Genomic DNA, 71,942 nt, shown 5'->3' with positions numbered 1-71,942 from the left:
GCTTTCATTTAAAAAAATGAAAGAAAAATAAGGAGAAGGCTTGCAGTCTTCAGAAGACTTGTACTTGTATATGTGACCAATCTAACCTCACTTTTTTTTCCACTTTGCATCAGGTCATACGTATCTTCCCAGGTTCTTCTGAAACTATCTTGTTTTTCATTTCTTAAAGCACAATCATATTCCATCACAATCCGTTACCACATCTTGGTCAGTCATTCCCCAATCGATGGACATCCCTTCAATTTCTAATTCTTTGTCATCTCTAGAAAAGCTCTATAAATATTTTTATGCACAAAGGAACTTTTCCTTTTTTTAATCCCTTTGGGATGCAGACTTAGTAGTAGTATTACTTGGTCAAAAATATATACGATTTTACAGCCTTTGGGACATATTTCCAAATTGTTCTCCAGAATGGTTAGATCAGTAGACAACGTCACCAATAGAATATTAGTGTTTTAGTTTTGCCACATCACCTCCAACCACATTTTCCTTTCCTGTCTTATTAACCAATCCCACAGGTGTGAGGTAATAGCTTCTAATTGTTCTAATTTGCGTTTCTCTCATCAGCAATGATTTAGAGCATTATTTTCATATGACTATAGATACCTTTGCTTACTTTGTCTATAAACTGCTTGTTCCTATCGTTTGACCATTTACCAATCGAGAAATCAGCCTCCCTTTCAAACTAGAAATTCATCATTCTTTAAGATTAAAATGGACTGGATCCCCACAAAAAGAAACAGCAACTAGAGAGGCATGTGTTGTGGGGGACAGAGTGCTGGGCTGGGGACTGATTGCTTAATCAATAAGCACTTATTCAGTTCCTATTGTGTGTCAGGTACTGAAATAGCAAATGGGGATGTAAATACAAAGAGGGAAAGTGTCCTATTCACAAGGCTCTTATAGAGAGGATCCATAGTTCTATGGGGTGGAAGCCGTTGACCTCTGCTTGCAACTAACTAGGATGTCTCCTGTCCAGTGTGAAAATCATCTCAGATTCTGTGACCAATAGAGCTGAAAAGTTGACATCATTCAGTATCCACCCAAGATTGACAGCACATGGGAGCAGCTGTGCGTGCAACCCGCCACAGGTGCTGTCCAGCCCAAATGGAAGGAGACAGGTGCTTCACACGCTCCACCTGTGATGGATTCTGCCCATTGCATCAAGTCCCCAGGGCCTCCTCGGCAAGATCCACCATTACTCAAAAGTCATGGAGCTAATACTTGACACAGGGAAAAACTAAAGAGATCTCATTTTTAAGCCAAGAGATTTTTCATCTGATGGTACCAAGTCAACAGGACCCCAATTGATTCCTAATATTTGTTCTTTTTATCATAGATTTTGCAGGGGTTCCTAAGTTAGGATCCCTGAACTTTTACCCACATATACACACATGATATATTTGAATATTAAGTGATTTAAAAAATAATCTGTAATATATGTAGATTATATACACATACATATATACATACCTGTGTATATTATGTGTATACATAACACACATCTGCATGATATAAAATATTATTTATCATAAATATATGCACATATGTATATTTTACATGTTTTATATATATATATATTTTAAAATCACCTTAATACCAAATATATCTCCTTTCCTTTCCTACACAGAGAGCCATTCCTTTTAAAAAGAGGAACACTCCTCCAAATGGAATTCCTATTGATGATCAGAAGAAGGTGGGAGAACAAACAGTGCCCTTGTTTTCTGGGAACGGGGCTAGTCCATAACAATATTCAGCCGGGTGATATGTATCATAGGTCTGCTGGCTGAATATTTTATATCAAAATATGAAGTTGTGAACAGGTCAAAAAAAATAAAAAGAGGGGAAGCCATTTTGCAAAACTAACCAACATGTCAAGCATGGTTTGATGAGAAACATACTAATCTGTATCTACAAGCCCTCAACCTTGCAAGGAGGACCGGGAGGCACATTTTCTCAGCTCTTTTCCACTGGCCCTTCGTGCTCATCACGATTACTGAAAGTGTTCGGTTTGATTTCATCCTATTATGGTCACTATGTGTATTGTTTTCTTGGTTCCGCTCCCTGCCCATTCCATATCAGTTTGAGTAGATCTTTTCCACGTTCCCCCGCATTTGCCATGCTCGTCATCGTTTCGGAAGGCATAGCAAAATTACGTTCCGTTCGTGGGCCGCAATCTGCCGGCCATCCCCCATCCTTGGACATCGACTTTGTTTCCGATTCCTTGCTGTGGCAAGGAGTGCTCCTGGGAACACTTTGCTGCCGATGGAGTCTTTTATCCCAGAACTGACCTCCCTGAGGAACATACCTTGCTGGGTACTCCCTGTAACTGCAGAGATTTGTTACCCATTGGAGAAAATGTGGCCAGTCCTTATCTAGGTGACCTCAAAGGAATCTGTGAATACAAGGCCACTTTGTCAGAGCCTGGGCGGGAAAAGGTAGAATGAAATGAGAGAAATGCAACAAAACAAATTTTTTCCAAAGTCTAGAATGATAGTTATTTCCTAGCAGGAAAAGTATTTGGAAACCTCTGACCTCAGCTTGTGTTAACAGTGCACAATTTCCCAAGTTCCATTTCTTAGATTGTCAACTGCTTTTCTTAACATCCCCAGTACTTAGCACAGTGCCCGAGACATGTTGTTGTTCAGTTGATTCTTCGCAATCATTCGGGGTTTTCTTGGCAAAAATATTAGACTGGTTTGCTGTTTTCCTCTCTAGTTCGTTTTGTTTTGTTTTGGTTCCCTGAGGCAATTGGGGTGACCTGTGTCATTCAGAGTAATTTAGTTAATTGCTATGTGCCTCAGTTTGCCCAATTGTGAAACTGTTAAGACTCTGGCTTCTAAGGTCCCTTCCAGCTCTTCTAAATTTGTTCCTTTTGCCCCCCCATGGGCATGGTGGGAGTTTTAAAGATGTAGATTGAGGCCAAATAAGGAAAAAGGTCCCAAGAGCTTTCTAAGAGTAGAACAAGGCACCCTCGGAAGCCAATGGCTTCCTTGTCATTGGAGGACTTAGGGCAGAGGCTGTACAAGCACTTGTTAGGGATGTTGTGGAAAGGCTGACGGTTCGGGTGGAGGGAGGTCCTTTGAAGTCCTTTCCAACTCCTGAGCCTGTTCTGCATTTCTTGGACTGTCCCTCTGGTTCAGGTGCCTTTTCCCTATCCCTGTCCCACCGCTCCCGCCCCCGGGCAGGAAGCTGGGGACACGGCCCTGTCCATTTTGTTCCAGGGATGGTGAGAAAGGAGTCTGGGATTTCTGAGCTAGCGCCATATAGCTTTAAAGACATAGCCCAGAATGTTGGCAGCTAAATGGGCCTGGGCAGTCAGGGGCTTCAGGTGAGTAGGAGGGCCTCCGGGGGACAGACCCGACCCCAGAGCTGGGGAACCCAAGCACGCTGAAATGAAATTTCGGGACATGTTGGATAGGAAGCCGGAAGACGGGATGGGCAGCTTCTGCCGAGGGAACATGAGGCTGTGTGTTGGGGATCTCTGCCATTAGCCAGCTGCCCCTGAACAGAAGAGGGGGAAGGTGGGCATCTTCCCAAAATTCCTCAAGCTCTGTCCCAGTGAACATCCCCCGGTGTGAGGAGGAGGCAAAAGGCAAAGCGCCAACTTGATCTCCGTGAGTAATAGCTACTCCGCTGGGCTAGTCACGAACTCAACAAGCTGCAGCTTCTTTCTTCTTCCTCCCCTCACGCCAAGCCAGGAACTGGGCCTAAAGCACTTCCAGATCTCGGCAGGAGACTACTGAAACAACTTATTCCGGAGAGCTGGAAAGGACTTCTGGGGCCCCCTAATCTCCCCTGCCAGAAAGGAGTCCTCAGCCTCTGAGAAGTGGTGGCTGCCGGCCTCCTCGGGAGCCCACCTCACCTTGGGCAGCGCCCCCATCATTAAGAAGCTTCTCCTGCCATCTTTGCTGAATCTGCCTGACACGCTCAGGCTGCCCTTCAGGGTCAAAAAGCAGTCTGATCTCTCTTTGCCACCCATGCTCTAGAACACAGCCTGCATGGACCCCTGAGCCTTCTCTTCTCCAGGGAAACCATTTCCAACTCTCATCATCAAACCTACAACTGAGTCTTTGTCATTATTGTTACTGAGTCACTTTGGCCGTGTCTGACTGAGACTCCATTTAAGGTTACTGGAGTAGGTCGCCATTTCCTTCTCCAGCTTATTTTACAGATGAGGAAACTGAGGCAAACCAGGTTGAGTGACTTGCCTACGGTCACACAACTACTAAGTGTCTGAGGATAAATTTGAATTCAGGTCTCCCTGACTTCAAACCCACTGCTCTAATCACTGAGCCACCCAGTTTTGAACTAACCAAGACAGAATATGAAAGTATTGTCAGTAGCATTGGCTAGGAAGACCTGACTTTAAATCCTGCCCCAGATACTTAATAGATATGTAATCCTGGGCAAGTCACTCAGATGTGTGCCTTAGTTTCAGCAACTTTAAGTTGGGAATCATAGTATCACCCACCTTGTGAGTTGGGAATCATAGTATCACCCATCTTGTAGGACTGTTGTAAAGAGGAAATGAAATTATATTGGTAAAGTGCTTAACACAGTTCCTGGCACACAGTAGGGGCTTAATAAATGTTTGTTTCCTTAATCCTGGAAACTATACTTTATTGCATATTGCCCAAAATCATGTTTGCCTTTTTGGTTGCTACATTCCTCTGTCAACCCATATTTAGACTACTAAAACTCCTAGCTCTTTTTCAGAAAAACTGTAGGTCTAACTCTACTTCCTCTCCCATCTCATACTTGTGACATTGATTTCTTGAACCCAGATGTAAAACTTTACATTTGCAACAATCAGGTACATCCCGTTCCAATTTCCTAATGAACAATGTCATTCCTCATAGACAGGGAGTTTTTTCCAGAGGAGGGGGAAGCTGAGTCTGAAAAATCAACTAATCTTTTCCAAGAAAAGCTCACACCTTCCACTGTTTTTGCAATTGCTTCTCCCAAATCTGAGCTACCTGCATGAAACCATCTAATGTGGCAGGAAGGAGAAGCTGACTCCATGGCATAATAATTCACACAGCTAGTCAGTATCTAAGTGTCTAACAACAATAATGATAATAATTATAGATGACATTTACATAGCACTTTAAGGTTTGCAAAGCACTTTAAAAATATTGTTTTATTTTATTCTCAAAACGACCCTGGAAAGTAGAGGCTAGTATTCCCTTTTTAAATAAGAAAACTTATTTTGAGCAGATACAGGTTAAGTGACTTGCTAGCATCCCACTGCCAGTATCTCAGATCAAACTTGAATTCAGATCTTCCCGATTCCAAGTTGGTAAGAGACTGGGATGAGATGATCCAATCTGACTCTAAGGCAGTACTTTGAGCACTGGGCTTTCTAGCTGCTTTTAATGATGATTCTCTCTGTTCCCGGGGTCTGTGACCTTAAGTACTCTGAAACTGGAGTCCCAGGGGTCAGCGTCTACGTGTCCCACCTATTTTGGACACATACACCAGCATTTCGGGAGTATTTCCAATATTCAGTCCTAATTTGCCTTATTGTGGTCCCCTCCACTCCCTTCTAAGAACCGGATGATTATCTGAAGAGTAAGGGCAGTGTGGTACAATGAATGTGTGGGGGAGTGGGAGGAGGTTATGCTGTATGTACAAGTGGAAGGAATAACATGTACCCAGATTAGTTATCGATACCACGGACAGGGGGAGGGCCTGGGGGAAGGGGAACCCTGCTGCACCCATCACTCTTGGGTTTTCACCCTCCTCTTCCCTCTGGTCAAAAGGTTCCGTGCCCAGGCTTTCTCTCACCCCATTCAACACTCCACCCCCTCTGCGTTCCAGCTGAACTGGTTCCCTCAGTGTTTCCCAAATGCACATTCCATCCTTTCCTTTGCACAAACAAACACACTTTTGGCACACCCAGTCCCCTGGGTCACGACTCAGCTCAGGGTGCCTTCCTTTGGCAGCCTTTCCTCCTCCCCACTTGTGAGCATTCTCTCTCTCTTTGCAAAAGCCTTCACACATATTTACTTCTTTTTTTTGAAGTAGTATTTTATTTTCTCAAATACACGTTAATATATTTTTTAACATTCAATTTTGACATTTGTACATGCCCTTTGACCCCTCAGCAGTGTCTCTACTGGGCCTGTACCCCAAAGAGATTGTAAAAAAAGGAGAAGGACCCACGTGTGCAAAATGTTCATGGCAGCCCTGTTTGTGGTGGCAAGGAACTGGACACTGAGGGGACGCTCATCAGTGGGGAATGGCTGAATTAATTCTGGTATATGAATTTTATAGAATATTATTGTTCTATAAGAAATGATCAGCTGGACCAGGCCATCCTCAGCAACGAGATCAACCAAATCATTTCTAATGGAGCAGTAATGAACTGAACCAGCTACGCCCAGAGAAAGAACTCTGGGAGATGACTAAAAAACCATTACATTGAATTCCCAATCCCTATATTTATGCACACCTGCATTTTTGATTTCCTTCACAAGCTAATTGTACAATATTTCAGAGTCTGATTCTTTTTGTACAGCAAAATAACGTTTTGGTCAGGTATACTTATTGTGTATCTAATTTATATTTTAATATATTTAACATCTACTGGTCATCCTGCCATCTAGGGGAGGGGGTGGGGGGGTAAGAGGTGAAAAATTGGAACCAGAGGTTTGGCAATTGTTAATGCTGTAAAGTTACCCATGCATATATCCTGTAAATAAAAGGCTATTAAATTTAAAAAAATAAAAATAAATTAAAAAAAAAAAGAAAGAAATGATCAGCAAGATTTCAGAGAGGGCTGGAGAGACTGACAGGAACTGATACTGAGGGAAATGAGCAGGACCAGGAGAGCATTATACACAGCAACAGCAAGATTATATAATGATCCATTCTGATGGACACAGCTCTTTCACAATGAGGTGATTCAGGCCAGTTCCAATGGTCTTGTGATGGAGAGAGCGTCTATACCCAGAGAGAGAACTGAGGGAACTGAGTGGGGATCATAACATGGCATTCTCTCTCTCTTGTTTGCTTGTGTTTTGTCTTCTTACTTATTTACTTTCTTTTTGTGATCTGATTTTTCTTGTGCAGCAAGTGAATTGTATAAATATGTTTACACATATTAGATTTAACATATATTTTAACATGTTTAACATATATTGGATCCCTTGCCATCTAGGGGAGGGGGTGAGGAGAAAGAGGAGAAAATCTGAAACACAAGGCTAGGCAAGGGTCAATGTTGTCAAATTATCCGCGCATATGTTTTGAAAATAAAAAGCTTTAAAAATTTAAAAAAATTTTAAAAAAGTAGATGCTATTATTCACATAAGGAAACTGAGGCAGCCTCAGGCTAAGGATCTGTACACATCAACAACAAGATTATGTGATGAGTAGCTGTGATGGGCTTGGTTCTTTTCAACACTGTGATAATTCAAGGCGATTTCAATAGATTTGGGATGGAGAAAAGCCTTCTGCACCAGAGAGAAGACTATGAAGATGGGATGTGAATCACAGTATAGTATTTTTACCTTTTTTGTTGTTTGTTTGCTTGTTTTTTTCTCATTTTCCTGCTTTTTGATCTATTTTTCTTGTGCAGCATGATACGTGTGGAAATATGCTTAGAGTCAGCGCTGCTTGCTTCTTTTTTTTTAATAGTATTTTATTTTCCCAAATACACGTTAATATAGTTTTCAACATTTATTTTTGACATTTGTGCATGCCCTTTGACCCAGCAGTGTGTCTACCGGCCTGTACCCCAAAGATATCATAAAATGTTTAACCTATATTGCATTACTTGCTGTCCAGGGAAGGGGGGAAGTGGGGAGGAAGGGAGAAAAATTTAGAACACAAGGTTTAGCAAGGGCAAATGTTGAAAACTATCTTTGCATATATTTTGAAAAATAAAAAGCTATTATTATTAAAAAACATTCATTTTTGTAAAATTTTGTGTTCCAATTTTTCTCTCCCCCTTCCTCCCCCCTCCCTAAGACAGCAAGCAATCTGATATAGGTTAAATATACACAATTCTTTCAAACATATTTCCAAATATAAATATTTACTTCTTTATGTGAATTCACTCTGGTAGATGAAACCTCCCTCAGAGAAGATCACTGTTCAGTCATATCCAACTTTCTGTGATCCCATTTGAGGTTTTCCTTGGTGAAGATACTGGAATGGTTTGCCATTTCCTTTTCCAGCTCATTTTTACAGATAAGGAAACTGAGGCAAACCCGGATTTACACAGCTAGCAAGTGTCTGAATTTGGAGTTGAACTCAGATTTTCCTGACTCTGGGCTTGATCCTCGATCCATTGCATCACTACCTAGTTGACCTAATTGAGACCAGAGGCTGGTGAATTTCTGTCTTTGTGTCGCCCACCTCAAACACCCCAGGTACTAACAGTCATACTCATAGCTTACGATCCAGAAGCGAGCCCATTGAGCCTCCCTTCCCACAGTCCTTGAAACCATCTAATGTGACGAGGGGAACGAGTAGCTGACTCCATGGCGTAATTAACTTGTCTTCATCACACAGTAAGATTCTGATAACAATAATAATAGTTTTAAATGACATTTATGCCACACTTTAAGGTTTGTAAAGCACTTTCCATTGTTTTATTTAATCTCAAAACAATCCTGGAAAATATTGAGTTGAATTAACAAGTACTTCGGGGCTGCTCCCTGGAGTGTCCTTCTCTGGCATCCAGGCCCTGGAGGATGGTGCGTGAGAGCCAGGGGAAGGGGCGAGGCGGGGGCAGGGGGTGGCGTGGGGCCCCGGCTTTGTCTACCAGTTGGCAGCAGGAGTTGAGCCAGGCACTTGACCCGGGGAGAGCAGATGAGGTGACCAGACCTGGATCCGGCTTGAATGATGAAGGCTGATCCCAGGCAGTGCTGACTCATGTGCCTTCCCCGATGACTAGATTTTTCCCTAATATTGGTCTGAATGTAGGACACGCTTCTCGCCAGCGCCGGCGAGTATGAAAGATGAGTTCACCCCTTGATGAGGCTTATTTTTCAGCATCTACTTAAACATTTCCCCTTTTCAGAGATCTGATTGTCAGGGCTTAGCTTATAGTCAATGGTTCAATAAACATTTGTTATGGATGCTTGTGCCAGCTGTGCTAGAGGCTGGGGGTAATACAAAGACAAGAAGCAGCAAACAAGCCATCGACAGATGCCCACCAAGAAATACAAAGTGCAAAGGATGAGACAATTTTGACGCACAAGAAGGGGCTCATGGGAAAGGATGAAGCCATTCCTGCCCTCAGGAAGCTTGGAGTCTACTGAGCGGAATAGTGTGTACACAGATAAATAAACACAGCACACATCCAAAATCAAGTGGCAGGGCTGGGTTGGGGTCCCCGACATGCACGTGGGCTTCTCCTTTCCCTTCTGTGGGGGTGCTTTCTGACCTCTGGCTTCAAAATGGAGCGCTGGGGATCCTTGTGTCTGGCTGGGTGCAGATGGGTGGAAACTGAGGAGCTCCCTTTCTATAAGATATCAGAGTTACAGAGAGGTTCCGAATTGGGGTTACCTCTACAAGGTTTTGCAAGGGCTATTGTTGAAGACTTGTCCACACATATGTTTTAAAGAATAAAAAGCTTTAATTAAAAAAAAGAAAGGATAAAAAGAATTGGGGCTACCCTTTCTCTTTGAAATGCTTCACCTTGGGGTTCTGCTAGCTCTGACCTGAACTTCCAGCAGGCTTGAGGGGGTGGACCTTTGAGGATTTTCTTTCCTCTCCCTCCTCCTAACACCACAAGCACATGAGAACATGAGTTGCCTAGGTGGGCTGGAGACTGAACTGTGTTCTCCCCCCGTTAGATTGTCAGCTTCCTGAAAGCAGGGACTGGCTTTCATTTTCCACATTTGTATTTCCAGTACTTAGCACAATGTCTCCACGGAGTAGGAGCTTAATGAATGCTGATTGACTAACAGGACCTCGAGTTCTCAGGCTTACTCATTTATTTTGTTTTCGTTTTCCTGAGACCAGATCATAGAACAGTGATCCCAAGAACTGGGTTTTTCTCGCCTGGACTAGAACCTTGGGAATTTAAGAGATCCCTGAGGGAGTCCCACTTTCCCAACAAAGTACATCTACTTCTTGGAAGCAACTAGGACAGCCAGGATCGGGCAAAACTCGCAGGGACGGGAGAGCCTCTCCTGGCGGCCAGAACACAGGGACTTTCTGAGTTGTACAGATCCCAGGACTTTAGCAGCCCTAACTTGTCCTAGCATGAAACAAGTCAGACTCCATCTCACCCTTTCATAGGGACCCGCTGGAGAACTTTTTGTTGGTGGTATAGCAGGAATACCTGGAGACAGCGTGTCCAGATTTTCAACTGATTGCTCGCACAAACAGGAGATCTGCTGGAGAAAGAGATGGTTGGTCCTGCTTGCCAGACACTCGGAGAAATATTTTGAGCCAGATTTGGTTCCTTGGAGAAGTATTTTGAGCCAGATTTGGTTCCTTACATGAGGGTGGGGGGTGACTTTTAGACAAGCCTAAGACTCCCGACTCTGATCCAAGAGCCCCACCTGCCCCAGAAGCTCAGAGGAAGGAGACTTTCCCACTGAGAGGGACTTCAGTTTTCCCTTCCTTTTCTTTAGTTTTTTTTTTTTTTTTACTAGTTTTGCTTGATTTTTAACATTGTTCTTTCCTAATTATTTGGACTTGGGACAGCTCCCTGCAAGCACCCAGCAGTCACCGGTCAATAAGAACTCTGAAGTCAAACAGAATGGGTCAAATCTCTCTTGCATGACAATGTCTTCCACATAATAAGAGCTTCCTTTCTAGTCCTAGGAGATGGCTCTCATGGCCCATCTAAGTCTTTTCTTCTCTTTAATTCCTTGCACCAATCTTTGCATAGTTCACACCAACTCTGGCTGATGAGAGCCAGAAGTATCCAACAATATCTCTTAGTCTACCCCAGGATGAGCCGATCCCTTCATCTGAGCATTGCCCCAAGACCGATGGGGAACCTAACAACGTCTTCACTGAAATCCCATGCCCTGCGAGGGATGGAGTCCTTGCGAGCAGCACGAGGACTCTGGGGATTCTGGGGCTGCTCGGGGGCGAGGCGCCCCTTTCCCATGTGTGACCTCGTTTCCTCTCTGTGCGTCCCTCACTGTTAATGCTTACCTGTGCCTACCATGATGTGTGTGTTTGTGTGAGTATCCCTTGGGTTTATGGGGAAAATACTCTGTGTACCCCCGGTGAATGGCTGCCTTGAACTAATTGTGTATTCTGCTAACAAGAGGAAAAAAAGACATGGGGGGGGGCGGAATTGCTGGCTAGCTATGGCTGGTGTAGACACATACCCTTAAATACTTTGGCTCTGAAGTGAATCACTGTCACCCCACCCCCAGATGAGAGGATGCTATAGAAGGAAAGCGGATCCAGGATCTCCATCCTGATTGCCTGGCACTTACTGCATGGATATGCTGATAAACATTTTATTTTTCTAGGCTATCATTGGAAAGCGGCTTTCTGATGTACTGTAGTTTTGTTTTCCAGGTCAGACCAACCGCTGGAAAACAACTATTATGTCCTATAAATCACATTTAAGTGTTTTGTTTACTAACATTCTGAATTGCGGGGGGGACCTTGTGAATTAGCACTGGGACTATTGCTGCCCGGGGTTGGCAGGTGTTTCAAGCTTGAGCCTCTCCAATCAGCCCGTCCCAGGACCAGAGCTTGTGGTAACAGACCTTTGACCTTCACTGACCAGGGTGGCATGGACTTTATACCATCAAAGAGTACAGACCAAGGAGGATGGCAAACAGCAATGATGCCTTGTGCGCTCTGATGCAGTCTAGATTTCCCAAAGAAATAACATTTAATGGGACTTCTTGGAAATTAATTAGTAAAGCCCCAGTTGGTAATCCCTGGCAATTACTAAGAAAGTTTGGGGACTTCCTGGTAAAAGAAGGAGTGACTGAGGACAAAGGAGAGAGCACAGAGCTAGGCAGGACATCCCCTGGAATAAATGACCCATGCCTTGACCTTCAGTGAGGTCGGAGGGCTCTCCTAAGAAGCTTTGGTATGGAGAGAATATACGACATGGTGGACCAATGGAAAACCAGTCCATGCTAAGTTGTAGAAAGACTGGGCAGCTGGATAGCCCTAAAGAAGGGCCCTAAGTGGATGTGGGAAAACTGGGACTAATGGGTCTGTATACAAAAGAGATCATAAAAGAGCAAAAAAGGACCCTCGTGTATAAAAATGTTTGCAGTACCTCTTTTTGTGTTGGCAAGAAACTGGAAACTGAGTGGGTACCCATCATTTGGGGAATGGCTGAATAAGTTATAGTATATGATTTAATGAAATATAATTCTAGAAAAAAGATAAGCAGGCTGATTTCAGAAAATGGTTTGTTGGTGGAATTGTGAAATGATCCAACCATTCTGGAGAGCAATCTGGAACTATGTCCAAAGGGCTATCAAACTGTGCATCCCCTTTGACCCAGCAGCACCATTCTTGTTCTGCATCCCAAGGAAACCATAAAAAAGGGGAAAGGATCCACCTGTGCAAAAATGTAACTCTTTGTGGCATCAAAGAATTAGAAAATGAGTGCATGTCCATCGGGTGGGGAATGGCTGAATAAGTTGTAGCATATGAAGTCTATTCTATAAAAATGATGAACAAGCTAGTTTTAGAAAGGCCTGGAAAGATTTCCATGAACTAATATTGAGGGAAACAAGCAGAACCAAGAAAACATTGTATACAGTAACAAGATTGTGCAATGATCAATTATGAAAGACTTGGTTCTTCTCAGTGATCCAAAGTAATCCCAATAGACTTTGGACAGAAAACACCATTTGCATCCAGAAAAAGAACTAAAAAAGACTGAATGTAAATCAACCATCAACACATGCTATCTTTACTTCGTGTGTGTGTGTGTGTGTGTGTGTGTGTGTGTGTGTGTATGTTTAATCTCTCTCAGGATTTTTCCTTTTCCTCTTTTCTCTCCCAACATGATTCATAAAGTGATGTGTATTAAAAATAAATAAATTTACTAGAAAAAAAGTCCCTGAGTTATAAAACTGCATATCCTTTGGTTTAGCAGTTTCAATATTGAGAGAAGCTCCCAGAAAAATTCTCCACCCTCAAAGTTTCATCTGACAGCCTATATATCAAAGAGATCATAAAAGAGCAAAAAGGACCCATAAGCATAAAATTGTTTGTAACACCTCTTTTTGTGTCAGCAAGGAACTGGAAACTGAGTGGCTACCCATCATTTGAGGAATGGCTGAATAAGTGATGGTATACGATTTAATGGAATATTTTTATTCTATAAAAAATGACGAGCAGGCTGATTTCAGAAAAGCCTGAAAAGGTTTCCCTGAACTTAAGCTGAGTGAAGCAAACAGAACCAAGAGAATACCATACACAGTAACAACAAAATTAGGTGACGATCAATAGTGATGGACTTGACTCTTCTCAACAAGGCAATGATTCAAGGCCATCCCAATCGATCTGGAATGAAAAACACCATCCGTATCCAGAAAATTACAGAGACTAAATATAGATTAAAGCAGAGTATTTTCACCTTTTAAATTTGTTTCTCATGGTTTTGTTCCCTTTACACCTGATTTTTCTTGCATAACATGGCAAATATGAAATAGATTTAAAAGAATTGCAATCATATTGCTTGCTGTCTTGGGGAGGGAGGAAGTAGGGGAGGGAGGGAGAAAAACATGGAACACAAAGTCTTACAAAATAAATGTTGAAAACTATCTTTACATGTATTTGGAAAAATAAAATATTGTAGAAAAAAATTTTTTTTTAATGATCTAGAGAAGGAAATGGTAAACTACCCCAGTATCTTTGCCAAGGTGGGGCCCTGAAAAGAAAATGTATTCTTCCAGTCCTGAGAGACACCTCCCATGGTCCCAATGCCCTGTTGGGATGCTGGTCCCCTCCCTGAGGGAGAGGAAAAGAGAGAGGGAGGGTGAGTCATGGAGATTGTAAGAACCCACTCACAAGTTACAAAGAGACCTTACAAAATGTTAGATAACAGTTTATATTGGGACATCTGAGATGTGGAAGAGACTGGTTGTGGCAGCTGCTGAAAGGTCAGGGAAATCAGTAAAATCTATCGTAGCCCTGGAGGGCTTCTGTTCAGACAGGGCAGCCCTTTCCTGCTTAAGGCTCATTAAGACTACATGGAGGCCATCCCTGACTGATCTGAGGCAGGAGAGGCAGGAAGCTGGCTCAGGGCATCTCCATGTTTCCAGAGATAGATGACTGAAATGATATTTTTAAAGTCAGTTAGGCTGTTTCTTCAATTAAGAGCATTTGCCCCAAAGCAGTAAATAAAGCTAATGTTTTCTCTACTCCTCAGAAGCCCAGGTATGTTTTGGGGGAGCCTGGTCTCATCCCAGCCAGGGGAAAGTTCAGTAAATGGAGGCTCTGGGTGTTTTGCTGTTCTCAGAAAGCCATCTCCTCTTGCCTAATCAGGACCCAGCTGCAGCTCCCTGGCAACAGTGATGATATGTGCTGGTGACAAAGTCCCAAACAGACCCAAATAAAGGCCTCTTAGTCATTGCTGACTCACACTAAGAGAAGGATTGATTCTTCTGGGAAGAGGATTTTAAAAATAAATGGAATACAGCATTTTCTCGATATTGGGAACCTGTCACATACGGGGAGCAGATCAAATACATCAAAGCTTTCCATTCCATTCAATTCAAAGCATTTATTAACACTCTATATGCCAAATCCTGGGTTAGGCCCCAGAAACACAAGGAAAAAAAATCTTTGCTCTCAAGGAGCTGACATCTCACTAGGGTCGGGGAGAGACATAGGGAGAGAGGAGCATGTAAAAAAGATCGAAGAGAGAGGCAGTTAGAGCTGGCCTTGGAGCCAAGACCCCCGGGTCACTTCCCATCTGGGATTCATCCTATCTATGATGGGATTCTGAGCATTTAAATAAATTCTTTGGGCCTCAGTTTCCTTCTCTGTAAAATGAGGAGGTTAATTTAGATCAATGGTGTCCAACTCCACTAGGAATGGGGGTACCCATCTCTGCCCAAGGACCTCTATGGGTTGCATGTTGACTTAGTTTCAAAATGTAATGTTGCCTCTGGTTTATTATCTTTTCATTTATTTTGTAAATATTTCCCAATTCCATTTTTATCTGGGTTGGGTCCCCTGGGAGCGTTTAATATCTGTGGTCTCCTGTGATCCTTTCTGTCTCCAGAGCTCTGCCCGTAGTTATGATCCTGCCTGGGTAACCCAAGATAAGGCACTCAGCCTCTTTGGGATCTCGGCAGTCTCATCTGTAAAATGAGGAGGGGGAAAGGCAGAGGACTAGATGGCCCCTAAGCCCCCTCCCAGTCCCAAACCCATGAGTCTAAAATTCTATTCTAATTTCAAGGGAGGAAAGGAAAAAAATCCTAATTGGGCCAGGGCTGCTGGGTCAGGAAGATCGGGAGAGGAGCCAATGATGCCCTAAAATTCAGTGATAGCTTTTTTCTCTCACTTGGTCTGCCCTGCAGTGGAGCCTTCTGCCTGTTTGAGGGATAACATGAAAGAATGAGTGAATGTACACAAAAGCATTTATTAAATGCTTCCCATATGCCAAGGGTAAACAGTGGGGATGCAAAAAAGGAAAGTGAGACAGTCTTTGTTCTCCACAGGCTCACCTTTGTGACAAGAAACCCAAAGAGAATGAGTTTCTGGAAAATTAATGATCAATTAGTCCTCATTAGTAGCCTAATGAGGAGAAGAAGTTGATGATCACTGACTCTCTCAGTAACCAAAGACCCCTAATGGAGATGCCGAAAGCCTTAAATAGTTTTTGGAAGGCAATGTCCCTGACATTTTATGAAGAAGTGAGCTAAAAGTCTTCAGCTCCTGCTGAGAACATGGCTTGATGCTCCAGCACTCCAGACAGAGGAACCCTCTCTACCCAGACTACTCTTCTTGGTTGGTTTTCTCCTTTATGAGCATCCTAAACTCCTGTGGAGGGTACAAGGACATAGACTTTTTTTGGGGGGGAGGAAGAACTCACCTGGATTAGATTCTCTCTACACTCTAAACTTGAAGTAAATTCTCCTAGTTGGGTGGGGTCCCACCCAAGATTGAAGAGCATGTAGCCAGAAAATTAGGGCAATCTCTTCTGTCAACCAGGTCCTTCAGAGAGTGGCTGACTGACCTACAGGGACTGGTCGCTGAATGAGAACCAAAAAAGCTGGATTCTGATTAATAATGGGTCGTTAATATCATCTAAAATAATAGTTTCTCTCTTCTAATCAAGGGAGATAACAGTTCTTTGCGGGTACAAGGTCAGGATAGACAGCAGGGTGCCAGAAGTCCCTAGGGTGTGGTCTCAAGGCAGGTGCAGTGGTCCAAAGGGTGCCGTGCTCGATCGGACAGCAAGACCACAGATTCATCCCTTTGCCCCTCACAAAGTAAATGGGGCCCAACCCACCTCATTTTAAAGAGGGGAGGCAAGCACTCCTTCACCATGGGCTTTCTCTCCCTCCATTTGTGCCATAGCAGCCCCACTCCCAGCACTGTCCCTTGTTCCCAGCTGTCCCTGTACCTGCTTGGGGGGCAATGACTGAGCCTCTCCAGTGACGGGAGAGAGCTCAGAGATCTGAGTCCACAGTACCCATGGAGCAACTGTCCTGAACTACCTCCCCAGTCATGGCTACAACCAACTCCAACTCCAACAGGCAAGATGGCAGCTCCTTCTAGCCAGCATCTAGCCAACCACATAGAAAAGGTGACTCCCTGCTCACTGAAGCCGTTCACCGTGCCCTGGACCAATTGCCCAGATTAGAAGGAGGAGAGGAGAAGGAGATGGGGGAGGGCTAAGGCTGCTGAAAGGGAAGAAGGATCTGAGCTCAAAGTCCTTTTGGTTGTTCTCCCCATCGGTACCTCATCCCCTCCATCACGGCCCCAGACTATGACATCCCATCACTATGACACCCCACAAGAAGAGCTGGACTGGAACCCCAGAATCAGCAGCTTAGAAGCTCTCAAAGGCCAAATTCTCTGGTCTTGGCCATACCACCTTCTTTGACTCTACTAACTGAGGATGATCTAACTTCCTCTTCAGAGCTTGAGAAGGTGTGGGCCAAGGGTTCTGGTTTAATGATGCCCTTCCTAAACTGTGGTGCCCAGAACTGAGCACAGCACTCCAGCTTTGGCCCAGACAGGGGAGAGGACGGGGCACTCCCACCTCCTTCGTTCGGTGCACTATGGAAGAAAGGCAAGAAGTAAGGAAGCGTTAATATAATGGAAGCCCCTTGAAGACAGGAACTTTTATTTTGACCCTTATGTCTCCTGCACCTGGCACAGGACTTGGCATAAGAAGGCCCATGATAAATATTTGCCAATAGAGATGATTCTTTGGATGCCTCAAGAGGAATGAAGCTGGCCAATAGGCTGCCCTGTGGGTGTTTGAGGGAAGATCTCTCATGGGAAATAGAGGTCTAGATGGTCTAGTTTAGGGAAGAGCTACTTAACCAATCGTCCAAGATCAAGGTAGCTCACTCCCCAGTCTTATCTAGGGCAGCCCTCACTGAGGAGGACATTTATGATCCTGAATGGGGGAAGACGAACACACCACTGGCTCCATAAACCCAACAAGCCTGTGTAAATGGGCCGGATATTGGGCTAATCAACCCCCCTGGACCTAGTAGAGGTCTCCTTCAGACAGCCAGAGCACCACTAAGCAAGTCACACAGTCCAGGGGCTATGGTCGATCCATCTAGATTTGGAAAGGCCCTTTGAAGTCTTCACAAAGGGGAAGCAATTGGTCTGCAGGAACACCACTTAGAAATGCAGAGCCAAAATTCCAACATAGACCTACGGGTCCATCCTCATCCTGCTCTAGACACATCTCCCCTTCCAAAGGATCATCTATTCATTATATAACAAGATTTCTCCTCTTCCCCCATTGGGAAACTCTCACCCACTGCCCAGGCTTCCCATTCATAGATGCTAGAGCCAACTGGATCAGACTTGCCCAAACTCGTTATTAAATGTTCAAGGTGAGCATTTGCACCTTGGAAAGACAGATCTGGGTTCAATTTATTGATTTCTTGATTGTCTGGACTTTTGAAAGTGATGGAGGAAAATAAAAATGATCTTTTTTTCCAGTGTGATTGTTAAACATTTAGCACCACCCATACCCCTGCTTCTATTGCTCTCTTCCTTAAATCAAGGCCCAGTCTGTCTCTCCCACCATCCTCCCTGTTGTCCACAAGAGCCAAGAATGCTCTTCTGCCCCACAGTCTTGAGATCCTTGAAGGGAATGCTACTGTGCTCCCAGAATCTTCCCTTCTCCAGAATAAACGCCTCTGGAGGTTCCCTCCTCGATTTTGATATGACCCCCTCATCATTCTGATCATTCTTCTCTTGACGGTCTCCAGCTTCCAAGATCTTCGATATCTCTTCTGCAGGCTAAGCATTCTCCATTAGGCTAGAATCTGCAGTCTGCTCCCATGCTGACGGCCCTTCCCTCAACATGCTGGCTTGTCAGCTTGGATGGCTCTTAGTGGACCGGCTAAGGCTCCCTCTTAATGAACACTTGTAAATGTCTCTCTTCCGCCCCTTCTATCCCATTCCAACTACTACCCTAATTTCCATACTTATTGCTCGCATCCCAGTTAGTTTTGTGGGTTGATCTTTGCCTGAGTTAATAATTTCAGGGGTAAAGAAAACTCCATCAATGTTGATGATACAGACCAGCAACTAACATGCAGTTGGGGTCTGGAAGAGCTCGTCAATTGGAGAATGGCAGAAGAAATGATGGTCTATGAATATGATGGAACATTATTGTGTTGTAAAAAAGAAGGGCAGCTCCTATCCAGCACAATGGATAGACTATTGGTCAAGAAGATGCACCTTTGAGTTAAAACCTGGCCTCAGACACTTCCTATGACCCTGGGCAAGTCACTTACCTTGTTTGCCTCTTCAGTTTCCTCATTTATAAAAAGAGCTAGAAAAGGAAATGGCAAACCATTCCAATCTCTTTGTCAATAAAATCCCAAGTGGGATCATGAGGAAATGGACCCAAATGAAATAATTAAACAATGACACAAAAATGGGTCATGAGGAAATGGACCCAAATGAAATAATTGAACAACAACACAAAAATGGAAGAAAAAGATGGTCTCAGAGAAAACTGGGAAGACTTGTATGAACTGATGCAGAGTGAAAAGTTACTATACCATAACCGCAGCACAAAAACCAACAGCTTTCAAAAACTTAATGCTGAGCAACAGGAGGACTTAAAGTGGGGGGCCTGAAGATGACATGTGCTTCCCTCCCTCCTGATGGAAAATTACTCAAGATGAAGAATGAAATGCATATTTTTGGACATGGGCAACGCAGAGATTTCTTTTTCTTTTTCTCCCTCTTTTTTCTTTTCTCTTTCTTTCTTTTTGCTGAAGCAATAGGGGTTAAGTGACTTGCCCCTGGTCACACAGCTAGGAAGTGTTAAATGTCTGAGGTCAGATTTGAACTCAGGTCCTCCTGACTTCAGGACTGGTGCTCTATCCACTGCACCAACTAGCTGTTCCAAGATTTTTTTATTTGCTTGATTGTGCTTATTTGTTACCAGTGTTATTGTTTTTGTTTTCAGTTGGTGGAGGAAAAGTGGAGGGAAGAAAATAAATATTTGTATACTTGAAAATGCAATTATAAATTTATTATTCAATCATAATATATTAATGTATTTTAGTTATTTATAAATAATTACAAATAAATAAAATATGAGAACGATTGAATATTTCATTTATTTTTTTTATAAAGCCATATATAGACAGTAAATTCCAGAGCTGGGATTTATGCTCAAATCCTGGCAGTAACTCAATATAAATTCCTCAGTTGTGCTGGCCTTCAGAAGAAATCAAAAAGTTTTTCTCATCTTCACTTTGCTTTTTAGAAAGTTAAAAAACAGAACTCTGTTCTTTGTGAACTGGGTCAGTCTGCAGAGAGCATAGCAGGAATGTAATTGTGGAGGGGGTAGAGAAAGGCTCCTAGAGCTTCAAAAGCTCTGACCTTCCTCACCCCTAGGCTACTCCCTGCCATCTCCATATTCCTCCCCAGCCCCAAGCACCCAGCAGGTTTGTTTGGCAAACCGGGATCAAAAATGAGAATCTGCCTTTAGAGTAGCAATGACCAAGGCCTTGCACATCACCCATGGACCCGCTTGCTCTTCTGTCCTGTCTGAGCTACAGTGTGAGGGGGATAGGCCTTTGCCTTGAGGAACCAATATGGCGGGGGCCACACATGTCAAGTGGACATTCATATTCTTCATAGTCGACTTGCCCTGCTCCTGCTGAGGGGACCCACTATCCTAATTGATGAGGACCTCACCTGGCTCCCACTGTTCTTCAGTTTTGGCCTTCTGACCAGCCCTGCAGCCCAGCTGTACTCTGTACTACTCTCAGGTGCCCATCTCCCACTTAATAAACCAATCCCACCATCGACTCTTCCTCCTAAGACTCTCCTCACCTCCTCAGTCACTTCCCCAACACAGTATTGTCCCTGTCCACCATGGCCAGTGTCTGTGTCTTCCCTTGTGTATCCCAGTTAATGTTATCCCAGCCCCTGAACATAAGGATTCCCAATGACAGCTCTGTGATCCCATCATGGCTGATTGATCAGGAACCATCCCCACCCTGTTCCATGCCCTGAGTATTCATATTCTGTCCATTTCCCAGAAGCCCGGGGTCCTTGCGTCTTGTGTCCTCAGACCTGAGGCTGCCACTTGGGTCTGGGGTCCGGGAGAGCTCCCCTCTCTTCTCCCCCATTTCCCTACCTCTGCCTGGGGCAGGATTTACATCCCCCCCATTCTTCCCAAGGCTCTGGTCCCTACCCCAGAGTCTGACCTACATCCCATCAACAGGCACAGTCTGGAGGGGCAGGCACCAGGCAAGCTTTCATTCATACTCCCTGCTTATCTCTCCCCGGGCTTTGTCTCCCAGGAATACTTGCCATGTAGGACCTCACCAGGAGGCCCCGCGTCCCTTTGTGTCGTCCCCATTCTTCCTTATGAGTCATGGCCCCAATACTCTTACAAAAGGACCACAGCCTCCATCCTGTTCATTTCCACACACTCTTCTCTATTGAGATCTTTTTGAGCTACTTCATCCATTCACAATTTTTTCAATGAATGGCCTTTTCCAGTTTTTGTTTCCCACGCCCCTCCCCCCAGCCAGCAGGTACCTGGACAGTGTGAGCTGGCCCCTGGCAGCCCAGCTCCTGCCCCCTCTCCAACTCTTTCCTAAGCCTTGGCCCAGGACCTTTGTCAGATCGGGGGCCTCCTGTCACAAGAGAGAGGGGAAAACACAGCAGCCAGTTACTTCAAATAAGCCTCTCATCCTCCGGGAGCCTCAGTTTCCTCCATTGTAAAATGAAGCATTTGGACTCCTCCAGCTTTAAATTAAGAGTTACTTTGTGCCAGGCACTGTCCAAGGTGCTAGAGAGATAGGCCCTGCCCTCAAGGAGCTCCCATCCTTCAGATCAGACAGAACCAGGAGGGATTTTAGAAGCTAATTAGTCCAACCCCTTCATTTTATAGATGGGGAGACTGAGGCACTAAGAGGTTAAATGAAAAGCCCAGGACCATATGCTTCCTAAATGTCTGAAGCAGGAGTCAAATCTAGGTTTACCTGACCAAGTCCAGCTCTGTGCCCACTCATCCATGATAGCACTAAGGAGAAAAAGGGAAGGAGAACCCAGGCGTGGAAGGAAGGACAAGTACCACGTGCTTGTAGGAAACTGAGGAGGGAGAGAATACTTTCAGGAAGAATCAGGGAAGGCTTCACATAGGGGGTGGCCCTTGAGCTGAGCTTGGATGGCATAATAGAAGTTCCAAAACTGAATGGGTTGACTTCCCAGTGGGGTCTGAGGTCATAGCTTCTGTAGCTCTGGATCCATAGAAGGATAAGTGAAGATTTCACATGGTTCTTGAGCAGGTGCTGTGTGACCCAGGCTGTACTAGTTGCTTTAGGGGAGGCAGGAGATAGAGCCCGTGTCCTCCCCAGGGATCAGGTGGAAGAGACAAGCTTCATGCACTCAACAGGACAGCCCAAGATAGCAAAGGCTGAATAAATGATGGGACTCCTTGAGGATCCTAGAGTTCAGAGCAGAGTTAGGACTATGTGACCCAAGACATGCTTGAAGGAAGAGCTTGGTAAGGAGACCAAGAATTCAGGAAAGTTACCGGCATTCCACATGGGAGAAATCCAAGTTCCCCAAACAAGCAGCAGGATTCTTTTTCACAGAAACCAGACCACGGAATGGTTTTTCTCCCTTTTAATTTCAAGGGCCTCCCACAATGCAGGGCCACATACAGAATAGGTGCTCAATAAATGCTTATTGAGTGACATCTCTGACTGTTTTAGAGCTGGACTAATTTCCCAGAGATCCTCTTCCCTGAGAGCCGGCAAGACTGGGTTAGGGAGCAGGCACTAAAGAGGAGTGAAAGTCACCAAGAGCCCGGTTCTCAACTTGGCTGAAGCCTCTGGTCCTGGAATGTCTGTCCAGGGTGGACTGGATAAAGGATGTCAAGCAGGAGTCGGGGAGAGAGAATGTGAAGGAATACTCAACCCTTCAGCTTATATTCAAGGCCTTCACCCATAACTGGACTCTCCCTCACCTTTCTGGGCAGATCCCACCTTAGTCCTTCTCAGACTTAATGACAATTTTTTTGGTTCTGTTCTCCATAGTTTACCTCCTACCTCCCATGTGCCTTTGGGCAGGAAATACTCACGCCTCCAAAACTCTCTTTTCTCACATCTGGGAATTCCTGAATTCCTCCCATTGTTCAAGGCCCTGCTCTGGGGGACCTCTTCTAGGAATTCTTTCCCCTCCCTCTATTCCCATCCTCCTTGCTCTGCCCATTTTTGAAAAATGCGCACATAGGATTGTAGGATCACAAATTCAGAGTCCAACTCTCTCCTGTTACAGATGAACAACCTGAGACACAGACAGACTCACTGACTTTCCCCACTGTTTGAGGTGGGATTTGAATTCAGGCCTTCTTGACTCCCATGTTCAGTGCTTCATCCACTACACCATTGAACTGAACAAGGTAACAGAGCCAAGCTCAGTCACCAAGCCCCAGTTCTAGACCAGTAGGCACTCGTTCAGACTCAATCACCCCACTCCAACTCCACTAAGGACTTGCGTCTTTTGGTCATTGAACACGTTGCTCATAGGATGGGACCTGACTGGCCTTTCACAGCCCCTCCCAACCCTAAGGACTATTTAAAAAGTGAAAAAGATCCAAGGCTTGATCTCAAAGCACCAATAGGAGTATTTGGGGCTTGATGGCAACTCTGACTGCTATACCTGTGTCTACATCTATGTCTAAGGAGGCTCTGGCATGAGCATGTCTGGTACACTTATGAACAAGGAGGCTCTGGCAAGATGCGACTGGACTCATATTTAAACTTCAGTCTCCTAAGCCCCAACCCATTGGGCCACCCTGCCTCTCTCCATCTTGGCAGCTAAATGCTATTGGAATTAGAGGACCTGGATTTATATCTCAGCCCTGCCATTTACTAGATGACCAAGAACAAGGTACTTTCACCTCTTGGAGCCTCAGTTTCCTCAGATGTAAAAATAAGTGATTTAACAAGTGCTTTCCCTAAGGCAGACCACACAATTGAGTGGAAAGGACCCCAGATTTGAAGTCAGAAGACGTGTATTTGAATCTGTCCTCAGATACTTATTAGTGTCTATATGATCTGCTTCCCCCTTCTGACCTCAGTGTCCTGATCTGTGATGGGTCCAATGAGGATTCCCTCAGGATCATTGTCTGCAATCTGAGGGGCTCAGACTGAGGCCCTTCCCAGCTTTCCATCCAGGTCTAGGGTCCCTTAGACATGATGTCACCATCGAGCTCCTCCTCCCTCCCAGGGGAAGCTCAGCATCTCAGATCCTGGTCCTCAGCTCCCTTTCCTAGAAGTAAAACCAGAGTTCATTGGGGTGTAGATCTGAATTCAAATTCTGCATCAAATTCCAGCTCTCCAGCCCTCCTTGGGCAAACATACTCATCTCCTCCCCCTGTCCCTCCAGCTGCCGCAGAATAGGCCAGCTGACACACTCAGGCTCTGGCCCACACACTCTGACAGAGACTGAGCAGGAAATGATCTCCTGAGTCATCCTCACCACCTCCTCAATTAACTTACCTGTAGGCTTACCAGTCTTCAGAACTAGAAAGTGGGCAGAGACTGTCCTGGGTCCCCTTGTGCTCCCATCCCCATCCCCGGCACCCAGTGCCCTCACTCAGCTCCCCAGCTGCTTGAGGTCCTAGCAACGTTGTGCTGGAACTACTTGTTCAATTCTCTGTGTGGACATTTATGTTTATGAAATTGCTGATTGTTTTGCTCATTGTCAAGATTTAAGAAAGTAACAGCAAACAGTTGCACGATGTGGCTGAACAATGCAGCTCAAACTTAAAAGTATATCATATCATCTCCCCCCCCCCCCCCCCCCCCCCCCCGAGAGCTGATTGTTAAACATTTACCAGTATAACCCAGGTCCTACACTGTGATTCATCTCTCTCAACCTCCACCCCACCAAAGACTTTCAATCCACAATCAATAGGTTCTAAAATTATTCCTCACACTGTGGGAACTGAATGTGGATCATAACATAACACTGTCACTTTTTGTTATTGTTCATTTGCATTTCATTTTCTTATTCATTTTCTTTTCTTTTTGATCTGATCTTTCTTGTGCAGCAAGAGAATTGTACAAATATATTTATATATATTGGATTTAATATGTTTTAACATGTATAACATATATTGGACTACCTGCCATCTAAGGAAGGAGGGGAAAATTTGGAACACAAGGCTATGCAAGGATCAATGTTGAAAAATTATTTTGAAAATAAAAAGCTTTTAAAAAACGTAAGCCATACAACATCTTACTGAGCTTATTGCAATAATAAAATTTCATTTAACTTAAAAAATAAAATAAAATTATTCCTCACCCCACCCAGCCTAAATCCTAATATATTTTGTCCATTTGGGAAATGTGGTATGTGAATGGAAGGGAATAAGAAATGATGAGCAGACATATTTCAGAAAAACCTGGAAAGACTTCCTTGAACTGATGCAAAGTGCAATGAGCAGAACCAGGAAAACACTGTATACAGTAACAGCAATATTATATGACGAGCAACTGTGAATGATTTAGCTCTTCCCAGCAATATATTGATCAATTCCAAGGTCTCATGATGGAAAATGCTATCCACCTCCAGAGAAAGAACTGATGGAGTCTGAATGTAGATTGAAGCCGGTTATTTTTCATTTTCTTCTTTTCATTAAGGTTTTTTCCCTTTTGGTCTCTTTCTTCTTTCACAACACGACTAATATGGAAACATGTTTTACATGATTATACATATATAATCTATATCAAACTGCTTACCATTTTAGGAAGCACGAACGGGAGGGAGGGAGAAAAATTTGGAACTATTTTTTTTTAAATGAATGCTTAACAATCCCAATAAACTTTGGTCAGAAAATTCTATCTGCATCCCCAAAAAGAACTAAGGAGATTGAATGTAAATCAACACATGCTATGTTCACTTCTTTTTTCTGTTTTTTCCCCCTCTCCCATGGTTTTTCCTTTTGCTCTGACTTTTCTCTCCAAACATGATTCATAATGTATTAAAAATAAATATACTAGAAAAAATAAACTTAAATACAAAAACAAAAAATAAAATGCTTAAAATTGTCTTTATATATAATTGGAAAAAATAAAAACCTATTAAAATAAAATGAGCTAGAAATGGTAAACTGCTCCAGTATTTTTGCCAAGAAAACCCCAAATGGGATCCAGAAGAGTTAGACATTATTGAAATGATGGGTAGATGACCCTATCCATCAAACCTCCAGGTTCCTCTCCCTCCTTTCTCAAGGACTCAGTACCTGGCTTGTAGTCCTTCTCTCTATTCAAACTGTGGGATTTCAATTCACATGTTGTCAGCTCTTCAAATAACCTTGCTCCCATATATCAACCTCCTCATTCTCTTGACCTCATCACTCACAAACGGCTCCATGAGCCATAATTCTGGATTTCTTGAACCTGACCATCACCCGTGTCCGTGTCCTTCCAGTTCTCCCCGTACCTCATCCCCTTTCTTTGACACAGCTTCTAGTCCCTCCCCTTTCCTACTTTCCCTCTGTCTCAACATCACTTTCCTTCTTCCCCTTTGAATCTCAACTTTTTCATTAGCCACCAATTCAACCTTCCCAGTCCTTGATCCTTGTCCCAGTGCCCTATCAAGAAGGAATGAATGATTGACTCCTTTCAACACGCCAACCCCAGATTGCTCCCAACCATCCGCCATCTTTGCACTTTCTTGAGAATGGGTGAATGGTATTGGAGGGATCCGTGCTAATTGGATCCATTACAGATCTATAGGATTCAATTTGCCTCCATCTTTGCTCTTGCAAACCACTCCTCCCACCTCTCTCTCCTAATCAGTTCTCCATCACACTCTCCACAATGGCAGTTCCACAATTTCTCTTCTTTTCTCCAGTTTTGTAATCCATCTCCATCCCTTCCCCTTCGCTCTTGGCATGGGATGTCACCACATTTTTTTAAATTGAGCTATCTGTCACAATCTCCTTCTCTTCCCCAATTCCGTGCCTTGGATAACTTCAGCATCCACTCTGCCCCCATCCTCCATTCCCTTCCTCCAGTCTGGAGGAGAGGGCAAGAACTCTTCTCCTCAAGCTCTCGGCTTGTGCTCTTCACCCCAAGCTCCCAGCTCTTCCAGGAGTTGGACTTCCCTGTAGTGTTTAACCTGCCCCTGAATCCTTCTTCCCTTCCTCCCTGATGCCATTCTGCTGTGGTTCTGTTCTTGCCAGGTGCACTTTCTTTTGTTCATATTCCCTTTTCAGGAGAGTATCTCTCAGTGCTCTGACTTGCACCCTCTCCTCTCCTCTCTGACTACACTCCTGCTGACCTTAGTGGCTCCCATGTCCATCCTGATGACTGAGAGCTACAGAACCAGTCCTCCCTTGTCTCCTGAGATCCAAGATGGCAGCACCAACTGTCTGTTGGTAGGTTACTCCACCTGGACAGTTCAGAGGGATTTCAGAACATCCCCAAACAGAACTCATCATATTTCCTCTGGAACTCCCAATGTTTGTCAGACCACCAATCTGAAGGGACTCATGCTCCGGCCCCCATTGTTAGGATCTCTTTAATTTGTGTGTGCTGTAGTCATGACCCACTCTTTGTGACCCCATTTGGCCTTTTCTTTTTATATTTGGAGTGGTCTTTCATTTTTTCCCCCAGCTTGTTTTATAGATGGGGAAACTGAGGCAAACAGCGTTAAGTGACTTATCCAGGATCACACAACTGATTTGGGTTTGAGAAGCCTCTCGGACTGCCTTGGAGATGCCTCTTTAAGAACTAAGAGACAGGCTTTTGCAAGCCCACCTTCTACCGTCTGATTGACCTATCAGTCGTGCTCTGGGTGGCTCACAGCCTATTGATAGCTCTGAGCTCCTAAGCCGATATAGATCCCTTTCACAGGGATATAGATATGAAGCTGGAGGAAACTTCAGAGGCCACATGGTACCCCCTGTCTCTTTTTTACATCTGGAGAAACTGAGGCCCAGAGAGATATAGGAGCAGAGATTCTGCATTTGAGGTTCTTCTAGTCCAAACTTGTCCCGTTAGTGTACAGTAATGGGCCGAAGCTCATGAGTACAAGTGCCAGAGCTCTTGTTGCAAGCCAGCCCTTCCCCCCCCCCCACCCCCCCACTCCCCCTGTTTCCCAAGCCTTGCCCACCCTTCTCTGGCCTTTTCCCTTCCAGATTGAGCCCTCACTCAGGCTTACTCTTCTTGGACCTGTCCCTGTGGCCTTGGTGACGTGAAATCCTGCCCTTCCCCCTCTCTCTGTGGGAGTTCAGAACCTCAGGACTCCTCCTACCTCGTGAGTCCGGGTCCAGCATCCTCCCTGACCACAGGTGAGCATGGCTGGCACCCACACCTGCCAGGAGCAGCCCTCTGCTGCCCTCTGCTGGCCCTCTAGCTCCCTCGCAGCCTTTGCTAACTTAGCACCTGAAGGGCCCTGACAGGCTGGCCCTTCCAATCACCCAAGCAAGGCCCTTCCATCACTCTCCGAACACGCGGTCATCCAGCCCCGGTGGGAGGACTTCCGTCTAAGTACTTAAATAAAAATTAATCCAGTCACAGAACGAAACAGCAATACTCAATAATTGAAGATTCTAATTAACCTTTTAGACAAAGAAAAATCCAGCAAAACAGTAAATAAGAAAAAAAGTCAAGAACATGAATAAATTTTAGAAGCCTAGTGATCGCTGAATGGGAAATAAAATGAGTATTTGTGTTTTTAAGCTGGGAATAGAACCTTTACATAAATTGACCATATGCTAGGGAATGAGAATCTCATAAACAAAAACAGATCCAAGGCAATCCCAATAGACTTTGGATAGAAAATGCCATCTGCATCCAGAAAAAGAACTGTGCAGAGTGAATGTAAATCAACACATGCTCTGTTCACTTCTTTTTTCTGTATTTTTTTCTCTCTCTCCCATGGTTTTCCCCTTTTGCTCTGATCTTTTTCTCCCAACATAATTCATAAATCAATGTGTATTAAAACCAATCAATTAATTTTTTAAAAGGCAGAAAATCCAAAATATTAAACATTTTACTAAGACTCTTTTAAAATTATAATCAATAATCTCTGAAAAAAGATTCAAACTGAAATGAACACTAAAAAGGAAATTCTAAAAAGTTAGGAGGTGAAAGAAAAAAAGCAGAAATAATACATAATTTCATCCAAAAAATGACAGCTATAAGATAATAAACCAAAACTTTTTGAATACAGCCAAAGCAGTGCCTAGGGAAAATTTTATATCTTTAAACACTTTCTTTGGCAAAGGAGACAAAGAATAGATCAATGAATCAGGCAGACAACTTTAAGCTGAAAAAAAAACAATCAAAACCCCCAAATTAAACATCAAAATAGAAACCCTGATAATCAAAGAAGAAATTATCAAAATTAAAAGCAAAAAAACCCAGAATACATTAATAAAATTGGGAGCTGGGTTTTATTTTATTTTAGCAGGGGAAGAGGAGAAATAGGTAAATGTTTAATTTTTTAAAAGAATAAGGAAAATTAAATTGATAATATTCCCTATATGGTTTTAATCTTGCATTTGGAAGTTTGGTGACTCTTCAGACTGAGTGACTGAAGAGCTGGTATTGTGGAGTGATGAAATCTGGTTGGCAGAGGGACTGGAAGGAGAGACTGAGTCAGAATTGAGCACGCATAGGAAAGTTTTGAGCCCATAATCTGATCTTCTGCTCTCTTCACTGATGGCTTTCAAGTGAGGAGGACTTTTATGAGCTCTTGGGTAGGGGAAGGGCAGCCATCCTATCTCCTCCCCAGCTGCCACATGTCTTTAAACCTGATTTTTTTTTTTTTTTAGCCTTTTATTTACAGGATATATACATGGGTAACTTTACAGCATTAACAATTGCCAAACCTCTGGTTCCAATTTTTCACCTCTTACCCCCCCCCCATCCCCTCCCCTAGATGGCAAGATGACCAGTAGATGTTAAATATATTAAAATATAAATTAGATGCACAATAAGTATACCTGACCAAAACGTTATTTTGCTGTACAAAAAGAATCAGACTCTGAAATATTGTGCAATTAGCTTGTGAAGGAAATCAAAAATGCAGGTGTGCATAAATATAGGGATTGGGAATTCAATTAAACCTGATGTTTTAAAAAATATTTTATTTTTTTTTTATTCTTTGCTGATCTGAAAGAGTATTTGAAGATAGAACTGACCCAATTATAGCTTGTTAACTAAAGAAATCAGAAAAATCATGAGGGCTCCTTCAATAATTAGAACTGGCCCATTTTTTTGTATTTGTAAGTGTGTATACGTGAGAGTATATGTGTGATCATGTGTGCAAGTATGTGTGAGTGTCTGTGACTGCATGTGGGAGTACTGAGTCTGTGTATGTGAGCATGTGTGTGTGAGAGAGCACATAAGTGTGTGTATGACTGTGTGAGTGTGTGTGTGAGCACTGTACGGTGATGACTGCCTATGAGGGTCTGTGACTGCGCTAGAGTACTGTGAGTGCATGTACGTGAATGTAAGAACTGCGTACGTGAGAGTATGTGTGAGGGTATATGAATGTGTGTGTGAGGGTGAGAGTGCGTGTGTGAAAGGGGTGTGCATTGTGTGACTCTGTGTGAGGGAGTGTGTGTGAATAAATTTATGAAGATGTGTGTATGAGTGTGTGTGAGGGAGAGTGTAAGAGTATTTGTGTGTATGTTTGTCTGTGTAAATCTGTGAATATGTGTGGAAGGTACCACTACACACCTGTCAGACTGGCTAAGATGACAGGAAAAGATAATGACGATTGTTGGAGGGGATGTGAGAAAACTGGGACATACATTGACACTGTGACACTGTGATCCAGCCATTCTGGAGAGCAATTTGGAACTACCCTCAAAAAGTTATCAAACTGTGCATACTCTTTGATCCAGACTTGGCTCTTCTCAAGATGGCAGTGATTCAAGATAATTCCAATAGACTTGGGATGAAACCAGAGAGAGAATTATGAAGACTTGATGTGGATTAAAGCATAGTATTTTTGTTTTATTTTCCTTTTGGGTTTTTTTTTTGGACTTTTAAAAAACATATTTCCATATTTTTTATGTTGTACAAGAAAAACCAAACCAAAAGGGAGGAAACCACAAGAAGGAAAAACCAAACAAAGCAAAAAAAGTGAAAATACTATGCTTTGATCCACATTATTCAGTCTCCATAGTTCTTTCTTTGGATGCAGATGTGTTTTCTAACTTAAGTGCTATAAAGCATAGTATTTTCACCTTTTTTGTTATTAGTTTGTTTTTTTGTTTGTTTTTGTTTTTTTACTTTCTCATTTATTTTCCTTTTTTGATCTGGTTTTTCTTGTGCAGCACGAGACATGGAAATAGATTTAAAAGAGTTACACATGTTTAACCTCTATTGAATCACTTTCTGCAAAGAATTGAAAAATAAGTAGATGTCCATCAATTGGGGAAGGATTGAATACACTGTGATACATAATGAGTTGATTTTAGAAAGGCCTGGAAAGATTTACAAGAACTGATGCTGAACAAAACAAGCAGAACCAGGAATACGTCGTACGCCATAAGAGCCAGAATGTGTGATGGTCGACTCTGGTCCTTTTCAGTGGTTCCCTGATCCAAAGCGATCCCAATCTCCCTTTGGAGACTGAATGCAAATTGATCGACATATGCTATGTTCAGTTCTTTTTTCTTTCATTTTCTCCCCCGTGTGTTCTCCCTTTTGTTCTGATTTTTCTCTCCCAACATGATTCATAAAACAACGTGTGTTCAAATCGATCAGTTTTTAAAAATAATACTTTCTGTCTAGGGGAGGGGACTCATGAGGAAAGAAAACTGGAGCACAAGGCTTTGCCAGGGTGGATGCTGAAAACTATCTTTGCTTTGAAAAAATAGATTAGAGTGTGTTCTGCGTGAGTGTATGTGTGAGCGTGAGTGTGTCTGTGAGTGTGTGTCTGTGAGTGTATATGTGACCGTGAGTGTGTCTGTGAGTGTGAGTGTGTGTGTCTGTGAGTGTGTGTGTGATCATGAGTGTGTCTGTGTGAGTGTGTGAGCGTGAGTGTGTCTGTGTGTGAGCATGTGTGTCTGTGTGAGCGTGTGTGTCTGTGAGTGTGAGCGTGAGTGTGTGTCTGAGTGTGAGCGTGTGTGTCTGTGTGTGTGAGCATGAGTGTGTGTGTGTGTGTGAGGAGTGTCTGAGTGTGAGCATGTGTGTCTGAGTGTGAGCGTGAGTGTGTGTGTCTGAGTGTGAGTGTGTCTGTGAGTGTATATGTGACCGTGTGTCTGAGTGTGAGCGTGTGTCTGTGAGTGTGTGTGTGAGCGTGAGTGTATATGTGAGAGTGTGTGTGTCTGTGAGTGTATATGTGACCGTGTGTCTGTGAGTGTGAGCGTGAGTGTGTCTGAGTGTGAGCGTGTGTGTCTGTGAGTGTGTGTGAGCATGAGTGTGTGTGTGAGGAGTGTCTGAGTGTGTGCATGTGTGTCTGTGAGTGTGAACGTGAGTGTGTGTGTGTGTGAGCGTGTCTGTGAGTGTATATGTGACCGTGTGTCTGTGAGTGTGACCGTGTGTCTGTGAGTGTGTGTGAGCGTGAGTGTATATGTGAGAGTGTGTGTCTGTGAGTGCGTGTATATGTGACCGTGTGTCTGTGAGTGTGAGCGTGTGTCTGTGAGTGTGTGTGAGCGTGAGCGTATATATGTGAGAGTGTGTGTCTGTGAGTGTATATGTGACCGTGTGTCTGTGAGTGTGAGCGTGTGTGTGTCTGGGAGTGTGGGAGTGTGTCTGTGAGTGCGTGTGCCGGTGAGAGAGCTGGCTTCCGCCTCGTTTTCTGCTAGGGTTGCCCCACCCCCGTTCTAGGAGCGTCATCAATGAGAATCCCTGGTTTCCGAGCCCCCGCGTCCGCTCCGGCCGGAGCCCCGCCCACAGTGGGCTTGCTTGGGGGGAGGGGCGAGTGGGAAAGGTCAGGGGGGAGGGGGAGGGGCGGAGCCGATTCCCGCGGGCGGCTCTTCCCTTCCCTCGGACCCTGGACCTGGACCTGCACCGGGAGCACGCGCGCCCCCTAGACGCGGTCCAGGAGGGGGCCCTGCACCGCGGCCGCCGGAGTCAGCCGCCCGAGCCCCGGTTGGCAAATAGGGAAACGGAGGCACCGAGCCCAGAGACCACGGGTGCCCCGAGGGCCACTGAACAAGGAGGGGCCTTGCGCCCGGACCCTTTGGCTTCCCTTCGGGCTTCTCCCGCTGCACCAGCCACGCGTGTCCGCAGGGAAGAGCCCCCCGGGGGAGGCACGAGAAGCTTCAGTGGCAAGACGGATCCCCCCCCTCCGCCCCGCTCCACTTGGAAGCCTGAGGCTCCGCCCCACGGCCAGCTTGGGGCGGGGCTATGCGCCAGAAGGGCGGGGCTAAGAACGCGTCTTTCTCAGGCAACTGAGCCCTCCGCCGACCGTTGGAATAGATGGGGGCAGCCGCAAATTTGAATGGACCAATGAACCTCCGGCTCCTTCCGCGGGGGGCGGGATATCCACCGGTTCTACCCAATGGACCTACAGCACTCGCCCGAAGAGGCGGAGAGTGAGGCATTGCCAATGGCAGCGGCGGACCGGGAAGATGAGCCGCTCGGTTTCGCCCAATGGGGGCCGGTAGGGCGGGACCGAGCTTTCCGGGCCGGCTCCCGGGGCTCGGGCAGTCGCGGCGGGCCCAGCCGGCATGGCGGGCACCGGGGTCCGGCCGTGGCCGCGGCGGCAGCCGCGGGAACGACAGCAGCTGCAGCTTCGCTGGCAGCTCTTAAGCCAGCTGCAGGCCAACAACCGGAGGTTCGCCCACACCATGGGGGCTCTGGTGGCCAAGGTGAGTCTGGCCCTCCCCGTGGCTGCCGTGCCCTTCAGCCGCAGCGCTCGGTGCCCGCCCCGTGGAACCCTCGTGATCCCCCCACGCGTAGCCCCGGCGCTCCCTCGCGGGTCCGCTCCGAGCCCCTGTGGGACCGTGCGTGTCACCTGCGTGGGTGTCACCTCTCCAGGGCACCCCTGCCCCTGTGCGCGTCACGTGGTGCCTGCGTCCCACGGGCCCCCCGGGGGCGACTCTCCCGCACTGCTTCCTCCCCGCCTAATCCCTTCTCGAGGGGGCTCGGAGCCCCTGCCCCCTGGGGAGTCTCCCCACCCCGTGACTTCCCCCGGGATGCGCCTTTCTCGGTGCTCCCCCTTGTCTCCCCCGCTCCTCCCACCCCCTCCTGTGTTCCCTGATCGGTTTCCTCTCCTGCCTCCCAACTCCCCCAGGCTCCCTTCCCCCGCTGCAGTCCCCTCTTTAGATAACCTCTGTTTGGCACGGCAGCGGAGTCCGCCTGCGCCCGGGCAGGGTGCCAGAGGTGACATGGGGCACCGCGGCAGCGAGTCCGCGCCTGCGCCCTTGGGGCGGGGTGCCAGAGGTGACATGGGACACCTGGCAGCAGTCCGCGCCTGCGCCCTTGGGGCGGGGGTGCCAGAGGTGACATGGGGAGCACCGCGGCAGCGAGTCCGCGCCTGCGCCCTTGGGGCGGGGTGCCAGAGGTGAATGGAGCACTGGGCGAGTCTAGCTGGCGGTGCGAGGTGATGGAGCACGCGGCAGCATCGCGCCTGCGCCCTTGGGGCGGGGTGCCAGAGGTGACATGGGGAGCACCGCGGCAGCGAGTCCGCGCCTGCGCCCTTGGGGCGGGGTGCCAGAGGTGACATGGGGAGCACCGCGGCAGCGAGTCCGCGCCTGCGCCCTTGGGGCGGGGTGTGAGAGGTGACATGGGGAGCACCGCGGCAGCGAGTCCGCGCCTGCGCCCTTGGGGCGGGGTGTGAGAGGTGACATGGGGAGCACCGCGGCAGCGAGTCCGCGCCTGCGCCCTTGGGGCGGGGGTGCCAGAGGTGACATCGGGGAGCGAAGCCGCCTGGGCCTGTGGCCGTGGGCCGCGGAGGAGGGTCTGGCGGGCGGGGGGAGGAGGCTGGCGCCGCGGGCCGGGCCGGGGTCTGAGAGTGTGTCTCCCCCGCAGTACGACCGGCCCTTTAAAGAAGACAAGCTGGTGCACATCGCCACGCTAACCTACCAGTCGGAAGTCGGTAAGTGGGGGCTTTCGGGGGGGGCGATTGCGTGTCCAAAGCAGACGCTGGGGGTGCGGGAAGCGGCGCTTGGAAACACGGCGCGGGCTTCCTCTCTCCCAGCGGGTCCCCCTGGCCGAGCCCCCCGCGCCTCCTTCCCTGCGCCTTTCTGGGGCTCGCGGGGGTTTGCAGGCCCGGGCCGGGGGGCCCACGGTCTCCTGCGGGATAGAAGCAGCCAATGGAAGGGGCGCTTTCTGATTGTCCGTTTGTTCTGTCTGTGGAGCTGGGATCTCTGGGAGACAGCGTGGCCCCCGACCTTCTTTTACAGCTCGGTATCCATGGGGAAGGGGGACAGCGGATCTTGAAGAAAATCAGTGTGAGAAAGAAAGGCAGTAATGGGGCAGCTGCCCGACCCGGGCATCAGGACAGGGGCCAGCGGTCAGGGGAGCCGAGCTTCAGGGGAGGGTGGAAAAGGGGGCGCATTTCAGAATGAGGGGGAGGGCACGGCCTGTCCAAAGGAATGGAGGTGGGAGATAAATAGCGCATTTGAGGAGTCGGCTGTGGGGGAGGGGGAGGACAGTGATGGCCAGTGAGCCCAGCAAGGGCACCCGGAGCCAGCTGATGAAGGGTTTGTAAGGTCAAAAGAGAGGCAAGAGAAAGCCCCTCCCAGACGGGTGGAGGATGGACTGGGGGGAGGGAGCCTGGTTAGGAGGCTGTTGGCTAGTCCAGGCAAGAAGGGAGAAGGGCCTGAATGGGGGGGAGGGGGGAGGGGAAGTAAGGGGGGAGCTCTAGAGAGAGATGGTGAAGGTCCAGTTGGCAAGACTCAGCCTCTGGGAGGCTCTCTGCCAAGAAGGGAACCCGCATCCCTGGAAGCACAATTGTGCCATCAAGAGAAAGGGCCAAGTTAGGAAGGAGAGAAAATGTGGGGAGCAAGAGCCCTGCACTCCCACTCTGAGCTTGGGCAACTTCCCCGGGTCCCACTTTCCCCCTCTGTAAGAGGAGAGAGGATGAGGTTAGAGGAGATGACTGCAAAGTCCCCTCTAGATCCTCACCCTAACCAGTCCTGTTTTGGGCACTTGCACATGGGGCTGGAGATGTAGACCAGGGCCAAAGGAGACTTGGTCTCCAGGCTCCTCGTAGCCTCTGGCTACGGGAACCACAAATGCAGCAATAAAATACTGTTTACCAAAATAGACATAAATTATTGGAGAATATTAGCTATCCCTGATTAGACTGGGCCAATATAGTAAAAATGACATTAGAACCTAAATTTATTTATTTGGTACCATTCCAACCAAACTCCCAAAGGGTTACTATATAACAGAAACTATAACAATATATCTGCGAAAAAATAGACCAGGAATTTCAAAGGATATCATTTTTAAAGGTAGGAAGGAAGGAGGCTGAGCAATAATAGATTGCAAACTGCAATGATGAGCAAAAGCGTTTTGGTGTTTAAAGGGAAAAAAACCACCAGTGGAACAGATTGCATGTAGTATCGCAAATAGCAAGGCTTACTGTTTGATAAACTGATGAAAACTGGGAAAACAGAAAAGCAGGTAGAAATCAGGTTTAGATGAGGCAGTTGGGATTAAGTAACTTGCTCAGAGTCACACAGCCAGGAAATATTAAGTGTCTGAGGCCAGATTTGAACTCTGATTCACTAATAACAGTATGGACAAGACAGACAAGCTCTGAAATCCTTAGGAGTTCTGATGAACTCAGGAGCAACCACAGTGATGGAGACACCGGCTCTGCGCCACCTAAGGGGGAGACTTATCAACATACAGAATGGGGACACATTCGTTTTTGGACAAGGTTCAGTGTGTTTTGCTTGACCCTGTACATTCTCAGTTTTGTTTTCTACTTGGGAAGAGGAGTTTGAGAGGAGAAGGGCAGGCAGTAGTATTGTCCGAAAGAAATCAGAGTCATTTGGATACTTTAAATGAAGCCCAGAAGCAAAGAGGTGCTGCTAGAGGGATGAGCAGGAGAGCTGTGAAAAGGTCCCACAGTTAAATAAAGGAACTTATTCCAAGGGCAAGTTGGGGGGAGGATTTGCATTGAATCCTCGTATACTCTACTTTGTACATGGGAATAAATGAGGGTTTTGTTTCCTGTTCAAAATTCTTAGATGGGTTTTTGGTTTTGTTTTTGAAGAAATAGGGGCAGCTGGATGCCACAGTTGATAGAGTGCCACCCCTAGAATCACAACCAGAGTTCAAATCCAGCCTCAGATACTTAACTAGCTGTGTGATGGGGAGATAGGTTTTCTTCAATGTTTTCCTGAGATCTTATTACAGAACTTCCTTTTCTCTCATTGATCTGGAACTGAAAGCCTTTTAACTTGTTGGTCAGCTCCTTCCTTCCTCCCTCCCTCCCTCCCTCCCTCCCTCCCTTCCTTCCTTCCTTCCTTCCTTCCCTTCCCTTCCCTCCTTCCCTCCCTCCCTTCTCCCCTCCCTCCCTCCCTCCCTTCCTTCCTCACTCCCCTCCCTCCCATCCTCCCTCCCTCCCTCCCTTCCTTCCTCCCTCCTTCCCTCACTCCCCTCCCTCCCTTCCTCCCTTCCCTCCCTCTCTCCCTTCCTCCCTTCCTTCCTTCCTTCCCTTCCTTTCTCCCTCCCTCCCTTTTTCCTTTTCTTCTTTAAATAACATCCCCCCATATTATACATAGATACAGTTTTTAGCATTCATTTTTACGAAATTTTGAGTTCCAAATTTTTCTCCCTCCTCTGTTCCTGAAATGGTAAGCAATTTAATATAGGTTATACATGTGCAATCACGTAAAATATGTTTTCATATAAATCAAGTTATGAAAGAAGAAACAGACTAAAAGAGGGGAAAAAAAACATGAAAAAACAAAGTGATACTTCAATCTTCATTCAGACTCCCATCAACTCTTTCTCTAAATGTAGATTCATGTATCATGAATCTTTTATAATTGTCTTGGATCATCATATTGCTGAGAAGAGCTGAGTCATTAATAACAGTTATTAGCATTGCAATACAGTTTTTACTATGTACAGGGCTTTTCTAGTTCTTTGCATCAGTTCATGCAAATCTTTCTAGGTTTTTCTGAAATATGCTCATCATTTCTTATTGCACAATAGTATTTCATTACATTCATATATTTGCTCATATACTTGAACATGACTTGTTTAGCCATTCCCCAATTGATGTGCATCTCCTCGATTTCCAGTTTTTTGCCTCTACATAAAGTCTGTGATTTTTTTTGTGTGTGTGGTCGCTGACTGGAGTTACTGGCATTTTTAAATAGATTCAATTTTGTGTTCGGACAAGGTGAAAATATACTAAGGATTTAAGTTGTGTTATTTATGTGCTAACTTTTTTTCTTTTCCAAGGACTGAAAGTATGGGGTGGAAAAAAAGTAACTAAAGAAATCTTCCGGAATATCCAGGTACTTAAACAAAATTCACAGCCAAAATGTCTTCTTAAGAAACGGCTCTGACATGCATGCTGATCATATGCTAAGTAACTTTTGCACCTGTTATAATCAACAAATAATCTTTCCAGGACTGAGGCAGTGGGAGAAGAGCTTCTCTGTGTTTGGAAGTAGTCTTAAGCTACCTTTTTAATTTTTCTAATCAAATTAACCACAGGTTTATCATTTTGTTTTTTTTTTTTTTTTTTTCATGAAACTTTTATTTATTGGTTCAGTTATTTTCACTTTGGTGCATATCTCCTTTGAGTTTCAGAATTTCTAATTTGGTATTTAGTTGGGAGGGTTTAATTTGTTTTTTTTCTAGCTTTTTTAGTTGTATGCCCAATTCATTGGTCTCCTTTTTCTCTGTTTTATTCATTGAAGTATTTACAGATATATAAACTTTTCCCTAAGAACTGCTTTGGCTGCATCCCATAAGTTTTGATATATTATTTCATTATTGTTATTCTCATGGATGAAATTATTGCTTGTTTCTATCTATGACTTGATGTTTGACTCGTTCATTCTTTAGGATTAGATTATTTAATTTCCAATTGGTTTTTAGTCTGTCTTTCCTTGGCCCTTTTTTGGATGTAATTTTTATTGCTTTATGATCTAAAAAAAGATGTGTTTACTATTTCTGCCTATCTGCAGTTGATTGTGAGGTTTTCACACAACCTCACACACAGTCTGACTTTCACACAGTCATTTTTTGTGTAAGTGCCATTTGCTTCTGGGAAGAAGATATATATACACCAGGGAATGGGACTGACAGCAGGGTCTCCCTCCCATCTGGTTGGTGGGATGTGCTTGTAAACAGCCTTAAAGCAATATGTGGCAGGGCTTCTTCCACCCTGGCTCCTGTCCAGACTGCTTTTTACTCCTCGCGTGCCCAGGATGCTCCATCCTTAACCCATGGACCCTTAACTGACCAGTGTTCTCCTATACCATTCTGCCACACTTGAAATTCAGCCTTTGCCTTAAATGTGGTCCCCAGTTGGCCTTGAAGACCTCAGACAACTCCACGCACAGGATAGTACGAGCTGGGCAGTTCTGTGCGTCCCCCCTGGCACTAAGGACTTAGCAGGCACCTGCTCCCCATGGCCTCCCTGTACAGGCTCCTTGTTGTCAGATAATAACATAACAGCTTGGGTTCTTCAGGTAGCTAATATTTTCCTATGTGAACAATATTGGAATGTTCCTGTTGTAATTATAAGTGCTACGTAAACATTATAATTGGGAGTTGTCTCCTGCAACAGGGCAGGGACTGTTGCATTTCTATCTGTCTGTCCAAAAAGGAGAGGATGATTGCCCTTTGGGCATAGTTCCAGATTGCTCCCCAGAATGGTGGGATCATTTCACAACTCTACCAACAATGCATTAGTGTCTCAGTTTTCTTCCTACATCCCCTCTAACATTTATCTTTTCCTGTCATCTTAGTCAATCTGAGATGTGTGAGGAGGTTTTTAATTTACACATAATTAATGATTTTAAAGTCAGTTCTTGCTGAGATTTTTAAGTGATACTTTTTTTTTTCTTTTTTTTTTTAAGATTTCCCTGGAGAAAGAAGGATATAGTATAGGTAACTTTATGGAAAGCACTTCCACAGGTAAGGCAATCCTCTCAACATTTTGAGTAAGCTTTGGGAAGTGCAAGAGCCCATGAATTCTCCTTAATTTAGATCTGAAGTGAGCTGAAGAGCAAAGATACTTACCTGTTTAGTAATAGATTTTCTGAATGTTAATCCATGATTTGGGAGGATTCTGGGAGCCATGTGTTTTGTGTTCTTATGTTATAAAACTTAGGTTTTCTAGAAAACAGGGAAAAACACTTAGCAAATTGGGGTCTTTTTAATACAAACAATCAGCATCTATTCTGTGTCAGAAATCCAAAGTTATATCCCCAAAGCCATTCTGGCTTTTCATCCCGCCTGAGGCAGCTGTTCCAAGAATGTCAGGCTTGTTCCCCAAACACGGCCACTCCTTGATTATCTGATCACCGAATAAAAAGGATTTTAAATGTGCTGCAGTTTATGGTACTCTGACATATATGGGCAGTGAACATTTCCACAGAAGATATATTTTCAGGAAATCATTTAGTCTTGCTGAATCATCACAATAGTCAACATCTATGCATCGCCTACTACGTGCTAAGCACTTTGCAAATATTAGTTTTTTATGCTCTTCACAAACACCCTTTAAGGGGGAAGTACTATTTTTATCCCCATTTTACAGATAAGAAAATTGAGGCAGACAGAAGTTAAGTAATTTGCTTAGGGTCACCCAGAGAGTAAGTGACTGGAGTGGGATTTGAATTTCTGGCCTTGCTGAAGCTAATTAAATGTAATTTTTATTTTGTAACAGCTCTCCAGATAGGGTCCCACTTGCTATTACTGTCCCTGAGATTATTCTAACTTTGATTGTTAATTTTGAAACTGTTGTATTCCCTTTTAAGTAGACATTTTTTAGGGTACTTACAGCTAAAAATTTGGAGTCGACTAACAAGAGGAATTGCTATAAACTAAAATCCACTTGCTTTATCACTTGATAAATAGATGGTTTTGATTTTACCCCAAGTGTCTGGATCGATACTTTTGGTTTGCTTGTGTCTTAAGGATTAGCATGTTTGTGAAGCAGCTAGTCAGTGTTTGGAAAAGTTTTAACGTGGCTTTGGAATAATTAAAAACTGATCTGGAACGCAAATAGTCCATTTTTTTTTTTTTAGATGTCATAAGCAGTGGAGTTGATGCAACTTTGGTTCAAAGCAATGATACCAGCTTGTGGGTAAGGACCAGCTTTCTTTGGTTTTTCTAGAATGAGGTAAGGTTAGGGCTGGAGAAAAGGGGGTCTGCGTGAATATTGCAGATACTGGAAGCTAGCTCTCAGCCCACTGGGCCACCCCCCCTCACCCCCCCTGCCCCAGTCCAGCTCTCCCCTTTTTCCTATTCTTATCCCCAAAGCCGTTCTGGCTTTTCATCCCACCTGAGGCAGCTGTTTCAAGAACGTCAGGCTTGTTCCTCAAAAACGGCCACTCCTTGATTATCTGATCACCGAATAGAAAGGATTTTAAATGTGCTGCAGTTTATGGTACTCTGACAGTTTGATACAGGGTTTTCCCATCTTGACTTGAGGTTCTGTTGGTGTGGGACATCCCTGGGAGGAATCTCCCTCTACTAGAGCATGAATGAAAAGACATTTCTTGTTGAGTACTTGCCGTGTGCCAAGGGCTGCTCATTCTTAGGCCAAAGGGAAGACCAGCCTGGCCTCCAAGTTCCCCAGATGATGAGAGGTCTATAGAAGACCCTTTGCAGAAGTGATGCCATCGTGATAGATTATGACTCTAGAATTAGTGGGCATGGGGATGGTGGGTGGGGGCCAGGCTGGGGACACCTGCCGGGATTGGTCTCTAGCCCAGGCAGCAAGGTTCCTGGAATAGAGGTTGCAGTGAGTGAACCATGCCCCGGGAGCGGACTCATCTGGCCCTGAAAGGAAAGGCGGCCATTCTTGGGGCCATTCTAAGAGGTTCACCCTCTGGCCCTTCAGTGGAAAGAGTCTTCCTCAATGAGTCATGGAGTTGAGTAGACCGAGCATATAAGAGGTTTTTGAATACTGAATCCCCCAATTCCTTTTTTTTTTGGTCTTAGAATGAAGGCTTCAGTCTTGAAAGTCGTCCAGAAAGTGACTTAGACAAGAAAAAAATGACCCGAGTGGACGTGATCCTGGAAGATGACCATCCCAGGCTGATTATGGTGATTCTTTTTATGGATGCTGTTACTGATATACTTTGTGTTTTATATTCCCGGCATTTTCCAAGTTATTCTTCCCCGCTCTACCTCTTCTATCCCTTTTATAACACACAATGAAAACTTTAAAAAAAAACAAAACAAAACTCAGTTTCCTCCTCAGAGAAAGTACAGAGAAGTACAGGGATCCTCCCCAGCCCCGAGTTCTCCCAGGAGGTGAGGGCCCGGTCCCAGCATCTCCCTTGTATCTCACAGATTATTTCCCGTACGCTCTGTTTGCCTTGTGATGGTGTTCTGCTGGTGTGACCCCTCACCTCGCAGCAGCACGCCAGAGGCTCCTGGGGCTTTTCTCTGGTCCTCCTCACAGTCACTGCTCTCAGTGTCCCTCGGGGTAATGCTGTCCTGGAAGGGGCCGTCAAGGCCGGGCATGGTGACTGCCCGCGGTCATACAAAGAACTCTGCCCACGAAGGACACTTGGCAGTCCTGGGAGGGTTTGGTCTGGATAGATCACTCCTGCCCTTGTTAAGAGTGTCTGTTGACCCCAGGAAGTGGAAGGGACAGCAGGAGAACTTGACTCCATCAGAGGAAAAACTTGGACGCAAACGTGATGGTCTAAGAGTAGAGTGCCCACTGTGGGGGGCTCCGTGGTGCTGTGAGCTTTGATCTCCCGCGATTCCAAGCCTGGGGCGGGATGCCAGCCATGACAGTCATTGGAGGCTCAGGGGCTCTAGGGGCCCCTCATAGCACCTTCCAGACAAGGGCCAACCCCTGGGGCTGCTCCCACCGCACTGACCTGAAGGCCCGGGCTGTGGTTTTAAATTCTGACTTTTGATTTTCTTTCCAGTTTGACAGTTTCAACAAGAGGAAGAACCCCATGATCCTTTCGGCCAAAGAGAGTTCTAAAGCGTCACTTGGTGAGTGATCCAGACAGCTGGTGAGGTTTATGGTTTTCTTTTGGACCTCCTAAGCTAGACGACCCTGTGGAACCAGTCTTGGGGTTCCTTTGTGAGGGCCCCTAGGAGTCTCTTCCCCCTCCCACCCCGTATTGCTACCTTCTGGGCCAGGGGGTGGGAACATGCTTCTCAGTGCCCACACCTTTGGCCTGGGGCTTTTGAACTGACACAGGTGCAGCCTTGGCTAGAGGCTGCAAGAAGAAAGAAAAATCTGTGGTGGGCGAGCCGGGCACTCTCTCTGTGCGGGCAACCCACCCAAACTGACTTTTAAAGGCTCTTCAGAACCACAGGGTTTTCCATTGGGGCCACTGAGTGGTGTGAAACAGGGTGCAGAGTGCTGCTCTTAGCTTTGCAGGGCACTGTGACGGCCCCCCAAGTCGGCATCAGCAGCCAGTCTCCTGGGGAGGATCCCCTTCGCCTGCCCCTTGGGCCGCCGTCCCAGCGTGGCCCCGACGTGTCTCAGCGCCTGCCAGCGCCCTCTGGGGGCCACGCTGGGACGTGGCTCTGGTACATAGAAAGGTTTCTCTCTCCATCTGCTCTGGTCTCTGTTTGTTCCCAGATTCCAGCAGTATTGGCCCCCAGAAGGATGACGAACTTTCAGTTACGCCGACTTCGCCCCTCCGATGTCCCCACGGTGCCGGGGGCGTGGCCGTGTGCCCCAACGAGAGCTTATTGGCCTGGAGGGCCCGGAGGCTGAGCGGCTACATGGGGGATGTGATGTGGGGCGATGAGGAGCGGGAGCTCACCCTGAGTGACGTCTATGCGGAGATGCTGTGTTCCCTGAGTAAGTGTTTGCCTTCTCAGAAGGTGGGCCTCGTATCTACAAATAAGTACATTTCCAAAGGCTGGTTCCTGAAGAAGAGGAGGCTTAGCGTCACCCTGACCATGGAAAGCAGTTTTTTCAACATCAGTCGCAAGTTCCGGATTGTCCCAGGGGAGACGAGGCAGAACTTTTTACCCTCCGTGGAGCCGGACGCCGCTGTCAAGGCCGCCGACCTCGCCTGCTCCCAAAGCGCTGCTTCCCCGCTGGGTCTGAGGGGGGCTCTGCACAAGCTCTCCATCCGGGAGTCTCCTTCCAGGACTATGGAGGTGAGCCAAGCTGGCCCCCCTCCCTGCCGGAGCCCTCCAAGGACCCCCACCTTGTCTCTGCCCCCAGTTCTGACAAGTGCAAGGGAGTGGCGCTGCCCTCCTGGGGCTCCTGCCAGGGATGGGGTATGGCAAAAAGGGGGCCTCTCCAGGTCACTGGGGCCACCAAAGCCGCTTCAGACACCCACGAACGCTTCCTGGTCCCGGGAAAGACTTTGTCAAGAGCGCTCGGCTTCCGATGGCCCCAGCCTGCGCCCAAAGCCGGGCTTTCCCAGAGAAAAAGCTGCAAAGGCAAGAAAGGCCCTGCCTTTTGGCCTGGAGCAAGCACCCTGCAAAGGCCCAGATCCAATCGATTCCATGTTTGACATGTACTCCCAGGATACAGCTCACTGGGCCCAGGAGCTTTTGTTCCTTAAGAAATCCAGGCAGAAGCCAAAAGAGCCAAATCAGAGCAAACTTGGGGACTCTCTGCCAGGGTTCAGCCACAGCGCTGGTTCTCAGGAACCCCAGAAGGCAGCCTCCCCCCAGAGCAGCACCAGGAACTCCTCATGTGGGACAGTCTCCCCGCTCCGGAACGTAGCCTCCCCCCGGAGCAGTACCAGGAACTTCCTGTGTGGGACCATCAACCCGCTCCGCAACGTAGCCTCCCCCCGGAGCAGCACCAGAAACTCCCCGTGTGGGACAGTCACCCCGCTCCACTGCACAGCCTCCCCCCAGAGTAGCACCAGGAACTCCCCATGTGGGACCGTCACCCCACTCCGCAACACAGCCTCCCCCCAGAGCAGCACTAGAAACTCCCCATGTGGGACAGTCACCCCACTTCGTAACGCAGCCTCCCCCCAGAGCAGTACCAGGAAACTCCCCATGTGGGACAGTTACCCCACTTCGCAACGCAGCCTCCCCCCAGAGCAGCACCAGGAACTCCCCATGTGGGACAATCACCCTGCTCCGCAACGTAGCCTCCCCTCGGAGCAGCACCAGGAACTCCCCATGTGGGACAGTCGCCCCATTCCGCAATGTAGCCTCCCCTTGGAGCAGCACCAGGAACTCTCCATGTGAGACAGTCACCCCGCTCTGCAACGTAGCCTCCCCTCGGAGCAGCACCAAGAACTCCCCATGTGGGACAGTCGCCCCGCTCCACAGCACGGCCTCACTCAGGGCCACCTCAAAAGAAGACTTTGTTTCACCTCCCAAAAGACGGAAGTTGTCAAGCTTCCAGACGTGGGATTGCTTCAGCTCTTCAAAGATGGAAGATAAGGTGTAGGTATTTTTAAAAAGTAATTGTTATTGCCATAAAGGGTACTTGTGAAAAGGAATGGCCCCAAAGGATCTAGGTCTCCATGGGCACTTTATACTTAAATCAAAAAAAATTAACGGCCCTAAAAGCACGTGTGTATATCTGAGATGGCAGAAGCAGACTGGTGTCATGGACCCAGAACCTGGCTTCCACAGCCTGGCTTTGCCACTCATTCCCTAGACAACCTTGACAACCCATTCATTTCTGGGACTCAGTTTCTCTAACTGTCACATGATGGGTCCCTTTTAGCCCTTTGATGCATTTAAAAGCTCCTGGAAGTCAAAGTTGGTCCACAATGAAGAATTTGAACTTCCCCCACCTGGTTTTGACCTCCCGGTCCTTGATCTTATTCCTCCATCTCTGGTCATTCTCCTGGATCCTCTCAAGGATTCTGCTGCCCTGCATCGGGTGCTGCTCCTAGCTTCTTCTAGCCTCCAAGTCGATTCCCCACTCCCAGAGACCCGAGGCTTTCCACCGGGTTCCCTTCTTTTCTCTCTAAGCTAGAGTTTCAGTCATTGGCTATGAAGTTGTGTCCCAGATCCCCATCTCTAGTCCCACCAACCTTTAAAAGGACATACCCAACTGGATGTCCTTAACTTGTCGAAAGCCGCATCTGTTATCATCCTCTCCACCCCTAAAACTTAGTCAAAGAAAACAAATATGAATACTTGATTCTCCTTTTCACCTACGATTCTATCAGAAATAATATTGTTCAGTTAAGCATTCTAAATCTAAGCATTCTGTGGATATCCCTCTACTCCAAGACAAGTTGAAGTAAGATAGGAATCTTTTAAATTTTTAATAGTATTTTATTTTTCTAAATATATATAAAGATAGTGTTTAATTTTCATTTTGTAAGATTTTGTCTTCCAAATTTTTCTCCCTCCCCAAGATAGCAAGCAATGTGAGGTAGTTTAAATATGTGCAATTCTTATAAACGTTTTTCCGTATTTGTCATGTTGGACAAGAAAAACCCGACCAAAAGGGGAAAAAACATAAGAAAGAAACAAAGAAAAACGTAAAAATATTCTGCTTGGATCCACATTCAGTGTCCGTGGTTCGCTCTCTCGATGCGGATGGCATTTTCCATCCCAAGTCTATTGGAAGTGCTTTGAATTGTTGCAAATAATCGAGTCCCATCGCAGTTGATCATCATAGAATCTTCTTGTTGCCTTGTACAGTGATCTCTTGGTTCTGCTCGCTTCACTTAATATCAGTTCACGTGAGTCTCTCCAAGGTTTTCTGAAGTCAGCCTGCTCATTATATCTTGTAGAACAATAATATTCCATTACTTTCACTTATCACAACTTATTCAGCCATTGTCCAACTGATGGGCATCCATTCCTTTTCCAATTCTTTGCACCCCAAAAAGGACTGCTACAAACATTTTTGCACATGTGGCTTCTTTCCCCTCTTTAATGATCTCTGAGGTAACAGGCCCAGTAGTGACGCTGCTGGATCAAAGGGGATGCACAGTTATATGGCCCTTTGGGCCTAGGACCGAATTGCTCTCCAGAATGATGGATCATTTCACAACTCCAACAACCAATTAGTGTCCTACTTTTCCCACATCCCTTTCAACATTTATTGTTATTTTTAAGTTAGGAATCTTGAAGGAAGAAGAAGAAAAAACTGGACTATGCAAAAGTCCAATTTGTAGTTAACATTCCAGAATAGCCAGAGCATGTTCACTTCTAGGCTTGGGAAAGGCAATGAGCTAAACGAGAACAGAGGACTTTGTTCATCGTAGTTTGTTCCCTCAATCTATATCTCAAAAGACCTTTTGTCTTGATGAACCTCATCTTTGAAGGGAGACGTGGAGAAAGGCTGAATCTGGAAAGGTCTTTTGGACTGGAGAAATGTCATTTCTTCATTCATTTCTTCATTCACTTCCCCATTTCTGTGGAGGGGACGAATGTTTTCTGTTCATCCAGGCTCTCCAGCTAAGAATCTTCTTCGACTCCTCAGTTGTCCAAGCCTCATGTTCCAACCATGGCAAGTCTTGGTTCTGTTTACATAATTTATATATATATATATATATATTATATATAGTACATCCATCCATTGCCTTCTCTCCTTTCCCAAGGCTTCTGCTTGAACTCAGCTCTTCATCTCTTCTCCCTGGGAAGAGCTTCTTCTCCCTGGTGACTCTCTGAATCGCCCTCTATTTTCTCTTCCCTTATTACCACGCTGGTAATTCTTTCCTTAGGATTCTCGGCATATCATCCAGGGCCTTTTCCGTGGCTGACATTTCATGATGTGTTTCGGACAGACTCTGTTGCGTGTGATGAGTTTAAGCCTTTCCCTGCCGTCATGGGCTGTAGCAAAGAGTTCATTATCGGGCTTTCTTCTTGGTGCTTGGTCTGCAAGTCTTTGCTCATACCTTGTCCACCTTGGTGTGGCACCTGCCGGACTTTGGGCTAGATCGCTTGCATGGCACTCCAGGGCAAAGAAAAGCCATTCAGATAAAGACTTTTTTTTACTCATTTTTGTCATGGTGGAAAATATCCTTAGCTCCCTACTCCTCCCCAAGCCCACTGTTACTGTATAATGAAGGATTGACTGAGAAGGGGAGAGGGGAGACAACTAAACATATCTTTTTTTTCCCCACTTAATAGTATTTCATTTTTTCCTAATTATATGTAAAGATAGTTTTCAGCATTCATTTTTGAAAGATTTTGAGTTCCAAATTTTTTTTCTTGCTCCCTAAATTCCCCCTCTGCAAGAAAGCAAGCAAATTGAAAGAGGTTATATAGCTACAATCATTTTAAAAGTTATTTCCAGGGGCAGCTAGGGGGCGCAGTGGAGAGAGCACCAGCCCTGAGGTCAGGAGGACCCGAGTTCAAATTTGACCTCAAACACTTAACATGCTCTAGCTGTGTGACCCAGGGCAAGTCACTTAACCTCAACTGCCTTAACAAAAAAAAAAAAAAAAATATATATATATATATATATATATATATATATATATTTCCCATGTTAGTCGTGTTGTGAAAGAAAAATCAGAAAAGGGAAAAACCATAAGAAAGAAAAAACAGGCAAAAGAAAGGTGACAGTAGTATGCTTTGATCTGCATTCAGTCGCTATAAACTTTGACTAAATAGTCAAATAGTTTGAATGCAGATGGCACTTTCCTTCCCAAGTTTATTGGAATTGTCTTGGATCCCTGCTCATCACACAATCTTGTTGTTGCCGTATACAATAATCTGGTTCTGGTCATTTCCCTCAGTATCAGTTCCTGTAAGTCTCTCTGGCCTCTCTGAAATCCTCCTGCTGCTCGTTTCTAATACAGTAACAATATTCCATAACATTCATATACTGTAACTTACTCAGCCATTCCCCAGCTGTGGGCATCCACTCGGTTTCCAGTTTTTTGCCACAAAAAGGGCCTCCACGAACACTTTGGCACGTGTGGGTCCTTTTCAGAGAATCATTTTCACCAGTGCCCGCTTGCCATCATCAGGGCTTACTGCCAGGTTTGGGAGGGAGGGAGGGACCAGTCGATTTGGAACCCACACATTAAGTCACTTGACTTATTTGTTCTCAGGTCACATAGTAAACTGCCAAGCTGGCTGGTTTCCAGTTCTGTGCTAATTTTTTTTGCCTTTCTGTGCTTATGGAAGCAAAAAAAGAGAAACCAATGGGAGAGCTGCAGAGCTGACCTTTTAGATGTTAGAATCCTTACAAAGTGATAAGTCGGTTGCCTAATTTAGCATGGTACTTAGCAAATTCTCTAGCTCACTAATGTATTTAAGTACTCATTGGAGTTCACACTTTTGGGAGATTCGCAAGTCAGTATTCAGTATGAGATTCACAAGTCAGAAACCCACAATCCCTATCTTTCAGTGGAGAAGCGAAGGAGGAGAGCCAGCCACCATGCTGGTGTGAGATGGAATTAATGAATCTGGTTCCACCCCGGAGAGTGGGCTTCTTCTGAACTGACTCACTTGACTAACTCAGTTTCTTTTTATGCTCTTTTAGAGGTGTGAATTCAAAGGTTGACTCCTCCTCTGGGAGAATGCCTAAATTAGGCAACTGACTTATCACTTTGTAAGGATTCTAATATTTAACAGCGTTAAGGAAGTTTACATTTCACCAGAGGCCTCGGCAGTTATGGGCTGTCAGATAGCAAATGAGTTAACTCAAAAAGAGCTTTCGCAATCCTCTCCTGCTCTGTCAATGTGGGCTGTTACTATTTGCAGCTCTAGTACCTTGCACAGTGTCTAGCACACAGTAGGGCTTCATAAGTACTTGTCAATTCCTTCCACCTTTTGGTGAGCTCTTAACTTTCTTTTATTCCAAGCAAACCAAGGCCAAGGTGCAAGTTATTCTCAAAGGCAAATTTTTTAATTCTTTGTATCCTCAGCCCTAATTCCAGTGTCATGTGACTCCACGGGAGCCTGAGTACCGGTACATGTTTCCCATATTCCTCTCTATCCTATCAATATTTTCCCGTTTGGGATAATTGTGTCAGGAGAGAACGCGGAAACTATAGAGATCTGGCCGCATTCGGATTATTTTAAAATCACAATAGTCTTTGCCTTTACCATAGAAGGGATCATAGTAGGAAATCATTACATGTTTGGAGACAGAAGAGGAGGTAAAGTGAGGAGAGCTGTTTGTTGCTCTGTTGCCCAGACTACGCTGGGTGCCCTTGGTTAAGTATGTTGAGTTCATTAGCAGTTATGTCGGTTCTTCCCAATACCGTCCGTATTTCCACCTCCCTGCCAAATCCCTCTTAGCCATTAGCTTAATTGAAAGGGCCTTGGCTGGCTCGATTTTACAAGGATTTGGGCTCGAGCCATCACATTCTTATGTGAGGTTTTCCTGGCAGAGAAACTGGAAGGGTGTGCCATTTCCTTCCCCAGCTCATTTGACAGATGGGGAAACTGAGGCAAACAGGGTGACATGACTTGCCCAAGGTCACACAGTCAGTTTCTGAGGCAGGGTTTGAGCTCGGGGCTTTCTCAGTCCACACCTGGTCCTAGCTGCCATGTTCCCTTTTAGGTACAGAATAACAATCACTCTCCCTGTTCCCTGCAAAGGGGATGATTACCCCTCACTTAGATCCCTCCCTCCAAATGCAGGTTACACAAAACAGCCCCGATTCATGAGCACGTGCCTTCCCCAGAGCCTGTAGGGAGCAGAGCTTGGGTAGGTGGGAGTAGTCGGGGGGGTGCCCAGGCAGAGCGGGTTCTGGAGGGAGAGGAGGACCTGGCCCAGGGTCCGTCTCCTCTTAGCCCTCTCTAGGGTTGCCAGGGCCAGCTGTCCAAGGACACGCTGCCAGGCCTCCCACCCGCTTGTCCTCCCGTCTGTCTCCCAGCAGTCTCGCCAAATCCGAAGAAATCTCTTCTCGCTTGCCCAGCCTGGCATGTAGCATCAGCGGGCTGCCCTTTGGGAAGCACCTGGCGTGGAGGCCTGGGGGAGTCGGGCAGCGGGCCCGCACTGACGTCTGACGGGTGATGGCGTTTCATGGCTGCTCACCTTTGTTAACAGGGCCCCAGATAGCCAGGGCTTGCCCACTGACCCAGGGGAGTCTCCTGCTAGAAGGTTGAGAAGCTCCAGGGTGTCCGGTACCCAGCCATTGTGCCAAGGAGTCGTCTGTGGGAACTCGGCCAAGGAACAGGTACTAAAGAGAGAAATCTTCCTGCTGTGTCTGTCTGTCTGCGTGACTGTGACTGTGTGTCTATCTGCTCTGCTAGCCGTGGCTGACATCCTCAGGCTTGGCTTTCTCCCCGCTTCCCTTTGGGGGGGTGAGGTCTTCCCCTGACACCTTCCTCTTCCCACACCGTGCTTCCCCACGTGCTCCTGCCTTGGTTGGAGCCTTTCCTTTCCCCGTCCCTTCATTTTGCTGACGTCCCCCTCCCAATCCCTGTCCTGCAGGAAGGGGGCCACGGTTGGAGACTAGGGAGCTATATCTCTTGGGCTTTCCTCCGTCCCTGGCCTTCATGTCTGGTGGTCTGGGACAAGGACTGCAGGCTCAGGGTTTGAAGCTGCCTCTGAGCAGGGCCTCCTGCCTCTGTGGATCTCCTGTCTCTGCGGGCCTCCTGTCTCTGCGGACCTCCTGTCTCTGTGGATCTTCTGTCTCTGCTGGCCTCCTGTCTCTGTGGGCCTCCTGTCTCTGCGGATCTCCTATCTCTGCGGATCTCCTGTCTCTGCGGATCTCCTGTCTCTGCGGATCTCCTGTCTCTGAGGGCCTTCTGTCTCTGCGGGCCTCCTGTCTCTGCGGATCTCTTATCTCTGCGGATCTCCTGTCTCTGTGGGCCTCCTGTCTCTGCGGGCCTCCTGTCTCTGGGCCTCCTGTCTCTGCGGGCCTCCTGTCTCTGCGGGCCTCCTGTCTCTGCGGGCCTCCTGTCTCTGCGGGCCTCCTGTCTCTGCGGGCCTCCTGTCTCTGCGGGCCTCCTGTCTCTGTGGATCTTCTGTCTCTGCTGGCCTCCTGTCTCTGCGGGCCTCCTGTCTCTGTGGGCCTCCTGTCTCTGCGGATCTCCTGTCTCTGAGGGCCTCCTGTCTCTGAGGGCCTCCTGTCTCTGAGGGCCTCCTGTCTCTGCTGGCCTCCTGTCTCTGTGGGCCTCCTGTCTCTGCTGGCCTCCTGTCCCTGCTGGTCTCCTGTCTCTGTGGATCTCCTGTCTCTGTGGATCTCCTGTCTCTGCGGGCCTCCTGTCTCTGTGGGCCTCCTGTCTCTGCTGGCCTTCTGGCTCTATGGGCCTCCTGTCTCTGTGGGCCTCCTGTCTCTGCGGATCTCCTGTCGCTGGCCTCCTGCTTCTGTGGGCCTCCTGCCTCTGCGGGCTTCCTGTCTCTGCTGGCCTCCTGTCTCTGCGGATCTCCTATCTCTGTGGATCTCCTGTCTCTGTGGGCCTCCTGTCTCTGCGGATCTCCTATCTCTGCGGATCTCCTGTCTCTGCAGGCCTCCTGTCTCTGTGGATCTCCTGTGTCTGTGGGCCTCCTGTCTCTGCGGATCTCCTGCCTCTGCTGGCCTCCTGTCTCTGTGGTCCTCCTGCCTCTCCAGGCCTCCTGTCTCTGCTGACCTTCTGGCTCTGTGGGCTTCCTGCCTCTCTGGGCCTCCTGTCTCTGCTGGCCTTCTGGCTCTGTGGACCTTCTACCTCTGTGGACCTTCTGTCTCTCCAGGCCTCCTACCTCTGTGGGGTTCCTGTCTCTGCTGGCCTTCTGACTCTATGGGCCTCCTGTCTCTCTGCACTCCTGTCTCTGCTGGCCTTCTGGCTCTATGGGCCTCCTGTGTCTGTGGGCCTCCTGTCTCTGCGGATCTCTTATCTCTGCGGATCTCCTGTCTCTGCAGGCCTCCTGTCTCTGTGGATCTCCTGTGTCTGTGGGCCTCCTGTCTCTGTGGGCCTCCTGTCTCTGTGGTCCTCCTGCCCCTGCTGGCCTCCTGCCTCTGCTGGCCTCCTGTCTCTGTGGTCCTCCTGCCTCTCCAGGCCTTCTGGCTCTGTGGGCTTCCTGCCTCTCTGGGCCTCCTGTCTCTGCTGGCCTTCTGGCTCTGTGGACCTTCTACCTCTGTGGACCTTCTGTCTCTCCAGGCCTCCTACCTCTGTGGGGTTCCTGTCTCTGCTGGCCTTCTGACTCTATGGGCCTCCTGCCTCTCTGCACTCCTGTCTCTGCGGATCTCCTGTCTCTGCTGGCCTTCTGGCTCTATGGGCCTCCTGTCTCTGCGGGCCTCCTGTCTCTGCGGGCCTCCTGTCTCTGCAGATCTCCTGTCTCTGCGGGCCTTCTGGCTCTATGGGCCTCCTGCCTCTCCAGGCCTCCTGTCTCTGCAGATCTCCTGTCTCTGCGGGCCTCCTGCCTCTGCAGGCCTCCTGCTTCTGCTGGCCTCCTGCCTCTCTGGGCCTCCTATCTCTGCGGGTCTCCTGTCTTTGCTGGTGTCCTGTCTCTGCTGGCCTCCTGTCTCTGTGGGCCTCCTACCTCTCCTAGCCTTTTGGCTCTGTGGGCCTCCTGTCTCTGTGGGCCTCCTACCTCTCTGGGCCTCCTGTCTCTGTGGGCCTCCTGTCTCTATGGGCCTCAGCTTTGTCCAGTGTAAGAAGCTCTCTAATGTGCCTCAGTTTGCTCCTTTGTCAGACAAGGCCACCAGTCTGCCTCAGTCTCTAGATCAGGCACCTCTGGTCCTCTTGGAGGATTTTCTGCTTCGCCTTTGCTGGCTTCCCACAGGAAATGACCAAAGTCGGGGGTGGGGGGGAGAGGGAGGGGGAAGGGAGGCCATGATAAATATTCATTTGCCAGTCTTGACATGACTTGCAGAGATGTGACTTGTGATTGGCTGAGAGGCCCCTGGGCGGACTCGGCTCCCCAGGACAGGAGGAGGCTGCTCCAAGGGGAGCCGTCTCTGGGGCTGGGACTCCACGAAGAGAGCAACGGGCTCACTTAGCTTTTAGGCTCTGATAGCCCGGATGCCGGCATGGTCCTTTGCTTTTTCCTAGCGCCCGCAGGAAGCTTCCCCGGAAGGAAGGAAGAGAAGAGGTCTCGTGTTTGGGAGCCCGTGAATCCAGAAACTGGAAAGTGCCAGCTTGGGAGCCTGGGCCGGGCTCTGACGTGGCCCCAAGGCTTTGGCGTGGTTGTGTGGCCATCGTGGGCCTCCCCCCTTTGCTTCCCCACAGAACTCAGGGATGGGAAGGCCGGTTTCCCAGCTTAGGCAGAACTTCAGGCTTTCCCGGTCGAAGCCTGGGTCAAGTTTTACTTTAGTGCAGCGGGAAACCTGGCCGATCTCGGGTCATCTCTAATCACCGACCCTGCTGAGTATTCTTCAAGTTCCTGTTTGAAACAAGACTACTGGAGAGCTGGTGTCTGTGCCCTCGTGGCCAGCCTCGGCGAAGGGACCCCCGTCTCTTCATGCTCGGGAGACTTTTAAGAGACAGATCAGTGGTAGCTACCTCCCCGCCCCATGGCCCCTGCCCTCGTGTTAGCAGGTTTGTGTGTTTAAAATAAGGAGGTGCTGAGAATGACTTTTATCATGAACTCACTATTTAAATGCAATCCTTACTTGAAGAGTTTAATGTAAGATGTTGTTTTAAGGCTGCTTATGAAAGTTATATCAATAAAATATGTTTGACATGGATCTGCTTCTGACTTGCCGTATGAAGGATCTGCTTCTAATATCTTTCATTCTAAAAGCCGGTATTCCACGCTGTGTACCCTCCCTGGGCTAAGTGCTGGGGGATCCTGCCTCAACCAGGAGCACTGAAGACAGTGGGGAAGAAGGAGTCAGGTCTGTGACCCTGGGAAAGTCATCTTGGCGGCCAATGGAAGACGTTGGAAAGGAAAGTGCTGGGAGGTGGGAAGGTCAGCAAGCATGGACACGAGGAAACCAGTGGAGAGACTTCTGCAGTCATCTGGATGAGAGGGAATGGAGGTTCGAGCTACGCCTGCAGCCTTGTGAGTAGAGAGGAGGAGATGGACAGGAGATTGTTAACAAGTGGTAGTAAGATAGGTGAGTTTAGGGCAGGGAGGGGGAAAGAGCCCAAAGGAAAAGCTTCCCCAAGCTCTAATGTTAAATACCTGTGGGACATCCAAGTGGAAAGGTCAGTAGACAGTTGGTGATGTGGGACTGGAACTCGGGAGAGAGACCCGCCAGATCACTAGATTTGGAAGTCATATGTACAGAGATGTTAATAGAGCGGGTCCCAGGACCCAGTGTTTGGGTATGTCCATGATAATGGTGATGATCCAGCAAAGGAGCCTTAGGAGGGTTAGACAGGTAGAAGGAAAACCAGCGTAGAGCAGTATCTTGAAAATGATAATCATAACATTTATATAACACAGTATGTGCCAGGTACTGTGTTAAGCCTTTTACAATTATCTCATTTGATCCTCACAACAACTCTGGAAGGGAAGTACTATTATTATCCTCAGTGGGGAAACTGAAGCAAACAAATGACTTGCCCAGGTTCATTTAGCTAACAAGTCAGGTCTACGGCTGAATTTGAACTTGGGTCTTCCCATTCCAGGCCTAATTCTCTTATTTATTATACCAATGAACTGCTCCATAAAGGAGAGAGTGTCCAAGCACAGAAAGTGGACAAGAGCATCCAACATGAGAGATCACAAAAGATCAAGATTGAGGTATCAGCGTGTTACTGGTATGGAACAGATGAGACAAACGAGAACTCAATAACTCAGTGTTTGGTTAAAGTGGGATAACATAAATCACCCAGGGACAAGCTCCCTGTTTTATAAAGTGCTCAGAAAACTTGGAAAGCATCTGGTAGAAATGTAGCTCAGACCAACTCCTTATATCATATTCCATAATGAATACATGATCTTAATATTAAAAATCTTAGCAGAAAAAATTAGAAGAGAAACAGACCATATATATCTCACAGATTATGAGTAAAAAAAGAGACAATTAGAAAAGATAAAATAGATGACTTTTGATTGTGTGAAACAAAAGCTTCAGCATAAACAAAATTAATGCCCCTGGGATAAGGGAAAGGATTGAACAGGGGTAAAATTTTTGTATTAGGTTTCTCTGATAAGGGATTTGGTATCAGATATAGAAAGATAGGTATAAGTAAATATATATATCTATATCTATCTATCTATCTATAGCCATTCCCCAATAAATAAATGGTCAAAAAAGGACAAAAAGTTCCCAAAAGAACTTAAAAGGATCTAAACAATACTTTTAAAAAATGCTCCAAATCCCTAATAAGAGAAATACAAACAAAATAATCTTAAGATTTCACCTCACACTCTGAAAATTGGCAAAAAATGACACCCCCTCAAATGGCAACATTGAATGTTTGAGGGAGTATGAGAAGATAAGCACACATAAGTCATTGTTGATGGAGGGTTGAAATTGTATAATCGTTTTGAAAAGCAATTTCGAATTATACATATAAAGTGACTAAAAATATCCATATCCTTTGAACCAGAGACTCCATTACTGGGCTTTTATTCCCTGGAGGCTACTGAGAAGAAAAAGGTTCCCATGTACACCAAATACTTGTAGCAACATTTTCTGATAGTTAGGAAATACACATCAATTGGGAATTGTTTAAACACTTTAAATAGTAAAATATTCTTGTGCCTTAAGAAATGAATGGCTGCAGAATGAAGTCAGCATAACCTAGGAAACATTATCCATAGTAACAACAACGATGTGAATGGAAAGAGCAATCACACACCAAAAAACAAAAAATAGATGTAACAAAATTACAAAGATTAATTTGGACTCAGATGAAGAGACATTCTCAACCTTCCTTTTCATGGATCCCACATTGCACATATTTTTAGGCTTTTTCAATGTATTGATTAGTTATACAAACTTAATTTTTCTTTTCTAAAAATATATGGAATATGATGTCAGGCTCTTGGAGAGGAAGAGGGATACTTGCGACAAATATGGTGATCCAAGAAACAAAAAATATAAATTAACTTTTTTTAAAAAAATTCCTGGTCAAAAAAAAAAAAGGTATCATTGGTATCAAGACTGGCATCCAGATTATAGCAGTTTTAGAAGAGAGTGAGAGGAGAGGAAAAGGAAGCCTCATATGTGGGTTAGTGGGTTTTTTTTAGGAATTAGACTGAGAAAGGAAGAAAAGCTGATAGCTTGAGGGAATGATAGATTCTAGTGAAGATTTTTAAAGTATGAAGATGACTTAAATGTATTTATAGAGATAACCAGACTGAAAATTACAGAGTGGGGAATGACAAAAAGTTATGCTAACAGGGAAGATAACACAAATATCGAAGAGTACAACAATGTCAAAATCCCCCCATAAAAACAAACAAACCCAAGAATTGGTCTTAAACCCAGAAAATCTCCTGGAAGAGCTCAAAAAGGAACTTAAAAATCAAATGAGAAAAGAAAATTTGGAAAAAGAAATGAGTGATGCAAAAGAATTATGAAAAAAAGTGAACAGCTTGGAAAAAAGAAAAAATAATTGGTCAAATGAAAAAGGAGTTATAAAAATTCACTGAAGAAAACTCTTTAAAAGTATAATTAGCCAAAGGGGAAAGGAACTACAAAATTAACTGAAGAAAACAATTCCTTAAAAGTTAGAATTGGGCAAGTGGAAGATAATGACCTATGGTAAAATGTAAAATACCTCATTGAAAAAACAACTGATCTGAAAAATAAATCCAAGAAAGACAATGTCAGAATCATTGAACTACCTGAAAGTCATAACCAAAAGGAAGATCCAGACACCATCTTAAAAAAAAAAATCAAGGAAAACTGCACTGTTAACTTGGAACCAGAGGGCAAAATAGGCATTGAAAGAATCCATTGATCAGGAAAGATCCCAAAATAAAATTTTAAAATATAGTCAAATTACAAAACAAGAAAAAAAATACCGAAAGTGGCCAAAACTAATCCAAATATGGGGGAGTCACAATCTGGATTACATAGGGTTTAGGAGCTGCAACATTAGAGGGATTAGAGATCGGGGAAAATGGAGCTAAGACTACAACCAAGAATCACATGGCAAAATTAAACGTGATACTTCAAAATGAAAAAAAAAAATGTCATTCCAATGAAATAGGATTTTGCCCTTTCATAAAAAGATAAGAATTGAACCAAAAAAAAAACCCCTGATCTCCAATATCAACATCCAAAAAAAACCTAAAAAGGGGGATGGGGGGGGGGGGACAAGGGATCAATGAAGTGGAACTTCCTATATGGGAAAATGATTCTTGTAATTATTAAAATACATGGAAGGTAAGATATAAAGTGAATTTGAGGGAATGACATAAGGGATAAAGAGCTGTACACTGGGTGTAGAGGAAGAGAGAGGTAGAATGGGATAAATTATTTCATGCTATTATAGTAGAAGAAAGATGGAAGAGTGGGTGATGGGCCTTGCTTGAACTTTCATCAATATTTGCTCAGAGGGAATAATATACACAAACAGTTTTCTACAAATCTATCTTAGCCAACAGAAAAGTAGGAGGGAAAGAGGTGAGATGAGGAGAGGCTAGACTGGGAGAAGCAGTAAGAGCAAAACACTATCAAAAGAGTGAGAGGAGGGGGAGGACAAACAGGAGGAAAATAGACTGGAGGGAAATACACAGCTAGTAATAACTGTGAATGGAAGTGGATAGCTGAGTGAATCAAAATCAGAATCCTACAATATGTTGTTTACAAGAAACAGCAGAAAGACTGAGTTGAGAAGCTGGAGCAGAATCTATTAAGCTTCAATTGAAGTTTTAAAAAAAAAAAGGCAGGAGTAGCAATTCTAATCTCAGACAAAGAAAAATCAAAAATAGATCTGAATTAAGGAAGAAAACTACATCTTAGTAAAAGGCATTAAAGACAATATTAAACATATCTAAGTGGAATAGCATCTAAATTCTTAAAGAAGTTAAGTGAATTACAGGTTCATGACTAAAGGAGATAGAAAGCATTACAAAATGTAAATAGATAATTTTGATTGTATGAAATTTTAAAACTGCATAAAACAAACCAATGCAACTAAGAAGGAAAGGATTCATTTCCCAAATATATAGAAAGTGGAATCAAATTTATAAAAATAAAAATACAAGCCATTCCCCAATTGATAAATGGTCAAAGGATAGAAACAGACAATTTTCAGGTGAAGAAATTAAAGCTGTCTATAGGTACATGAAAAACTGTTCTAAATCACTTCTAATTACAGAAATGCAAAATAAAGGAATTCTGAGATATCACCTCATACCTCTCAGATTGACTAATATGACAGAAAAGGAAAATGATAAATGTTGAAAAAGATATGGGAAAATTGGAACATGAAGGACCGGCTCAGGAGATTGCAAGGAAGCAGGATGTGAAGTGCTGAATCCAAGGCGCTGCTAACACTTCTGTTTGTCTAGTAATATAATCTGGAAAAGGATTGGAAAGGTAAATTGGTGCCAGATTGCAGAGGGCCTTCAACAAGCTTAGAAGTTTACATTTTATACCAGAACCAATAGGGACTTACTAAAGGTTTTTGAAGCAAGAAAAAGGTCTAGAAAAATTATTTTGGCAAGTTAGTGGAGAAAGGATCACAGAACAGAGACTAGAGGCAGGAATACTAATAGAGACTGGTAGTCAAACTGATGAGAACATGGACTACCAAAGTCGTGAATTTGTGATTAGAAAGAAGGGGATAACAAATAGCAAAGTCTCCATGGAGGCAAAAGATCAGATGCAGAGGCAGAGAGGGGCAGAGATTGAGTGAGAAAAAAGCACCAAAGATGTGTACAGGCATTTAAGCCTAAGAGACTAGATAGTGCCCTCATTGGATGCAGGAGATGAGTTCATGAGTTTTTTGAAGGTGAATTCAGTTTTGGTCACAATGAATTATGAGATTCCTCAGTAAATGTTTCTTGACAAAAGTCTAAAGTGAGGATTCAAGGAGCAGAGAAAGAAGTAAGTCTAGAGTAAGTAGAGGTAGGGAATAGAGGAGCAAATTTCTACACATCCAGCTATGAAAATACAAGGGGAGTAAAAAAAGGCGAGTGAGGACTTAGCAGAGACCAGAGCATGTTTGTGGACAATAGGGAAGAAGTACCTGTGGGAAAGGGAGAGATTGTCAACGAAAGTGAGACAGAGAGACAAAAACATACAGAGACAAAAGAGAGAAAAAGGTGGAGACAGAATGAAGAGACAGAGAAATACAGAGAGAGGAGAGACAGAGGCAGAGAGAGAGGAGAGAGAAAATGGAGACAGACTCAGAGTGATAGGGGTTGAGTTAGTAGGAGATGAAATAGGAGGAGGAAATGATTGTTGGCACAAATTCCCAGAAAAAGTGGATAGCATCAAGGTCACAATAGAGAGTCCAGCTCCAACAGAGTCATCCTCTGAACAAAAAAGGAGGGAATAAATCATGGCAAATGAGTTTGGGGTCTCGGGCGGACACACGTAGTGAGCACACATAACAGATGGTCCTGATTTTCTCAGTAAAATAGGTCACAACACCAGCTGGTGAGAGAAGGTCGGGGGTAAGGAGACTGAGAAGAAAGGAGAGCTTTAGACCAGCTGGTACAGGAAGTGTGTTATTGAGTTAATTAAGGAATTATCAGAGAATTGCTGGCCAGCTGAGAGGCCCCAGCCAAGATTAGATAACATATATTTGTGCTCAATTACCAATTTTATGGCTGACTCCAGTAGCAGGAGCAGGGGTAGGCAGCAAAGGCTTGGGGGCTTGGCAGAGTCTAGGCAGCTAGGAGACAACGGGCCAAAGGAAAGAAGGGTGAAGAGCAAAGTTGTGAAGGGAAGGGGGGAGGAGAAGGAGACCGAGAGAACCAAGCCATGGGGTGAGGCAGGTTGGTCTGGAGGTTGTGGTTTGGGCCACAAAGAGTTGAGGTTCAGTGGGACAGAGGTGAGAAGACAAGATTCTGATCAGAAAAGGCAGTTTTAGGCAGCAGGAATGAGGGTGGAGAATTCTGCAGTGACCCAGAGCTCCGGATGGCTGAGGGTCAGTGGAAATGACCGCCCAGGGAGGTGAGGAGGTATCAAAAGAGACAGCAGTTTAAGGAGGGAGGGAGCAAGGCTGGCATTGGCAGCAGAAGCCCTGGGTTCTAATCTCATCCCCATTGCTTACGAATTGTATACATTTCAGCAATTTATTCTCTAGGCCTCCACAAGGCCCCCCATTAGCAAGGCAGAGTAGAGCATTTGAAGGTTACAGGTGTTTTACAGTCTCGTTTGAGTTTCACAACAACTCTGTAAGCATGTTACTCAGAGACGATTATCCCCATTTTCTGAAAACTATGACTTGTTTAGGTCACACACCTAGTCTAAGGCAGAATTTGAACTCAGACCAAGTCCAACTCTTTCTTCTTTATACCAGCTAGATGGTAGTCCTGAACTCCTTAAGAAAGGAAGGTGAGGAAGCTGGAGGTTGGTGCTGAACTTGACACCACTAGGATCTAGTCAAGGGGATCTCTTTAGAAGCTGGGAGTTAAATGTGGGGGGGGATGCTAAAGAATGGCCAGAGAGTGGTCCAAAAAATTGGGGTGGAGGAGAGTCCCAGTGAGCCCTGGAGTGGAGGGCAAGAAGTAGGGTTGTGTGCTAGAGAAATCCAAGCTTCGAGGGTAGGCAGGAAGGACGGGGAACAAGTCAGGAACTAAGAAGCAACGATTCCAGAGGGCCCAGAAGAAGGGATAGGCAGGGGAGAGGGACCAAGGCCAGTCAGAGAGGAGTCTCAGCTTCCAGGGCAGGAAGAGCAATCTCATCAGTATAAGGAGCTACCCATGGAACAACCCCCATGCTGGACAGAGCCATTCCTTCTCTGCAACTTGGCTATGTTGAGGATAGAAAGACAGAGATAAAGGTCCCATCATTACTTTGCCTTCAAAGCGCTTCCCTTCTACTGAGGGAGACAACGGGAGCATAGATACCCACCTAATGCATCCAGAGTAGGTAGAAGGTAACCTGCACCTGTCTGGGACATAGTGCAACTTGGCTGTGTTGGCTGCACTTGAATCTATCTGGATGGCGCTTCACATGAATGGGGATCTCCTTGGGGTTTCTTCTCCCTATCTTCTCCAAGAGAGCCTTGGATTCCTGTCAGGAGGGGAGCAGAAAGTGGGGGCCAGAGCTTCCTAAAGGTAATTAGTCTAGAAGGAATCCTTTTTATATTTGAGCTGAGTTCTTTATCTCTTTCCCTCAATAGGGCAGAGAGGCCTGAGCTGTATATCCAGGGTTTAAACTCCCTTTCCACTAAATGTCAATCACCTAAAGGGAATAGCCAATAAACCCATTTATCTAAGCGTTAAGCCATACTTAGATCAAAATAAGCACGTAACAAATTCACAATAGCCTTTTTCTTTGATGATTCATTTAGGAGAAAAGTTTATAAACAAAATAAGAGATAAAATAGTCACCAGTAGTGGCAAATATGAAATAAAATTGGGAGAGCTTATAGTTAGAAAGGAAAAGAATTCGGAAGAATCCTTTAAAAGAATATGCCATGAGGCCGAAGTATATCATTGACTCTCAGGTTAGATCCATAGAGGAATTTGCCAGAGTAGAAAGAAAAGGGCACTATGAGGGAAGACACAGACACAGACACCTCATAATGGGCTTAGTCCTGAAGAGAACTTAGCAAAGATCTTTATCATAAGTAGATCTTTTATAGGAGAAATATAGCCTGAGATGTTTCTCAGGTGTGAAGATCTGGAACTCAAGTGGGAGGATCAGAGAGCTAGTTGGAATGCACCTGGCAGACCAGGTCTCAGACCTGTTTAAAAATATATCAATCAAGATATTCTAGGAAAACCAACTTCCTTTTTGTATTCAATTATGGTTGATAAAGTTTACATTATAACTGTCTTAATTTATGGTAATAAGACAGTCTGGGAAAGCTAAATTCCCAAAGGTTGTTGTGAATGTCTTTAAAGATGGTAACTAGATCAGAGACAGGATGGATGAATTAACATAGTCTCTGACTGCATTATTCTATACGAACAGCAATTGAAATTCTTCCTGACAGGGGAAGAGAGTAAGCCACATCCTAAACTGCTAGTAAATAGAAATCAGAGAAAACATACAGAAGAGAATCTACCAAACAATACACAAAGTGAATGAGTGGAACCTGTACTTGTCTGGGACATGAAAGGCATGAAGGGAAAAAAAAAATGAGATGCCTAGAAAGGTCAGCTGAAGTTCACACAGGGAGTGTGACCTATAGGTTAAGTAATAGGTGGCAGATCTAGGATTGGAAGGAAACCCCTTCCTTTTCAGTGGCTTCAGCCTAGAGGCATATAATGTGACTATAGGGAGCCACTCAATCTTCTTGAACAAAGAAGTGACTTTAGATAGCAAGTCCAAACCACAGGTATCCTAACAAGGAATTGAGAGTTTGTTGGCCATAGAATGTAAATATATCAGCAGAGATATGAAACTTAAAGGTCAAGAAGACTTCAAGACAATGAAGGCTGCAAATTCTCCCTGAAGGGAAAAACTCTAGCTCCAGCAAGGGATCTGCTTCCCTGGAGTTGTATTGCTACAGAAGCCCTTCCAAAGATCACAGCAGCTTCCTTGATCTTTGAAGAACCATGCTAAGGAATTGGAGACTTGAGGAGGGAAGGAAGGGATTTGAAACTCCTCACAGAGTCAATCCCTGCACCAGCTAATGATCAGCAATGTCGTTGTGTCTGACCAGAAAGAACCTCCCTAGAGAAAGAGGGGTGGGTCCAAACCAAGATTAATCAAGAGCTTAAACTCAAAGCTAGAACTGGTTGGGAACCAGTTTCTCATAAATGCCAAAGTCCAGGGGCTGAAATGAAAGTGGGAAAACCTGAAATAGGAGTGCAGGTTTCTAGCCAAGGATGTCTGCTGGGAAATCAGGAGAACTGAACTACATGGAAGCTTAGCAAAAACCCAAACAAACAAAACAAACGTGATTGTGCAACTCAGTCTACCTTCTGTGGCATTATTTTCTGTCTTGTGACTTGTCTGAAATTTCTAATTGTTTAGGATAACTTTTTGTTGAATCTTTAGGATCCTCTAAATTATTTGCAACTGGAGATGATTTCACTTTCTCTTTGCCTATGTATAGTCTCTAAATATATTTTCTTGTCTTTTTACAAAAACTAACACTTTTAACAAGAGGAAGCATAATGATTAGAAGTCTAGCATTAGAGTCAGGATGACTTGAGTTCAAATCTTGCTTTGGACATATGCTAATCATATGACCATGGACAAATCCCTTTATTTCTCAGTCTCAGGCAACCGTAAGACAATGAGTTCCTGCTCTTCATCAAAGAAAGGACTTCCCAGATTAGGAGTTTCCCCTTCATACTAATTAAATCACAAATCCAAACTCATAATTAGCATTTTAGAACAATTATCAAAATATCAAATAATAGTGGAGACAATGACTATCCTTGCTTAACATCCATTTTATTGTAAAAATTTCTACTGCTTCTCCTTTACAAATAATGCTAATTCTTGGTTTTAGTTAGATGTTCTATATATTGAGAAATTGTTTCTTTGAGACCTATGCTTTTTAGGGGTTTTAAAAAATACCATATTTGTTCAAGGCTTTTTCTCTACTGTTATAATCATATGATATTTGTTATCTTTGTCAAATAATTTATCACATTTATCAATCCCCTAATAATGAACAATCTCTACATTCCTGGCGTAAACCTAGTACCTTTTAAATAGATCATCATCAATTCTTTGCTAGTATCTTAGTCAATATCTTTGCATCAATATTCATTACTGATATGTATCCATAATTATCTTTCTTTATCTTATCTCTCCCTGGTTTGGGTCTCAAGAAAAGATCACATTTGCTTCCTAGGTCATTGGCAAGATGACTTCTTTCTCTGCTTTTGCAAGTAATTTATTTAGTAGCTTTCATTTGTCAATCCATAGGGTCAAATAAAGCACCCTAGTGTCATTCTTATGTCCAGCTCAAGATTATAGCTATGTGTGTGCTACAGACCTCCTTCTTGCCCTGAGACGTCCAGTGGGGGTTGTTTATCAGGATGAGGAAACAGATCTCACAAATTTCATCACCCCTGATTCCATCTAAATCTAACAGGGATAATTAGAGAGAATCTCTGGTGATCTGCTCTCTCTAGATCACATTTCATTGAGGAAATGTGGGGATAGACTTGTGAAGGTCATCCCATGGACTATATACTTGGTTCAAAGCTAAGTTCTCTTGGCCAGTTCTCATGATATATGTGCTCCCTTTTAGATGACATTCCAATTCCTTCTTCTTAATGATGGCAACAGAGGGAGGGGGATCAAAGGAGATCAAAGGAGACTGGCCACTGAGCAAGTATTAGATGCCCTGCCTAAGATGGGGTTAGAGTTCTAGCAGATCTTGGGTTAGAGTCACTTTCCCCATTGAGAAGGAGAAATTCCAGCATTGCTGGAAGAATTGTCAAATCTTGGATCTGGAAAGAGACTTTAGAATTTATTTAATTTTCCTTCCTCGTTTCACAGATGAAGAAATTGAGGTGCATAATGTCCATTTACTAGCACATTTGGTGCCAACTCTCCTGTTTCTCAGTTGAGTGTGCTATCTTTTACCCCACAATATCTCCCATATTTCTAAAGTGATAAGGTGGACAAACATTATGCTGACTTTATTTGCTTTTCAATATTTAAATGGGTGTTTTTTGGAATGTGGGGAGAGAGGAAATATTATATAGGAGTGCTTTCTTGGTGTTAAATCTCAAGGTAAATACTCAGTCAAGGATCTATTGTGGTAGGTAATGGAGTTACAAAGACAAAAATGAAAGTCTCCTCTCCTCAGGGGAGGGGATGTGTGAGAAGAACACAGACAAGTCAATACAAAGTAATTTAAGAAAGGACAGAATAGGAACAACTTGCTACCACTCACTTCGTACCCTGAAGAAAGAGGAAAAGAACAAATATTTACAGAATAGTCATAGCAGCTCTTTTTGTTGTAGAAAGAACTGGATGTAAGAGAACATCTATCATTTGGGAAATGGCTGAACAAATTGTGAACTGTGCATGTGACACACAACATTATTGTGCCAACAATGATGCAAGAGATGGTTTCTGAGAAACCCTGGGAAAACTTATGAACTGGTGCAAAGGCTGGAGAAGAGAATGAGGAGGATACTTTATAGCTGAAGAATAATGTCACAAAGACAATAATGAAAAACTGAACAGCTGTGATCAATGTAATGACCAGTTGGGACTCCAGAGACCTCATGACCTGCTCCCCATTTCCTGACACAGAGATGAGCTTGGAGGCACAATGAGACATGCAGGCATGAATAGGGGCAAATGCGGGGACTTGTTTTTCTTGACTGAGCACATTTGTCCCAAGGGTTTTGTTTCTCTGTTTGGTATGGGAATGAGGGAGAGGAGAGGAGAGAAAATGATTGTTAATTGGAAAAGATAAAATAAAAATTTTGAAAAGAATATAACCTTGATGCTCGGACAAGGCTTTGAATAAAAGTTAATAGCCTAAATTAATCCCTGAAAGAAGCTAAGTCTTCCAAGTGGAAGAGGTAAGAAACATAATTTCAGGCCAAGGGAATATCTATGTGAGGACCCGGGGCTGGAGTGCTAGGCTAAAGGAGCAGTTAATAGTCTCAAAATAGAATGGATGAAGAGAGAGGTTGTGATAGGAACAATATTTTCTACCACATTCTTTCTCCAGCTAAATGTTCCAAAAGTCTGAACCCCATACACACTGGATGAGTTTTTCCTTAAAAGGTAATCCTTGAAACCATCCTTAAACCTGAATTGAAAATTGAATCTTACAAGAACTAAGATTTCAACGATTGATTTTGCTTCTTGGTGCCCCAAGTACAAAAACCAACTCATAGACCAGTTGCTCCTCTCTCTGAAGACCAGCATGGTTAACACAGAGGTAAGGAAACTACACCCAACAGAATCAATGCTGTTTCCTCAAGGATATCCTTTCCCTGCTATGGCTCAGTAAATTTCCTTTTGTTAATTGTTTTAATGGTCTGTAAGTGTCTCATCTCATTCCAGTCTTGCACCTGAAATATCATGAATCAGACCTGACCCACAATAGAAATAATAAAATAAGGCTCAATGGTAAATTTGAGACAGCAAACCACTTTCTATCTGCAACCAGAGTTTGCCAATGCCCATCTGCCAGTCTAGACCTACTCCTACTATTTATTAGCACATTTCCCTCCAGCCTTAAACCACCTCCTTCATGAGGTACCTATTCTGTTCAGATGGGCTTCTCCAGTGCCAGCTTCCTGCCTTTCTTCACTGCCTCCTATTTCCTACTGCAAAGACCTTTCCTGATCCCCTGCCACACCCTGTGAGACTATTCAGACTCTCATCTCTGGCCAAGACTTTCTAGATTGGGGGAGAACAAAGCTACTCTGAACCTGTCTTAGAATTAGCTACTTCCCAAACTGAACCATCTGCAGCAGCTTATAAAGGCTCCAGGGCTTTTTCTTCTCTGGTGAAAGAATCTTTTATTTCCACCTTTATTTTTACCAGTGTCTTCACTGGACTAGTGGTGCTCAAACTTTCTGCTGTTTCACTGCAATTTCTCCTGGGTCATCATTCAAAGAAGAAATCACTGATAGAAAGAAATGGGAATCCCAGAATCTTAGAATTAGGAATCAGCCTCAAGAGACATATAATCTAATGTATATGCAATGTATAATCCAATGGAGGAAATCCTCCACAAAACACTCCTGAGAAGGGATTACTCATTTTATTTTATTTTGTGTTTTTTATTTATTTTATTTTATTTTTTATTAAAGCTTTTTATTTTTCAAAACAAATGCATGGACAAATTTTCAACATTAGCTCTTGCAAAATCCTGTGTTCCAATTTTCCCTTACCTCCCCCATGCCCTCCTCTAGATGGCAAGTAGTTCAATATATGCTAAACATATATGTTAAATCCAATATATGCATACATATTTATATAATTATTGTGCCTCACAAGAAAAAAGAGAAACAAACAAAATGCAAGCAAACAACAACAAAAAGAGTGAAAATGCAATGTTGTGAACCACACTCAGCTCCCACGGCCCTCTCTCTGGGTGTAGATGGCTCTCTTCATCATTAAACAATTGGAACTGGTTTGATTCATCTCATTGTTGGAGAGAGCCAAGTCCATCAGAATTGATTGTCCTATAATCTTGCTGTTGCCACGTACAATGATCTCCTGGTTCTGCTCGCTTCCCTCAGCATCAGTTCCTGTCAGTCTCTCCAAACCTCTCTGAAATCATCCTGCTGGTTGTTTCTTAGAACAATAATATTCCATAACATTCATATATCAGAACTTATTCAGCCATCCCCCAACTGATGGGCAGCCACTCAGTTTCCTGTTCCTCGCCATTACAAAAAGGGTTATTGCTCCAAATGTTTTTGCACGGGTGGGTCCCTTTCCCGGATTACTCATTTTAAGGAGGGAACTTCTTGCACAAAACCTTTCCTGATTGCTTCCTCTGTCCTTGGTGCTGTCTCCCCACTGGAGTCTCCTTGAATTGACTTCTCTGACACATTGTTGCCTCTGTAGAAAGTAAACTCCCCAAGGCAGAGACTTCTTGAGAAAGCTCAGGGAATGTGGGTCAAATGGTCTAGATTCTCCATTACTGTTCCAACTTCTGCCCTCTGGAGTCAAGGAAAAGAAAGCTAAAGTCTGTTTTCCTAGGTATCTACTCTTCCTTCAATAAAATGGAGTGATTGTTTTCTTTGCCTTACTAATATCAAGGGTAAACATCCTCACCCATAAACTGAGGCATTCGGAATTATTTTGTGTACCTTCAGCTTTTTCTTTTCTAAGCTAGACATTCCCAGGTTCTTCATTCTATTTTCCCATTGTGGCTTTTCATAAGATCATAGGATCTGAAACCAAGGAGGTCATGTAGCCCAATGAGCCTATGTAAATTATTGTTTCGTTTTGTTTGTTTAAATAGTATTTCATTTTTCCAATTACACATAAAGACAATTTTTAGCATTTTTTAAACAAAATTTTGAATTCCACATTTTCTTCCTTCTTTCCTCCTCTTTCCCTCCCTAGAAAGATAAACAATTTGACATAGGTTGTAAATGTGCAATCTTATAAAATATACTTCTATATTAGTAATGTTGTGAAAAAAGAAACAGATGGGGGGAGGGGAACATAATAAAATGAAGCAAGTGAAAATAATCTGCTTCAATTCCCAGTCATCCTCCATCAGTTCTTTCTCTGAATGTGGAGGACATTTTCCATCACAAGGAGGACAATGCCAATGAATGTTTAAATTACCGAACAACTGAGCTAATTTCATACATGAACAAGATTATGCTTAAACTTCTTCGAGCTAGGCTTCAGCAATATGTGAACTGAGAATTACCAAAAGAGCAGGTTGGTTCCCAAAGAGGCAGAAGAACTAGAGACTAAATTGCCAACATTGACTGGATTATGGAGAACATGAGAAAATTCCAGAAAATCATCTGCTTCTGTTTCGTTAGCTATACTGAAGTCATTGACTGTGTGAATCACAACAAAATGTGGTAAGTCCTCGAGAGACAGAAGTACCAGATCATCTTATTTGCCTCCTGAAAAACCTTTATGTGGATCAAGAAGCAACAGTTAGATCTGAATGCTGAAAAACTGATCAGTTTAAGATGGGAAAAGAAGTATGACAAAGATGTATATTGTCACCTTTTTATTTAATATATATTCAGAGTTCACCATGCAAAATACCAGGCTGGATAGATCAGAAGCCAGAATTAAGATTTCCAGGAGAAATGACAATTTCAGATATACAGATGATACCCCTCTGATGGCAAAAAGTGAAGAATTAAGAAATCTCAATGAGGGTGAAAGAGCAGAGTATAAAAAGTAATTTGAAACTTAACATAAAACAACAATAACAACAACCACCACCCTAGGATCTTGGGAACTGATCCAATTGGTTCTTTATAAATAAAGGGAGAAGAAATGAAAACTGGCAGATTTTATGTTTATGGGCCCAAAGATCCCTGCAACCATGAAATTAAGAAACTTGCTCCATGAAGGAAAGCAATGGTAAATCTGTACCACAGACTAAAAAGCAGAGACATCACCTTGCTGACAAAGGTCCGTATAGTCAAAGCTATGGTTTTTCCAATAGCAATGTTTGGCTGGGAGGGGTGACTTCTAAGGAAAGCCAAACTACAGAATCAAGACTTCTGAACAGTGGTTCTGGAGAAGGCGTTCGAGAATCCCTTGTACAGCAAAGAGTTCAATTAAAGAAATTAATTCAGACTATTCAGTGGAAGGTCAAATATTGAAGTTGAAGCTTAAATATTTCAGCCACATAATGAGAAGATGGGACTCTGGAAAAGACCCTGATGTTGAGAAAGATGAAAGGCCAAAAAAAGGGGATGGCAAAAGAGGAGATGGAAAGATAGTGTCATGGAAACAATGAACATGAGCTTGGATGGATTACAGGAAATAGTCGAGGATAGAAGGGCCTGGGGTATCAAAGAGTAGATCATGACTGAATGATTGAACAATAACAGTATGCCACCAGAGTATCAATCCTAAGCACATTTATTTTAAAAAGAGCTTATCAAGGCCTTCAAGTAGAAATGCAAAGTGGTTGCTTTATAATAACAATCTGGGGCAATCAGTGAAGTCAGGTGGGCCTGAGTTCAAATCCAGTGTCAGACACTTAACATATCCTAGCAGTGTGATCCTAAGCAAGTCACTTAATTCCAATTGCCTTGCCAAAAAAAAAAAAAAAAAAAAAAGGTTTCTACTCTATAATAACAATCTGAGGATGTTGGTGTCAGTTCATAAACCATCTTGAGCAGTGACTCGTGGGGCACATTGTACTGTGTATGAGCCTCTGGCTTTGGGTTTTCTTCCATTTTCATTTCAAATTTTCCCTGAGCTAATCAAATGGTACCATATTTGACAGGGAGGAAGAGAAAAAGGGAAAAGGGAGAGGGGAAGGAAGAGAGAAGGAAAGGCAAAAAACAGAAGGAAGGGAGAGAGAAGTAGTGGGAGAGAGGGAATATGGGAGGGAAGGAAGAGAAAAGGAGAGGAGAAAGATGGGGATGGAGAAGAAAAAAGGAGAAAGAGGAAGAAAGTGAGGGAAGGAGAAAAATTAAGAGAGGGAGGAGATTGGAAGGGAGGAGAAAAGGGGGATGGGGAAGTGGGACGGGTGGGAAGGAGACGGTAGACAGACAGACAGACAGACGGAGTTTGCTTCTCCGTTTCTGCTCCAGGGAACACCTGGAGGAAAAGTACTTTCCCCTCTGCTTCACTAGTGAAAGTCCCTCTTCCCGACTGACGACCTGGGGGAGAGCGAGTGTGGCACCTCCCGGGGCCTTGATTAAAGGGGGGGGGGCTCTCCGGGGAGCGGAGGGGGCGGGGCCAGCCTTGGCCGGAGTCCGGCCAGTTTGGGTTAATTTCATACTTGACCCCGGGACCTGTCAATAGCGGCCCCAGATAAAGCTCCGGGACCCTGGACTCCAACCTTTGTTTAGCCGCCGCCCCCGGCCTGGCCGCGAGCCCGCGGAGGCTGCTCGGGGTCTGTGACCCGGGTTTGGGAGAAGGAAGTGCTGAGGAAGCAGAAAAGGCGCCCGGAGCTCGGCCGAGGGGCTGCGGAGCCGGGGGTGGCGGGAGGGGGGCGTTTCCTCCCGGCCCCCCTCTTCCGAGCCCTCGCGCTCCCGGCCGCCGTCCCGCTGCCTCCCCGCGGCCTCTCGGGCCCGGCCCGTCTTCTTCAAGGGTGACTAACAAGGGCCATGGCCACCCCGGAATCGGCTTCTTTCCCGTCCATCCGCCTGCGGGGCTTTTTTCCCTTTAAAAAAAAAATAAAGTTTCCTTAAGGAGTTTTGGTTTTTGACATCAGGCTGGTTGCATAACATACTTTATCTGCCCGCAAAGAGAATCCTCCTTGTAACCAGAAATTGCCGAAGCAAAGCCGCCCGCTGCGGTCTTCCTTGCCCCCAGTGGTCCTGAAATGGGGGGTGAGATGGAGAGGGATTTAGTCCACTGGCTTTCCTAAGAACTTTTCAAGAACCGGATCAAGGATGGGGCTGTCCTTGGTCCTTGGGGATCCCATTTGGGGTTTTCACAGTGGACTGGTTTGCCATTTCCTGCTCCAGATCATTTGATGAATGGGGAAACTGAGGCAAAGAGGGCAAAGTGATCTGTCCAGGTTCACACAGCTAGTCTGTCTGAGGCCGCATTTAAAACTGCAGGACTGAGGGGCCAAGTCCAGGGGAGACAACAGTATGACCCAGAACCAAGGAGACAAATGTGGCTTGGGCTGTATTACCAGGGGCACAGGTCTAGGGGCCCAAGTTCTCCTCTCCAGTTGGGTAACCAGTTCTGGGCTCCGAAGTTTAGGAGGGGCACTGGGACTTAGAGGATGTTTCTAGGGAGTGACTGGGCTGGTAAAGGA

The 71,942-nt window shown here is 45.1% G+C and overlaps 1 protein-coding gene across 1 annotated transcript; it reads left to right on the top strand.

Annotated features, from left to right (window-relative positions):
- Positions 1-32,605: 32,605 nt before the first annotated feature.
- Positions 32,606-51,258, top strand: HJURP (Holliday junction recognition protein). The gene is given in 11 exon segments (XM_031968158.1): positions 32,606-33,436; positions 34,599-34,665; positions 38,001-38,056; positions 39,632-39,689; positions 40,805-40,863; positions 41,724-41,828; positions 42,668-42,737; positions 43,336-44,932; positions 44,934-45,122; positions 50,656-50,785; positions 51,043-51,258. Coding segments are annotated over 11 exon segments (2,580 nt in total). The 5' UTR covers positions 32,606-33,295; the 3' UTR covers positions 51,151-51,258.
- Positions 51,259-71,942: the final 20,684 nt, after the last annotated feature.

Source organism: Sarcophilus harrisii, chromosome 4 (assembly GCF_902635505.1).
Source record: "Sarcophilus harrisii chromosome 4, mSarHar1.11, whole genome shotgun sequence".
NCBI lineage: Eukaryota > Metazoa > Chordata > Mammalia > Dasyuromorphia > Dasyuridae > Sarcophilus > Sarcophilus harrisii.
Note: the sequence above shows the minus strand (reverse complement) of the source record. Positions and strands in the feature narration are given on the sequence as shown.